This window comes from Marmota monax, unplaced genomic scaffold (assembly GCF_021218885.2).
Source record: "Marmota monax isolate L192 unplaced genomic scaffold, Marmota_monax_Labrador192_F-V1.1 WCK01_AAM20220418_F8-fsc00089, whole genome shotgun sequence".
In the NCBI taxonomy this organism is placed as follows: domain Eukaryota; kingdom Metazoa; phylum Chordata; class Mammalia; order Rodentia; family Sciuridae; genus Marmota; species Marmota monax.
In genome coordinates this window covers 1896117-1968205 of record NW_026694744.1, presented here as the reverse complement: position 1 = coordinate 1968205, position 72089 = coordinate 1896117, and the positions used below count along the sequence as shown (strand labels likewise).

At 39.9% G+C, this 72089-nt stretch overlaps 2 protein-coding genes across 2 annotated transcripts; both read left to right on the top strand.

Moving 5' to 3' along the window:
* Window positions 1-12339: 12339 nt before the first annotated feature.
* Window positions 12340-53250, top strand: Grpr (gastrin releasing peptide receptor). Its single transcript, XM_046424281.2, has 3 exons — window positions 12340-13126; window positions 43301-43652; window positions 45555-53250. Exons 1-3 carry the CDS (start codon window positions 12714-12716, stop codon window positions 45942-45944), a joined length of 1155 nt encoding a protein of 384 aa, XP_046280237.1. The 5' UTR covers window positions 12340-12713; the 3' UTR covers window positions 45945-53250.
* Window positions 53251-63868: 10618 nt separating this feature from the next.
* Window positions 63869-64897, top strand: Mageb17 (MAGE family member B17). Its single transcript, XM_046424284.1, has one exon. It carries the CDS (start codon window positions 63887-63889, stop codon window positions 64895-64897), a length of 1011 nt encoding a protein of 336 aa, XP_046280240.1. The 5' UTR covers window positions 63869-63886.
* The last annotated feature ends 7192 nt before the right edge of the window (window positions 64898-72089 follow it).

Genomic DNA, 72089 nt, shown 5'->3' with positions numbered 1-72089 from the left:
AATACAAAGAGGCTGGGCGTGGTGGTACACACCTGTAATCCCAGAGACCTGGGAGGCTGAGGCAGGAGGATTTTAAGTTTGAGGCCAGCTTCAACAACTTAGGGAGTCCCTGTCTCAAAACAAAGAATGAAAAAGGCTGGGGATATAGCTCAGTGGTAAAGTGGCCCTGGATTCAGTCCCTAGTGTGAAAAAATTTAAACAATTAAAAATTTAAAAAGAAAATAAAAGGGGAAAAGCCAGATTGGTTTGGATCATGCAGCAGCTCAGACAACAAAATAGGAGTTTTGGTGCAAAGATTGTCCACTAGGAGAGTCCATATTTTGGCAGAAATGACCAGGTCCTAGTGTTTCTGCCAAGATGAGTCTTTGGCTGAGTGCTGCCCAAGGAGAGGGTAGCCCCAGCTAGAAAGTCAAAGTTTATCTGTTAAGTGTTAATGTACCAAACAGGTAGCGGTTCTCATTTTGTCTTGAAGGGCAATCTGAGTGGCACATCTCTGTGGATGCCATGGTTCCTCTGATGAAATCTCTCCAGAGAAAACATCATGTGTAGGAGGTAGAAGAAGAGATATAGATAAGCTCCCAGCAGACCCAGGTTCTGACTTATGTGCAACATTTGTTTACTGTCATGGTCTCAACCTGTCTAGGTCTCAGTTTTTTTGGCTATGAAGGAGTGGAGGGTCCATCTGAGATCTAAAAATATCTGATTCTAACTAGTAAGAATTCTCATTCCAAGTTGTGCTCCATTTATGTACAATATGTCAAAATGCATTCTACTGTAAAATAAATTAATAAAAATAAATAAAAATAAAAAAGGACTAGGAATGTTGCTCAGTGGTTAAATCACCTATGGGTTCAACCTCCAGCACCAAAAATAAGTAAATAAATAAATAAGTAAATGAATAAATAAAAATAATTTAAAAAAATTCTCATTTAGAAATCCCATGGAACTAGAATAGATATTAAGAGCATGGAATCTAGTCCAGATTGCCTGAGTTAGAAACTGGACTTTGGTATTAACTGATCATATAATCTTGAGTGACTTATAAAACTTATTTGGACCTCTGTTTCCTTATTTTTAAAATGGGACTAATAATAGTACCTACTTAATATTCCAAATCCAAAGAAATAGACAGCATTTAGAACAGTGTCTGGCACATAGTAAACACTCAACTAATGCAAGGTTCTAACTCTCCTACACACACATGTCCCCACGTACAAACACACTCTTGAGTAGACCTAGAGCTTGGAGTGAGAATTTAGGGTGAATGTGCTCAGCAGTTCTATCTAAGGAAACACTCAAATGCTGCTTTTCGTGTATCCTAGTTCCTGGGAAGGAGTAAAAGATTTTTCTTGCAGAGTACAGTTTATGTTGCTTCTTGATTGCCTAGTAACAGAAGCCTCTCCTCAATGACTCTTTAAATTGAAAGTTAGAAAAAATATATTAATTGTGTTTTACTTCCCTGAACATTTGAAGCTACTGACTCTCAAGCAAAATGCTTCAGAAGTCCACAAACATCATTGTCTGCTATTATAACCTGCTCAGAGTTATTAACTTTTGATTCTGTTATTTTTGTATACTTGGCAAACAGGCATTCTTTGCTATAGACATAACGATGTAGCCTTGGGGTTGGGGGGCTGGTGTCTGGCCAATCTCTTTTTCAAAGGCAAAGTTTCCACATTTGCAGGCCTTTATTAAAGAAAGAAAATATGCTTTGGCAATCAATTCCCATGGTACAACACCCAGAGGAAGACTATTGTCAATCATGGGAAAAGGAGGGTTTATAAATGAAGGAAGTGGAGCGGTTGATTTCTTTGTTTTTCTACCACCTGCTCCCAGTGCTGGGGATGCAAACCAGAGCCTGACATGTGCCAGACAAGTGTTCTACTGCTGAGCTACAAACCCAACCCAGAAGGGACTTTTTGTTTTGGGGGGGAGTAGTATTAGGGATTGAATCCAGGGGTGCTCTACTACTGAGCTACATCCCCAAGTTGGTTTTTTTTTTTTTGAGACAGTCTTGTTATGTTTCCCAGGCTGGCCTCAGACTTATGATCCTCCTGCCTCAGCCTCCCAAGTCACTGGAATTACAGGTGTGTGCCACCATGCCCAGGCATTTTTGAATGGCTATAGAGAGGTCTCTAATCCCAACACAGCAGATTAGATGTTCATTTTGAAAGGTGGCATCTCACTGTTGGCAAGGGGACGCAGAAGTGGGGTTAGGACCAGGACTGGGGTATGCGACAGGGAAATGGGAAATTGCATTATCAAGCTTTGCTGGAATCCTTTGAGAAGCATCTTTGTCATGAGATTAGAAATGGGGGCATGAACACTGTTGCTAATAGTCACCCTGAAACCTAGCAGCATTTTCAGCAAACTGTTGCATAACTTCTCTCATGTTTCCACGGAATGTTTCATCTTGTTTATTGAAAGAGAAAGCACAAGTCAGGTCTTGTCACCTTTGGGAATGAATGAGCTTTTGCTTCTTTCTTTTCTATATCTTAAATTACTTTGATATTTAAAGAAATGTGAATCATAGACATGAGACAGGAATTGGGCATCCTGTTTTTTTTCCTGTACAGAAAAAAACACATACAAAACAAAAACAAAAACAAAAAACAACAACAAAATAAAACAGAAAACAAAACCATAAGACACCATTACCGAAGAAATAGAAATTATAGCTGTTGGACTGTTACATGTTGGTTTTTTCCCACTAGTCTTTCAATTTCCTTATTCTTTATTCATAGTTTCTACTTATGTTTGAGTACACTTTTTTTTTCCTTTCTCCTGTTTGTCCATTTCACCTCCAAGGAGAACTTGGAGGCATGTCCACCTATTTCTCCTTCTTGTTCTCTGAGAGGTGGTATGGTCTAATGTTTAAGTGTCTAATTACAAGGCTCTGAGCTGCATTTGATTGGCATAGCTCTATGTAAAATGTACACTGCTCTGTTCTCACCTCTTTCCACAGCTCCTGTACAACTCATTATCTATCTGATTTATCTTGGCTTCCATGGGACATGAGTGTAATTTAAAATATACTAATGTGTCCATGGGGAGGAACGAGGAAAGATGGTGGGGACAGTAAAAAGAACAAATCGGTCCATTTCCCTACTATAATAAGAGGCATTCTCTTGGCTGAAAATCCACCAGCCACTCTGAAACCACTTCCATCTGCAATCGCGTGCATGACACTTCAATCTTTATTTACTTATTGGTACGGGGGATTGAACCCAGGGCACTCTACCACCGAGCTACATCTCCAGACCTTTTTGTTTTTTATTTTTTAATTTTGACTCAGGGTGTTGTTAAGTTGCCTAGACGGGCCTCCAACTTGATATCCTTCTGCCTCAGCCTCCCAAGTCCCTGACACTGCAAGTGGGCACCACTACATCCAGGTCCAGGGGACTTCATTCTTATACCTTGAGATTGACTGATGTGAAGCGAGGTGATGCATATCTGAATGACTGAAATGCTGCCACCACTCTTCTTTGGAAGCTCTACTTAATATTATCCAGCCAAGGTTTCAAAGATATATGAGTAGTTAGTTATTTGGTTGACATTTTTAATCATGTTAGTGATAAATTACATTTTTGACATATAATAGCATTCTAAACAGAGAACTGAAAACACAAAAATTAACAGATGTACAACATGAATGACCACAGACCCTTTACCAGTCTTTGACAACTGTCAAGTCAGTTTTGATGGTTTAATCTTGGCCCCTTCCCACTTCTCCACTTTCCATACGATTTTGAAGTAAATCCTCATTATCAGAACATTTCATTCAGAGATATTTCAATGAGTCTCTCTGGTACAGTGTCAGTAAAGTCTGGCCTCTGGGACAACCTCTTGTTTATAAATAAAGATTATTGGAGCAAAGTCACACAGATTTATTTTCCTCTTGTCAATTGCCTTCTTTCCCAGACAGGGAACCTGGAGTCCACACAGCCCAAACTATTTACCGTTTTGCCCCTTAAGAAAACATGCTGACCTATGCTTTAAAATATAAGGACTTTCTAGCTGGGTGTGGTGGTGCATGCCTGTAATCCCAGCAGCTCAGGAGGCTGAGGCAGGAGGATCGCGAGTTCAAAGCCAGCCTCAGCAATAGCGAGGCCCTAAGCAACTCAGTGAGACCCTGTCTCTAAATAAAATACAAAATAGGGCTGGGGATGGGGCTCAGTGGTTGAGCGCCCCTTACTTCAATCCCCAGAGGACTTTGCAAAACAATTAAAATACTCTTATCACACTTAAAATGAATAATAATTGAATACACAGACACTTAAAATTATTTAGGACTTGTATTTTTTCAAATATCTTCATATTTGTATCTTGTTTGAATCTTACAACAAGAGGTAGAGAGGAACAGCCTTACTGTCACTTTTGGGGTTATTTTATTTTATTTTTTGGTACCAGGGATTGAATACAGGGGTGCTGGACCACTGAGCCACATCCCAGCTCTTTTTTATACTCTATTTTTAGATAAGTCCTGCTAAGTTGCTTAGGGCCTTGGTAGGTTGCTGAGGCTGGCTTTGAACTCATGATCCTCCTGTTTCAGCCTCCTGAGCTGCTGGGATCACACAGCATGCACCACCACGTCTGGCCCTCAATGTTAATTAAATCCCTTGTATATATGAGTTCATCGGAGGCAGGTAGCTAATAAGCAATATGACTAGGATTCATCTCTGATATATTGTGATGAAGCAAAGGGAAGCTTGAATTTTGCAGTATGTGAATGATAAATTCCCTGTGTATTTCTCAGCTATTTCACTTCAAGAGTATTTGACTTGAGAACCTGGTATGGGATATATATTTCAGACATGACTTGGAGTTAATTTAAGGTGAGCCTCTTTCAAGCAGTAAAAATAACAGAGTTTTTATACTGAATGAGAGTTCCCATGGAGCCACTCTGAGTTTGAAGTGCCATAGTGGCTCTTTGGAGAAAAATCTATGGGTAAACCTGTATTCTACCATATTCCTTAGGAGAAGGTAGTGTTATTTTGCAGTCCAAAGAAAAAGGGTGAAATTCAAGGTTTGGATTCACTTTAGTTTCACAAGTACCTAGAGTTTAGAGGTGCATCCTGGCTATTTTGTCCCATAAAACTGCCTGGACACAAAATAAAACCTGGAGTTTCTCATGAGAATCCTGATGGCATTTTTATTGGTTTGTTCGTGAGATAATACTTTACCTTTGAGAAAAGAATCCAAGAGAGCATATAAAAGTAGAAAATAGTCACAAAAAAGTCCAATTCAGAAATTATAAGAACATTAATTTCCATTTTTATATGACCTGAAACCACTGTACCTTCAAAGGTCAATCCTAAAGTAGTTTCCAGATGGTTTCAAAAGAATGCTCATTTATGCTTATAAAATAGCTTTCTTTAAAGAAATTATAAAAATTTTCCTAGTTAGGCAATTAGCTCCTTGCAAGCAGGGACCATTGCTTGCTACTCTTTGTATTTCCAGGCCCTAGAACTGAGTCTGGCAGGGAGTGGCATTTCATGTAAGTGGTGTTGAATGGCTACATATGTCAACATCATTACTTATTTAGATGTGAGTAAAATTGCATTTCTAGCAATTGAAAGGAATCTATCAACCCAAATACAACTTTACAGTGGAAAATCCTAGCAGGCTCCAGGTAAACCAAGTGACCAAGGTTAACATCACCACTGAAAAATCATATGGAATCAGATAGTCTGTGGCAGGCTGAATAATGGCTCCCAAAAGACATCCAAGTCTTAAACCCCAGATTCTATGAGTATGTTCTCTTACATGACTAAAGGGACTGGATTATCTAGATAGGGCCAGTGTATTACAAGTGGGAAGCAGAGAAGGATTTTCCCACAGAGCAAAAGGCAATGTAACAATAGAAGCAGAGAATGGAGTGATGTGACCACCAGCCAAGGAATGCTAGAGACCACCAGAAGCTGGAAGAAGCAAGGAACAATGCTTCTTAGAGACTTCAGAAGGAACTTTCCCTGCCAACTTGAATTTAGTCCTGTAAGGTTCAGTTCAGACTTTTGGGATCCAGTATTATAAGAAAATTAATTCCTAGTGTTCTAATCCACTAACTTCATGGTGATTGGTTACAGTAGCAACTAATTCATGCTCTTGATAGGATGTGATAAGAAGGGCACTTCACCTGTATGGTTTTCTTTCCCCAAGTCCATATCCCCAGTCTAATCATGAAATCATATCAGGCAAACCCAAAATGAGGGACACTCTACAAACTACCCAACCAGTACTCTGCAAAAAATAGGGAAGTCAGACACTGTCACAGATAGGAGGGGACTAAGGCATCACAATGGTTAAACACCATGTGGTATCTTGGATTGGACCCCAAAACAGAAACTGACAGTAGTAGAAAGACTAGAAGGCTAAAGAAAGTCTATAATTTGGATAAGTGTATTGTACCAATCCTAATTTTTTAGCTTTGTAAGATGTTAACCACAAAGGAAGATGAGTGAAGGGTACATGGGAAATTTTTGTATACTGTCATTACAACTTTTCTATGAATCTACAATTATTTCAAAATAAAATGTTTAAAAATGGATCCATCTTAACAATGTGTTGTCTGGTTAGTTACCTGTTACTGGAGATAGAAATAAGACAGGGCTGGGGATATGGCTCAGGGGTTAAGCACTGCTGGGTTCAATTCCCAGTACTAAAAAAAAGAAAAAGAAATAAGACAGGGATGTATGTTGTGTCACTAGGACTCTCCAGGAGAGAGTAAGAAAGAGCTGAAAAGGGATGATTGAACATAGAGGGACGGTGCCACTCTTGATTGCCTTTGGTGTTACTGGATAGTACTGATGCTTCAAGTTGTCCTGGGGTATGGGCAAGGGGAAAATGGCCCTGTATTTCATAGATGGAAAATACACAGCACAGTTACAAATAATGTTCATTAAATTGATTTGACTTGCCCAAACTTATTGAGCAGATGTGGTAATGGAATATAAATTGTCTGATATCTAGATATATAGTGTCTGAGCGAGAAGTTTCATTTCCTGTCTAATATTTTAAACATACACACAGATAAGAATCAGTGTTACTGGATGACAAATGGCTTTCGGTCTCATAACTTTTCTAGGTTTGACCATACTTTCCTTCCCCTCACATTTTATTATCTGAATACTCAAGTTTCAACTTGGCTTTATTGCCTGCCTTTTTCTGATTTTTTTGGTTTCTTTTGTCTTTTTGGTGGTTTATCTTTCTTCCACTCTTCACCCATTCTACTGACTAAGTGTGATCTATTGCTGCATAACAAATTACCAAAAAAGCAGTGGTTTAAAAATGACAAACATTTATGAATTTACAATCTCTGTCAGGTAGGAATTTGGGAGTGACTTGGCTGGGTGGTTCTGGTTCTGGATCCCTCACAAAAGGTGTCAACTGAGGTTGCTGTCATCTGAAGGCTTGACTGGGGCTGGAGGATCTGCTTCCAAAATGATGCAGTTACATAGGTGTGGACAGATCTCAGTTTATGTGGACCTATCAATAGGGTCACTTGAGTGTCCTCAAGACATGGCAGCTGACTTCCTCCAGAGCAAGTGATCCCAAAGAGGAAGCTTCAGTGTCCTTTCCCATCTAGTCTTGGAAATTACACTGTCCCTGTAGTCTCATTCCACTTGCTAGAAGCCAGTCAGTAAGTATGGCTCACACCCAAGGGGAAGTAGATTAGTCTCTGTCTCTTAAAGAAAAGCATACCAAGAATTGAAGGGTATATTTTAAAACCACCACACCAGGTGTTCTCTTGGGCTCCCCACTGATTGAGAATGTGGTCTTCCCTCCAGGACTCCTCTGGGCATCCACATTTACTCCTGCAACTTGACTTTTTCTCCTGGAATTCTCCCTTCAGCTTTCTCCTAAATTTTCCAGTCTATTGAAAAGTCACAGAAGGTTGAGAACAGAAAAGGGAACTTGAAATGATCCCAGGATCTCAGGATCTGGATAGAGTCATCTGCCTTGTTTGTTTCTGCTGCAGGACTAAAATTTGACATCTCTGATTCTTCTCAAGTGAGGGTTGCTGCAATCTTTTTAGCAGCTTCTCCACGAAACTGTCACAAATCTAATAATGAAATCATGCTCAGTACCCACTGAATTTAACCACATGACCTTCTCAAAGCTAACTTCACTCAATTCTCCACGAATCTTTTTACTATACATTTAAATTGTGTGACATTCAGCTTTCTAGTTCTGTGGGTCCTCTTCATTATTTACCCTCTGCCTTCAGATTTCACCTCTCAATTCCACTGGTGGACTTACATCCCCTTGTTCATAGAGCAAACTCAATATAAACCAGCTTCAGCATTTCCCTCTAGAGTGACTTCCCTCTTGTCCTTCTTTATTCTCTGAGTGACAAACCCTGAGAAAATTACCATCCTGGGCTTCTCCATTGCCTGTATTTCCTGTGATGGAATTGTTGCCTCTGTGTTGTAGCAAAAACAACTTACCTGCCATGTAGCTTGGGACAATTCTTAGCCACTACTATCAGGGATATTAAAAAACTCCAATTCAACGGTTCTTAATTTAGCTTTGAGATTCTTCAGTTGCTGGTTCCATTCTGAACTTGAGATTCCAATCTCCCATCTGTTCCTAGTACCTGTCTGGACTTTTTTTTTTTTTTTTTTTTTTTGAAGGGGGTGTGTGGTCCTGGGGATTGACCACTGAGCTGTATCTCCAGCCCGTTTCATTTTGAGACAGGGTCTTGCTTACTTGCCCAGTCTGGCCTTGAACTTGTGATCCTCTTGCCTCAGCCTCCTGAGTAGTTAGGATTATATAGGTGTATACCATCACACTCAGCCAAAATTCTGTATTTGTAACAAGCTCTCAGGTCATGTCCATGCTGCTGACTCACAGACCACATTTTGGGTAGCAAGAGCCCATAACATCAAACTCTTCAATATGTTTTCTTATTTACCATCTTTCTCAGCAGGAAGGCCAGAACAAGTGCTGTAATGTTGTCAGAATCATTGAATCACACACTGCCTACATCACTGGTCCCCAGTATAACACAGTGCTGGAATCCCCTGGAGACCTAATGAAAAATACTGATTTGGGGGTTCTATCCCTGGAGATTCCAACTCAGTAGATCTGGGCTAGGATCCCAGAGTTTATATTTTTATAAAGCACCTCAATCAATCTTAATGAATATTTTTTTTAAAAGAACTGTATCTTATAAGATAAACTTTAACCTAAAACCTTAAATGCAGTCTTACCCAACAGATCTAAGATCTTTTATTTCTCATTTTCATTCCCTTCCAAACCTTTGTTACAGGGAGACTGTCTCTCAAGCAGATTCAGAGCATACCCTTTTCTTTCTTGTGGCTCTACTTTCAAATTCTACCCACTCTATAATTAATCATACCCAATTAATGCACATTTTTGCTTCACCAAGTTAGTGGGAAGAGACTTCGTTTCTACTCTCTTCCATCACATAAATCTACCCATCCTCCTCAACTTTATCAAGTCACTGCCCCATCCCCATATTAAGTCTCACAGAAAATCTACTTTTCTGGGAAAATGGAAAATGTGATTCTATTGGCTGAAATAAAAGTGTATCCGGTCCCCAACACGTAAGAAAAGATGCTGAGTCACCCTCCAATTCGATTCAGAAACCGGAATCCCTGAGGACAGGGACTCTTATTCTATTTGTTTCATGTCATTTTCACAAGTCACAGGCTTTCTCATAACTTGTCACTAAATACAAAGCTAAGCAAAGGTCAGAGTATGTTTGGTGTTCTGCAGGAAGGTGACACATAATGGTAGGGATGGAAAGAATCAGTATAGCTAATTAGTGGAAATGACATCGAAATTTTCTAATTAGCCTTTTAAAACATCCTTGATCTCAGAAAATATGAGGTGTCAAACTTCAATATACCCTTCACTCCTAAAATGCCATTAGAACATTCTATAGTGCCTTGGAACACAGGACCCTAACACCAGCTGTGAGGAATCAACATCCATCAGCATCTGCTTAACTTACATGGGAAGAAACACTAATTGCCCAATTGGATTTAAGAACTGAGGCTGACTCAACACACAGAGGTAGCTAAAGAAATAAAAAGAAACAGTTTCCAGAAAAAGTCTTTGTGAACCAAAACTCTATACCAAACTTCTTAATAAGAATGCAGGATCTGGACTGAGGTTGTGGCTCTGTGGTAGAGCACTCGCCTGGCACGTGTGAGGCCCTGGGTTCGATCCTCAGCACCACATAAAAATAAATAAAATAAAGGTATTGTGTCCAACTACAACTAAAAAACAAGCATTTAAAAAAAAATGCAGGATCCATCACCAACTCAATTGCCAAACATTGACTCAACCTTTGAGATCAATTATCACCTTTCCTGAAGAAAACATAGGTACTGCATTCTAGAAAGGGCATGGGGTTCATATCATCACATTATTTTTCTCAGCCTCCAATGCAGTGTCTGGCAACTGTAGATGTCAAAAAAATTTTTTTTTCAAATGAATAGAGGAGTTGTTGATTCACTAGTATAAATGGAATCCCTTGCTTGTTAATCTGAGAGCAATTACTCTTCTGACCTTTTCCAAAATAAACTGTTTCCCCTCAATCTCAAAGTAATAATTGCAGTAATAATAATAACCAGCTAATATTAATTGGACACTTACTATGGACCAAATGCTATTCATTTTTTTTATATACTGGAGCTTGAACTGAGAGGTGTTTTACCACTGATGTACACCCCCAGTCCTTTAGTACTTTTAATTTTTTTATTATTATTTTTGAGACAGGGTCTTGCTAAGTTGCTGAGGCTGGCCTTGAACTTGTGATCCTCCTTCCTCAGCTTCTGAGTTGCTGGGATTAGAGACGTGTACCACTACACCCCGTACTATTCTATGTTAACAGGAATCATTTCATTTAGCTTCACAAATTATCCCCACCCTACAAATGAGAAACCTGAACCTTAAGATACTAACTTACCAAAGGTAGTAAACGAGAGACCCAGGATTGAAGCAGAGTCCACGTACTGTATCATTAAGTCATACAGCTGGCAACTGATTGACACCAATAGGCTAATGGTTATTGACTCATTGCTAATGATGGAGCTCCACTGAGAATCTTGTACCTCCAGCCATGTAGCATCAGTCTTCCTACTGCTGGCTAAAAGGAGTATTTCATATTTACAGAAGAAGCATAGCAGCCTTCTTACTGTTGTAACCTGCCACCAGAAATATTCATGACAATACTCTTGGAATCTTGTGGGCCCTGGCAGGGTAACAAGTACAAGTTTCTTTATTCCTAATGGGTCCTGGAAAATGAGACCTCCGTGGCTTTCTATCATGTACCTGGAAGAACTGGCTTCACATAAGTCTTGAAGATATGTTTATAAGTTGTTGGCTAAAGGCCTAAGTCTGATTCTGATAGTATTTCCTTAATGAAATCTTTCCTACCATTCTTTTAACTCTTACTTATTTCTTCCACTACCCATCCTCCCCCCCCAATTTCTTGGGAGAATCTGTAAATCTTGTATATAGTTCTTTATTTCCCACTCAGGGCTTAAGAGGGAGTTTGCTATAAAACATAGCAAGCATTCAATAAAAAAAATGCAAATAGCTACATCAAAATGCCAATTCATATAATTTTTAGATAACATGAGGGGAAAAAAAACCCCACAATTTTCTGGAAAAGACTATTGATCTTTGAGAGTTAAGGATACAGCTGGAGCCCTGGTAGAGGGAACAGGAAGGGCTTGGCAAATCGCCAGGAAAGAGCATGTGTGCATTGTGCTTTTGGTCTTCCCAGATGTCTGTCTCTGGAGGTTCAAGGCATGAGTCCTGTGTGCGTTTCTCAGTAGCAGTCCCCTTTCCAAGAAGGCTGAGCGGGACAGCTCACGCCAGACGCCCCGTGCATCTCTGGGATTTGAATTCACAGACCTCCTTTTAGAGCAACCCTAACATGCCATTCTAATGTATCAGAAAAGTGGGGGGAAATGGGCTACGAATCCCATCTGAGTTCATGGAGATAGTGTGGGAAATATTTCCAACGTTTTTGCAAAGTGCCAGCAACGTTCATTAAGCACCTACCATAGGTTCTGCGTGCTTAAAAGAGAAGCCAAAGGTTAAGCCACGTAGGAACTGCGGTTTGCTGGTTGGTTCTCATTTGGAGAGAGCGGGCGGCTGGGCAGTGATCGCAGTGTCCAGTAGGGGGCTGGCATTCTCTGTCTATACGTGGTCGGGTTCCTCTTCAGAGCCTGCGCTCAGGAGAGCTGCTGTTTGCTGGTGAAGCCGGTGACGTGCAAAGCATCCTGCCTATAGGATTTGAGACTTTCCCAGTGCAGTTTTTTTCTACCCACTTTAAACCTTCAGGTTCTAAATATCAGGAAAGACAGGAAATGCAGTGTGAAAACAGCAGGCCAAAAGTTCTTGGTTAACTGTAGCCGGGGAGTCTCAGACTAGGATGGAGATAGATAGAGCTGAGACAGAGTGGGCTTCATGCTAAGCCTTTCTTTGGACTGAGTTTTTGTTGTTAACTTGTTCAATTGAGGTGTACTGCACTGGTTACGAAAAGGCCAGAGCAGTTCCAGCATCAAAATAGTGACAGTTTTGAATACCATAGTATCTACACACTTAGGGTATTTTTATTAAAGAAGATAAAGAGGCCAGACTAGATCTCATCCTCATCTTCACCTAACTGCAACATCAAAAGTTAAGAAACAGCATCTTCAGGGCACTTTTAGGTGAGAAGAAGTCTAGAGATGGATCCAAACAATTGTTTACTTCTGAACTTGAAAGTGGACAATTTCACGAACTGCAATGCCTCCAATAACAGCGTGGATCTCCCTGTGAATGACGACTGGTTCCACCCGGGGATCCTCTATGTCATCCCCGCAATTTATGGGGTTATTATCCTGATAGGCCTCATTGGCAACGTCACTCTGATCAAGATCTTCTGTACAGTCAAGTCCATGAGAAATGTGCCGAACCTGTTCATCTCCAGTCTGGCTTTGGGAGACCTGCTCCTCCTGGTAACGTGTGCTCCTGTTGATGCCAGCAGGTACCTGGCTGACAGATGGCTATTTGGCAGGATTGGCTGCAAGCTGATCCCCTTTATACAGCTAACCTCCGTCGGGGTGTCTGTCTTCACACTCACGGCACTGTCGGCAGACAGGTAAGCACTGGCTGAAAGTTGCTTGCTGTCCCAGGGTGGTAGATATTTCAGGAAACAACTCCCATGTCATGACAGACAGAGCTGTGTGCACAATAGGAAGTTTTATTCAAACTCAGATTCCCTGCCAGGTATGTTTTTGCTCTGGGAATTACTTCTTGAGTTTGACATGTAGGTTTAAGAAAGAAAAGTGAGTGAATAGAGAGACAGGAGACAAATGAGGGGGGGGGGATTTTGTGAGCATTAAGGTTGAGGTGCATTTTCTGGAGACCAGTCATTACCTTTTCCTAATTTCTCCCTTCCTGCAGAATTAATTGGCCAGTGAGAAAGATGATCACGCCCCATAGTTTCAACCCCAGGTGAATGTTTTCTTAGTAGCAATTGAAAAACTTCAGAGAACAGAAAAATCTCAGGGTACTTTGTCAAAATATTCTTTCAGAAACAACGAAGAGGAGAAAATAAGGCTCATTTCTTTGAAATTTATTTTCCTCAGATAGTTTAACTTTTCTCACAGGTGATTTTGTATTTGGCTTTCTGTGACTGAAGAGTTGTGTGCTGCTTTTTCTAAGTCTCTTTTCAATGGAATTGAGCAGTATTGGTTTTCTTGTTTTTTTTTCCTTCTGGATAAAGATTCATTCAAGGCTGACTCCTAATTTTAATTAGGAGTCAATAATATCCTTATTGATATGCACTCTCCTTGGGGTTTTTCAGGGGTGAGGGATGAAGAGGGAGTCCAGCATAGGGTTTTATTCTAGGAAATAGACATATTCATGGGTGGTATTGCTTGTGTGATCACACTGCATAAAAATTTACATTTCTTCCCTCTTGAAAACATTCATTTTCATTCTTGAACATTTATCAAATATCTATCTTGCCAAAACAAAAAATACTTGCTTGAATTCACAACTCAGGCAATACCTGCAGGTTTTTCACACAAATTGCTGAACATGTCTTATGTATTCCTGGCTTCTGAAAATCAGACACAGCATAAACTAAATGGTCAAACTCAGAAAAACTGATACAATGAATCAGACTATATAGTTTTATCTTAAAATCAACTTTATGTTATATGTTAAAGAAACCCTAGGACTTGAGAGTATACCAGAAAAGGTGTGGAAACTGCCTTTAAAAGTTTATACTCTGAAAAAAAAATGTCCCACATTTTAATACATGTGGCACTAGATTCTCATTTTGTAGAGGAACAAACAGTCCTCAGGTGAGCTAGCTTTGTTGAATAATGGACAAATAAAGATAGCGTTATCAGTGTTTGTAGACATGTGTTTATACTTAGCTGCCTGAAGTACGCTGCTCAGCACACAGGACATTTTCAAAGACTGAAAAAGTAATGGCCCAGTAATGAGGGCCTTGCACCTACTCTCTCGCTTACCTTCACCTTATTCTTACCCTGCACAATTGCACATCAGGTACTAATGGCCACAGACAGTTTCAGGGTAAATTCAGAGCCGGCAAACTTTGGAGCTGGCAGAAACTGTGTGGCTGGTTACCCATGGCCAGGAGCACTTCAGGATGAGGGTAATTTTCTTGATGGGAAAAAGAGATTTTGGTTTCCGGGTTGCTGAATGCAGTGGTACAGATGGTGTTTACTGTCTTCCGGGGGAGGGAAACAGAGAGGAAAGTGGGGGCACAGAATGCAAAGATGCAGCTGCAGGGACCTCTTCCCCCGAGTTTCAAAGCTCACCATCAGCAGAACGAGAAAGCTCTTTTGGAAGCACATGCCAGCAGCTGCAGTGTGTCCTCAGTCAGTTTATAGTTACTGTGTGTCCTTTCCAAGCTCAGAAGTGACTGTGAGCTCCCATGCAACCAACTTTGTATGTTTTGCTGAACTTAAGAAAGCTGTTGGGTCACCTGGATCACAGGTAGTACATGTAACTGGCTTCAAGGAGAAGAATAATTATTGAACTTGTTAAAGAATAGCAGACTCTACTTGTCTATTTCAAAAAGCTATGGGATTCTTTTAGTACCAAGGATTGAACCTAAGCTGCTTAACCACTTAGCCATATCCTTAGCCCTTTTAATTTTTGATTTTGAGACAGGGTCTTACTAAGTTGCCGGAACTGGCCTTGAATTTGTGATCCTTCTGCCTCAGCCTTCTGAGTCTTGGGATTACATGCATGCACCACTGTGCCCCACAGGCTATGGGGTTCTTATTACAACCTTGTGAGGTTGACAGTGCAAATTCTGTATCTTTTATTTTCCACAAGGTGTAATCTATATACACAGTAAACTCAACAAGTTAACAGCTTGATACATTTTTACATGTCTATATAACTGCATAACCACTATCCAATTGAGATATAGAAGAGTTCAGGACTCCTAGAGTGTCTCTTAGGCCCTTCCTGGTTAACACCACTTATAAAGAGGCAATTCTGATTACAATCATTAGATTATTTATGCCAATTCTTTAATCTCATATAAATGGAATTGTGTAGTGACTATTCCTTTGTGTCTGGCTTCTTATGCTTATCATTATTTCTGTATTCATTTTTATTGGTGCATGTAACAGTGGCTTGTTCTCTTTAATTATGTGTAGGTTTCCATGGGATGAATATACCTCAATTTTTTTTTCCCATTCTAATACTGATGGGTACAGGGTTGTTTCTGGTTTGGGACTATAATAACCTGGATATTCTTATGTATGCCTTTTGGGGAACACAAGAGTATGTCTGGGTGTGTAATGCTGGATCCTAGAGACATGCATTTAGTAAACATTGTGAGTTTTCCAAAGTCGTAGTCTGTATTTGATAGATAGGTAAAGAGGTAAATCAGAAGATCCTTCACACCGGATGATCATGAGAATCATAGGGGTACTTTAAAACCCTATAAATTCCTAAATCAGGTTTTCTGAGGACCTGTAGTGATAAAAAACATCCATCCCTGCCCTCTATAGATTGGCAGGCAATGCCAGTTCTCCCCTTCCCCAGGTCAACTTGAGTCTTTGTTAGGATGAGAAGAACAGCATTTTTCTAGAAAAGTTTATGTCATTGTCCCTGTGTCAAAGGGAGACTTCAGAAATTGCAATTATCAGATTTGCATAACTGATTAATTGCAAGTTTGCAAGCCCCTTTAATATTTCCCCCTCCCCTATGTTTTCTGCCCTTACACACAGAAAATGTCCTCAGACACATGGCTTCACTGATTCATTTCAGAACACTTTCTTCTTTCCTAACTATAAGACTCTACTCCTCATCCCATGTGGTGTATGGGCTTGGATAAGCATCAACAGATCTGCATTTTAGACCTTTTTCTGCCACTATTACCCAGATGAGGAAATTGGAACAAGTCACTTAACTCTCTGGCCTTAGTTGAATCAGCCATAAAATGATGGATTTGAATTAGATTATTTCTATGATCCCTTCTAGTTCCAAAATCTTATAATTTATATCTGTCATTTTGCTTCCTTCAGAATTTGGCTCAAGCATTCTCCTTAAAGCCCTATGTTGGCTCATTCTATCCCAAATTTCCTCACCCTTTTCCTCACTTATTATCTGAGACACAAATCATCTTGTGACATGTTTTATCTTGCTGTTTTGAAGCATTTCACTTTATCTTTTAAAAAATTATCTCATATATTCATTGCTTTAAAATTTTAGGTAGATTATTAAAAATGTTGAGGGCAGAGATTTCTTATATAGTTCATTATAGAATTCAGTGTCATGGTCATGCAAGCCACGTGTGAAGTGGTTGGCAGCCACATGGACTAGTGGCCACTCTATTGGACAGCACAAATTCAGAACATCCCCATCAGAAAGTTCTACCGGACAGGGCAGAAGAGAGTTTACTCTGTGCCTTGAATTCCAAATCTCTTTCCCAGGATCTATGTTTGCTGCTGTGTCTCATAGAGCACAGGAGGAATTCCTCAACTATCGATGCCTCCCAGTAGCTCAGGCTCCTCTTGTCTCTTAAAGACCTTCTATTGAAGACTCTCACACAGGAAGAGGGAAGAAATCAAGGAGCCCAATACCATCTCCAACCACAGACTAGGGGAATTTGGGCATCCCATTGATGAGGTTTTGAGACTTACTGAAGAATACATGAGAAAGGGTCCACTTTCCAGGTCTTCTTTCTGATCTTTCCATTCTCTTTTGCTGACCCTCTTCCATCTATTATCCCCTTGTCCCAGAACTTGCCAGAATAGACACTGAGCTATCCAAACTCCTCTCACTATCTCCCACATGCACCTCCAGACTTCTCCTATCTCTGACCTCTTTTTCCTCTCCCTGATGGGTTAGGTCCTACTCTTTCCATCTCCCCAAATCTTATCAATCTGTCAAGGCATGGTTCTCCTATTTTTCACTTTCATTGATTTTTTTCCTTTTCCCAAGATACTATTGCCTATATTGTTCATTAGTTATCAAATCTATCTTGCTTGGTACCACTATGTCCCTTTTACAGGTGTGTTTTCTACTTCCTTAATCATAAGGGAAGCTCCATGGAGTCTGTCTTCAGGGATACCCTGACTCACCCTACTTAAAATACAAGTGCCATTAGTTATGGCTTGATTGATGTTTGAGCAGTGACAAAATGGTAAAAATCCACCAGCTAGAAGTAGAAGTCATCTTAAAGTTCAAACCTTTGTTTGACACAGACGTCAAAAGAGGTGGCAGGAATTTAACCTTCACAGCAAAATCAGAGGCAAGACAAACTAGAACATTCCTCTTCTCATTCCTTCAGAGGAACCGGAAACTTTTCTTCAGAAGGTATCAAAACAAAGTCTGCTTCAATTTCTCTGCTCTGGACAGTGGGAGCTACAGACTCCAAACCAGGCTGTTCTGAAACCCTAGGGACTTCAGGGTGATCCCCTCAGAAGGAGTCACCCCATGATTTAAAAGGTTCCTCTACTGTAATTCCAGCTTCATTGATTCCAAAGAGATTGGCCCTTTTCTTCCAAGAGAAGATATATTTTAATTTCTTATAGAGCATCCTTCCAAAAAGTTCCTCAGCTGGAGCAGTTTACATGAGCTGCCAGTTTATAACTTTTCTAAAGTTTGATTTTTCTGAGGCTTCTGTTGACTCTCTGGAAGGAAATTCAACTCAAGTCTCCCCTTAGTAATGGAGCTACCACAGGTGCTAGCAGATTCTGAGAGCCGTCAGAGGGCAGGTGCTGTGGAAGTGGGTTTTCCCAGCAAGGCTCTGTCAACTGGAGTGCTACAGAAGAGAAGGGCAGTGAAGAACTTTGATCTCGTCTCTCACACATTATCTTTTCAAATGTCAGGCTTTTATGGGATTAATTAAGTATCATTTCTGGAAACTTAATATGCATGGAGGCCAAAAAAAAAAAAAAAAGGCACAAACTTGATCATGAAACATACAGCGTAGCCTGAAAAGGGCTCCCTGGTGAGGTTTTTTGAACTGTGCCTGTCAATAACATCCTTTAAAAATAGACCAAATTTGCATTCTTGTACTTATAAATCCTCCTGGTGTGTGAGGTTGCATAAATTCTGTCTTAATTAAAACATGTTTTTCAGAACAAAAAATTTAAAAGAAATCCTTCACTCCACTTTTTTTTTAACCTCCCAGTAATTCAAAGGGACTTTGAAGAGGTTCACTTAAATATCAGTCACCTCCTGTAAGAAGTCTTCCTTGGCCACTCAGTCTAACAAAATGACCAACACTAGTCCATCCTCCAGTTTCTTTTCTTTCTTTCTTTTTTCATATTTTTTTGAGTGTAATTTACACACAGTGAATTCTAAAGTGTCCATTTCTATGAATTTTGACAAACTTATACAATTGCATCACCATCACAACCAAATCAAGACAGAGAATCTTTCCCTCACACCGCCCCCCAATTCTCATATGTCTTTCTATAATTTATCCCCCTTTTCTACCCCCTACTCTTGGCCACTCATCTTTTTTAAGAATGTCACAGGAATGATATCATGCAGTATCATTCAACTCATGTTGCATATATAATTAATCCACATTGTTTTTTGCTTAGTAGTATTCCTTTGCATGGATATAGCAGTTTATCTGTTCCCCATTTGACGGTCACTAGGGTTGGTTTCACTTTCTTGTAATTATGAATAAATCCAGCATAAGTATTCATGTACAGTTTTCATATGGGTGTATATCTTCATTTCTCTTAGGTAAGTATCCAGAATTATACTTTACTTTATATGTTCCACCACTGGAATATAAGCTCCCCAAAGTGGGAGACTATCTCATTCAAGAACATATTCTCTGACACTAGAATAGTTCCTAACCTATAGTGGGTGCTCAATAGATCTTTGTTGAATAGATCAATGGATGAATGCAGGAAAAAAGGAATAAAGGAATGATTGAATTCTGGTAGATCTACTAGGTGAACCTGATGTTCTGGATTTGGGTCTGTAACTCATATTGTTCATTTTCTTTGATGGTTAACAGAGTACAGCCTTAGAATAATGCTTCTGACCACAGATGACAAGAGCCAATCTAGGTTTTATGAAAACTGGGGGTGCTTTTTAAGAAAACACAAGTAAAATTTTGAATGAAATGTCAAAAAAAGAAATGAAAGTTTAACCTGGTGTGGTGGCACATGCTCGTAGTCCCAGCAACTCCAGAGGCTGAAGCAGGAGGATCGCAAGTTTGAGGTCAGACTGGGCAACTTAGTGAGACCTTGTCTCAAAATAAAAATAAAATAAGAAGGGCTGGGATGTAGCTCAGTGGTAGTGTGCCCCTGGGTTCAATCCCCATTACTATATATAAATATAAAAGAATGTTTTAAATCATCTAGAAAGCATACATCAGATTTAGAAATCATAATACAATATTAATTTAAATAAACTCATAAATTTCAGAAACAGCATAAAATCCAGAACAACATAATACCTATTAAGTAACTGTCCCTACTTGTTTTCTTAAATATTAAATATTTCTTAAATATCATTTGTCTCTCTTTAAATGTATCGTGATTTTGTAATATCCTTTCTTCCCTCTCATTCTCCCTCTCCCAGCCTCCCCACTCCCGCTCCCCACCCGCCTCTTGCTCTCCTGCTATGCTAGGGATGGAACCCAAGGCCTTGCTAGGCAAGCACTCTACTACTGAGCCACATCCACTGCCTTTCTTCTTTCCTTCCTTCTTTTCTTCCTTCCTCTTCCTTTTGTGTGTATTTGTGTGTTGAGGATTGCTCCCTGGGCCCCATGCATGCTAACTAGGCACGCACTCTACAACTGAGCTACACTCCTAGCCCCAGTAATATTCACTTCTATAGAGAAATTAGAAGAGTATGTCGTTGTCTTGCATTTTTTAAATTAAAATAGTCTTTTTATTAATGAAAGGTTGGAAAATTTGCTTTCGACTTCATGCCTTATTATTGGTAATGTTATATCAATGTTTAGGATTATTATCAAATTTTAGAAAACCGTTGTCTTAGTCTTTTTTTCTGCTGCTATAACAGAATACACAGACTGGGTAAATTATAAACAATACAAGTTTATTTAGTTCATGGTTCTGGAGCCTGGGAAGACCAAGAGCATGGTGCCAGCATCCTGTGAGGGCCTTCATGCTGTGTCATAATATGGCAGAAGGGCAAGTGAACTTGAGCAAGACACAGAGGAAATGGGGACTGAACTTGGCATTATAACAATGCGCTCTCATACAACTAATCTGCTCCTGGCATTAATCTGCTCACAAGCACAGAGCCCTCATGACCTAATTACTTGTTAAAGGTCCCACCTCTTAACACTGTACAGTGACAGTGAAAATAAAATTTCAACATGAGTTTTCAACACTCAAACCATAGCAATTGCTATTCTGTTTCTTTCTTACATGGGCCGTAAAAATTTTGAGCATTTCAAGTTTACTTGTGCCTTGAGTAATCTTAAGTACTCATTTAATTGATGACACTTATTAACCTACCTAGTGTGGCTGTCTTCACATTATGAGCTTTTTGTTATCTTTATCAATGTTGGTATTTTGTGGTTATACATAACACGAGTGAATTTATACAAATATATTTGCTATTTGCAATTTGGCTCCAGGTTTCTGCCCTATAAATACAGACACTGATAAATTCAATTCTACCTGTATATTTAAATTTATATCTACCATCTTATTATTTGATTTTATTGGTGTCACCCTTTTTATAATCTTTTTCCTCCCTTTCTACCTATGCCTTTGTTAATTATCAAACTTTTCTTAATATTCTTTTAGTTACTACCCTAGACTTTACAATATGTATACTTAATTTACTAGAATCTTCTACACAGTACAAAGAATCTTGTAGACAATACAAATTTAATAAGACACTTAAAATTCTCTCCTACTTTTTGTTTTATTTGTTCTATATTTTAATTCTTTTTATATTTTAAGACCCACACGATGTTATTTTGACTCTTTGTATCTACTTTACATTTATTCACATGTTTACCTTTAGATTTAAATTTGGATTTAGGTGCATTCACTTATTTACCTTTACCATTGTTCTCTGCTCCTTCTGCATCTCTGTGGCTTCATCTGAGATCATGTTACAGCTACCCAAAGAATCCTTTCTGTATTTCATTTAGTGTTAAGTTTCATAGTGACACATTTTCTCAGTTATTGTTTTCCTGAAAACCTTTTTCCTTCATATGCCTTTGGAGGATATTTATATTGGGCATAGAATTCGAAGAGGGCATTCTTATCTTTCAGCATTTTGAAGTTGTCATTCATTGGCTTCTGATTTCCTCTGTGAAGTCAGATGTCAGTTTTATTGTTGCTCCTTTAATAGTATTAATCCCCCTCCCACCTTGGAACTGATTTAAAATTTTTCCTCTTTCATTATTGGTTTCCAGTAGTATTACTATGATGCACATAGGGCTGGTTTTCTTTGTATTATTCCTGCTTGGAGTTCATAGTATTTCTTTAATCTGTGCCCTGAAGATTTTTAGTCAGTTTTGGAAAGTTCTTAGTTATTACTACTTCAAATATTGCTCCTATTCCATTGTCTCCTTCTTTATGCTATCCATATATAAATAGAATAACTACAGGTTAATTTAAATCTTTTTACCCCTTTTGTTTTTTTTTATTTTATTAAGGCAGGTAATTTCATATTAGTATAAGACCTCTGTCATTGAAAATAATTTTAAATACAATTTTATTTTTTATTTATTTGTTTTATTTTTTTTATTGGTTGTTCAAAACATTACAAAGCTCTTGACATATCATATTTCATACATTAGATTCAAGTGGGTTATGAACTCCCATTTTACCCCAAATACAGATTGCAGAATCACATCGGTTACACATCCACATTTTTACATAATGCCATATTAGTGACTGTTGTATTCTGCTGCCTTTCCTATCCTCAACTATCCCCGCTCCCCTCCCCTCCCATCTTCTCTCTCTACCCCATCTACTGTAATTCATTTCTCTCCTTGTTTATTTTCCCATTCCCCTCACAACCTCTTATATGTAATTTGGTATAACAATGACGGTCTCCTTCCATTTCCATGCAATATCCCTTTTCTCTCCCTTTCCCTCCCACCTCATGTCTCTGTTTAATGTTAATCTTTTCCTCCTGCTCTGTTCTTAGTTGCTCTCATTATATCAAAGAAGACATTTGGCATTTGTTTTTTAGGGATTGGCTAGCTTCACTTAGCATAATCTGCTCTAGTGCCATCCATTTCCCTGCAAATTCCATGATTTTGTCATTTTTTAGTGCTGCGTAATACTCCATGGTGTATAAATGCCACATTTTTTTTATCCATTCATCTATTGAAGGGCATCTGGGTTGGTTCCACAGTCTAGCTATTGTGAATTGTGCTGCTATGAACATCGATGTAGCAGTATCCCTGTAGTACGCTCTTTTAAGGTCTTCAGGGAATAGTCCGAGAAGGGCAATAGCTGGGTCAAATGGTGGTTCCATTCCCAGCTTTCCCAGGAGTCTCCATACTGCTTTCCAAATTGGCCGCACCAATTTGCAGTCCCACCAGCAATGTACAAGAGTACCCTTTTCCCCACATCCTCGCCAGCACTTGTTGTTGTTTGACTTCAGAATGGCTGCCAATCTTACTGGAGTGAGATGGTATCTTAGGGTGGTTTTGATTTGCATTTCTCTGACTGCTAGAGATGGTGAGCATTTTTTCATGTACTTGTTGATTGATTGTATGTCCTCCTCTGAGAAGTGTCTGTTCAGGTCCTTGGCCCATTTGTTGATTGGGTTATTTGTTAACTTATTGTCTAATTTTTTGAGTTCTTTGTATACTCTGGATATTAGGGCTCTATCTGAAGTGTGAGGAGTAAAAATTTGTTCCCATGTTAAATACAATTTTAATTACATCATTTTGTTATGCACATGCATCTCCTACTTCCTTTTTTTGTATTTTTAATCCTTTTTTCTCACTGTACTTCAGTCTTACCATTTTCAGTTCACTAATTCTCTCTTTAACTCTGTCTAGTCTGCTTCTGAAGTTTCTATTTAATTCTTATTTTCAGTTATTGTGATTGTAATTCTAGAATTTACATATGGTTCCATCTTGTAGTCTAATTTCTCCAATTCATCTCAATATATTTTTAAATTCCTCTCTGGTAAACTCTAACATGTAGAATCTCTATAAATCTGTTTCTATTATATCTCCCCCCCCCTTTTTTTTTGGCCACTTTGTTTTGTTGCCTGGTATTCCAGGCAATTTTTGTTTGTTTAATTTTTCATATGAAGAATTGTAGATGATTTGATGCTCTAGATGATATTATCTTTGGGAAAGATGAGTTTTTGCTCTTGCAGCTAGAAGGTGGCAGGATATTTGACACAATCAAAGACTGAGTAGGGGACTGGGATTGTGTCTCAGTGGTGGAGCACTTGCCTAGCATATGTGAGGCACTGGGTTCAATCCTCAGCACCACATATAAATAAAGGAATAAATAAAGGTCCACCAACACTAAAAAAAAATATTTAAAAAAAAGACTGAGTAGGTTGGCAGCTGGGCTTTGGTCTTTGTGAGGATTGGTTGGTTCTCCTCTACTAATAAGGTTTACATCTTTCAGCATCTTAATTAAAACCTGGAGTGTTAACCTAGGATCCTCTACTTGGTGGTCCCTGGACTCTGCTTATAATCCCTCTCTAAAGTTTCTAGAAATTCTGTTCATCTCTTAGTTTCTCTACTGTTGCTTGAAATCTGTAAATGCCTTCAAGGGAAAATGATGCTGAATAATAGCTTCATCTCCAAGCTTCCTTTCTCTCTAGAATTTTGGCTTCTTGTGTAGTCATAGCCTTGTGTTTGCCTTGGTGTTTCACTGATGTTTTCAAAGAGATTTTTTTCTAACTTTTCGATACAGAAGACTAGGTCAGCAATGAGCTAGGTCACCATTATCAGGAGGGGATAATCCCATACCACCTGTCTTAAGACCTGGTCTGCTGCCACTGAAAACTCCACACATCTTAGTTCTTTTGAAGAGGAGTTTGGAAGTACCTACTCAGGCCTGTGGGATCAGCATTCAGAGCCTCAGATGATCTTAGCAATTTAGAGTCAGAGAAGTGAGCTCTGGCTAACTTCAAAATGAGTAAGTGAGAAATTTCAGCTGATGCCTGTAGCAGCAGACACTGCCAAGCATGTAGGTACATCAAAGCCTCTACGATCTTCAAACTAGTCCAGGACTCTTAGCCCCAGTAAGCAGGAGCTAGAACTGACATTCAGTTATACAATGAGGGATAACAGTGAACATTCAATGGAAAGGAAAGAGACAGAATGTTCTAAGGTACGTTTCTTTAAACTTCTTTTCTTCATTCCTTTCCTTCCTTCCTTATTTCCTTCCTTCCTTCTTTTTTCTTGTATTGTACTCAGGCCAATTGGCCAATGGCAATAACTAAAAGTTATACAGGAAAGAAGTAGAGGAAAAATGCAAATTTGTGCACATAAAGAAATTTATTAAGAAGGACTTACTGTGACAATAATGTGTCTCAGTGACTCATTTATTTCCTTATGCTGTCTACAAGTGAATAGAAGAACTGCTGATCAATTTTAAGCTTTTCAATGTTTCTTTTTTTTTAAAGTTGAGTTAGGCAATGTCATACCAGGGTCAGACCTCTGTTATGAGAAGTATTTTAATACAACTTTAAAACAGTAGAAAATTATTAAACAAAGATATCACAGTAGTCTCCCCTAGAGAACATGTGGGAAAATAAATAAATGGGGACTGGGGATATAGCTCAGTGGTAAAGCACCTACTATCGTGCATGAGATCTTGAATTTAATCCCCAACGCTCCAAAAATAAAGTGATCAGAACAGAATTTTATTTTATTTTATTTGGTACTGGGAATTGGTGCTAGGGGTGTTTTGCCTAGGGGTTACATCCCCACTCCACTTTACTTTTTATTTTGAGACAGAGTCTCTCTAAATTACTGAGTGTCTTGCTTAGTTGCTGAGGGTGGCCTCGAACTTGGGATCCTGCTGCCTCCGTCTCCTGAGTTGCCAGAATTATAGGCAGGAGCTACTGCACCCAGCTCAGAATAGATTTTTAAGAACCTCACTATTATCTTTTGTCTCCTCTTACTTTAAATGGTTGAAAACATTGCAGAAGGGTAGAAAAATCAGAATTTGGCATTATTTCTTTTTTAGATTTTCAACAGAGGTAAAATTAAAGGTTAAAATGATGGTTAGGGAATATGGGAACTAACTATATGATGAAGACAAGTATTATCAATATCTACTTCTAAGTATTCTTTACTTGTGCTTTAAAAAGACTCAAGCCTCACTTGGTGGCACTCTGTAATCCCAGCAGTTTAGGAGGCTGAGGCAGAAGGATTGCAAGTTCAAGTCCAGCCAGCCTCAGCGATTTAGCAGAACCCTGTCTCAAAATAAAAAATAAAAAGGGCTGGGGATGTGATTGAGTGGTTAAGCACCCCTGAGTTCAATCCCCAGTAACAAAAATAAATAAAATAAAATACAAAAATAAAAAGACTTAAGAATCTAAAGTGTGATGGTCAAATACGAAAATTGCCACTGGCTCAAAGATCCAGAGATCTATGCTCTAGGTCTGGTTCTCAGCTAACTAGCTGTGGGACTTCCCTGGGCTCCAATTTCTTTTTCTTTAAGTTAAAGAAATGGTACTTGATGACTAATACATTTTATCTTCTGTAGTTACATGGAAAACGGGTTTGTAATTAAACGTGTGCTCATTTGTCTATAATACTGTGATAATAGCACTTTATATATGCTGATCTAGCATCATCTCTTCTAAGAGACTTCACAAGAATATGCAAATGTCATTGTATCCTTCATTAAGTGCTTTTCTTGAGTGTACCTTCCTTTCCCAATTGGATTTAAATCCTCAGAAGCTAAGGACTTTCATATTCATAGTGCCAAGCAGAGCCTGAAATGCCAAATTAGTACTTAAATGTGCTGATAAATTGAGTAAGCATGCTGAGCAATGAGTGCTTAGTACTGGAAGACCAACGTCAGGGGTCAGTGGTCTATTGTCTTTATTATCACAAATTAATAAGTTTAACAGGCAGCACTGGGTGAGATGGGCGGGTTTACCTCCATTTAAAAAAGGAATAAACAGCTTTGACGTAGACAGGCAGGGGACAAAATTAGGCACATTCAGACATTCAGAGCACATAGGCCTGAGCTAGGCAGACTTTTCTGAAAAGGGCCAGATGCTAAATGTTTTAGGCTTTGTGGGCCATACGGTGGGTCTCTATTGTGACCACTTAATTCTGCCTTTGTGGCATGAAAGCAGCCATAGAAATGCATAAATAAATGAATATGTCAGTGTGCCACTAAAGCTTTGCTTATGGACACTGAGATTTGAATTTCATATATCACAAAATTTTATTCTTTGGATTTTTCCCAACCTTTTAAAATGTAAAGACTATTTCTAGCTCATGGTCACACAAAAGCAGACAAAGGACTAGATTTAATTGGTGAGTCCTAGTTTGCTATCCCTGATACAGTGTCATATGCACATACTCTGGTCATTTAACAGTGAGATTTTCCTATTTAAGTGGAGTGGACCTAGAAGAATCCATGGCCCCTGTCCAGTTATATAGGACAAACTTACTAGGGGATATTATAAATAAACATCCTATATCTGTAATGCTTTGTGGTTAGAAGTCACTGTCTTGTCATGCATCTTAGCTTTTTGGATCATCTGCAATCCCTATCACTATTTTTAGATGGTGAGATGAAGGTTCTATAGCACATTATTAAGAAATGGTAAAAGAGAGAAGCAATGATTTTTTTTTTTTTTTTTTTGTACGGGGGATTGAACTCAGGGGCACTTACCCATTGAGCCATATCCCCAGTCCTTTTTTGTATTTTATTTAGAGATGGGGTCTCACTGAGTTGCTCAGAGCCTTGCTAAGTTGCTGGGGCTGGCTTTGAACTCATAAGCCTCCTGTCTCAGCCTCCCAAACTGCTGGGATTACAGTTGTGTACCACCATGCCCAGCTCAAACAATGATCTTTAAGAATGCTTTCCAGCATGCCTTACGTCCTGTGTGCTGTCTACAGTTGTTTAAATGAAAAAATTGAAAGGGTTCCCTGGAAGGACATGGCACCCAGAGGTGCTAGCTGTCATCTGCAGAGCACTGCCTTCTGGCTAGAGGAGTCATGGGCATGTGTGTGAGGCAAGGAAATGCTTACATTATAGGTCATTTGAAAAATTGTATACCCCCAATTCTGCACAAAAGGCAGAGGAAAAATTGAAAGGCAATATATCAGAACATCGCAAGTAAGAATTATGATTGTATTTTCTGTTGTTGTTTTTTAGTTTTTAGAATTCTCTACTGTCTGAATTTTTATAGTGAGCTCATTGTACTTTATGATAATTTTTTTAACCAAGAAAAGTCCTTCAAATTAGCTCATCCACCCTCCTTGTTGATATCTTTGCTGACTTATAGCAACTGTTTCAGTTGGTTCTTAAGATAGTCCCAAGCTTGCATGGTGATATACTTACAAACTCTTTGCTTTCTTTAATTTTATTGTGATAAAATATACAACACAATGAAAAATTTACTATTTTAGCCATTTTTAAGGGCACAGTTCAGTAGCATTAAGTACATTTACACCAATGTGTAACTGTCACCACCATCCATTTCCAGAACTTTGTCAGCTTCCTAAACTGAAGCTCTGTACCCTTTAAATAATACCTCCTTTCTTTCTTTTAATTTTAGGTCTGCTCTCTTGTTTTGTTTTATTTACTGCTTTGGGCATGGGTCACATTTAGTAAAGCTGTTTTAGTCAGCTTTTTCGTTGCTGTGACCAAAATACCTGACAAGAACAATTTTAAGGAGGAAAAGTTTATTTGGGGCTCATGGTTTCGGAGATCTCAGTCCATAGATGGCTTGCTCCATTGCTCTGGGCCCAAGATGAGGCAGAACATCATGGCGGAAGAGTTTGGTGGAGGAAAATAGCTCAGGACATGATACCAGGAAGGAGAGAGAGAGAGAGAGAGAGAGAGAGAGAGAGAGAGAGAGAGAGAGAGAGAGAAACACTCCTCTCCCCTTGCCATGGACAAAATAAACCCCAAAGGCACACTCTCAGTGACCTACCTCTCAGTCGCGCCCTCCCGGCCTATAGTTACTGCCCAGTTAATACCTATCAGGGGATTAATGAGCTGATTAGGTTAAGGCCCTTATAACCCAATCATTTCACCTCGGAACCCTCTTGCATTATCTCACACATGAGCTATTGGGGGACACTCACATCTAAACCCTAATAAGAGCACTGTTCATAGTGGAAATGGATTCAAAGTGTTGAATTTAAAGAGATGTCTCAATTTGAGCTCTGTTTCTTCTCATTGTCAGCTAAGTGACTTTCAGTAAATCGCTCTTATAATCCTCAGTTTTCTAATATTTAAAATACAAGTATTTACTTCTGATATATCACAGGACTGTTCAAATGATGAAATGAAATAATATGCATTGACTTCTTTGTACAATGTTTGAATTCCTAGTCAAAAGAGTGTGAATACCATCACCATGATTACTATTTATTTTTAGAAGGGAGCCAAGATCTTGACCAGTTGACATTCTAGTGGACATTCATCCTTCCCAGGAAATGCAATCATAACCTTTTATTTATTTATTTTTTAATATATATATATATATATATATATATATATATATATATTTTAAATATTTTTTTTTAGTTGTAGTTGGATACAATACCTTTATTCCATTCATTTTTTTATGTGGTGCTGAGGATCAAACCCAGGACCCTGCGCATACTAGGCAAGCACTCTACCGCTGAGCCACAATCCCAGCCCCCATAACCTTTTATTTAAATAGTGCTCCCTGTTTCCCAAAGTGTTTTGAAACATCTCAGTTAGCTTTCCATCACAATAAGTAAGGTTGGTACCATTACTCCATTTTGCAGATGAAGCAAATGGAAGTATTCAAATCTCATGGTTTAAAGCCTGGACTCAGGAGCCAGCAGCCTTTATTGAAGCCCCAGCCCTGCCACTCTTGGCTATGTGGCCCTGGGCAAGTTATTTACCTTTCCGTGCCTCAGTTTCTTCATCTGTAAAATTAAATGACAAAAGTAATACCCATCTTCTGGTATTATTATGTGGATTTAAAAAATTGACTTTGTGGGGGTGGGGACTGAGGACTGAACTCAGTGTTTTACCCCTGAGCTACATCCCCAGATCATTTTAATTTCTATTTTGAGACAGGGCCTTGCTAAGTTGCTGAGGCTAGCCTCAAACTTCTGATCCTCCTGCCTCAACCTCCAGAGTCACTGGAATTACAGGCATGTGCCACTGTGCCGGGCAAAAAAGTTGATTCTTGTAAAGTGTTGAGAGTGGTGCCAGACCCAAAATAAATGCTAGGTAAGTTTTTGCTAAATAAAAAAAAAAATAATAAAAACAAATGAAGACAGCATATTTCCACCAAAAAAAAAAAAAGTTAATTTTGAAAGTAGAAATAGAATGCAGGGCTCCCAGTCTTTATCCAGTCTCTCGCTCCCTCTCCCTGTTTTGGGATCCTTCACTACACAGTGATGCCTCCCCAACACTGCCCAGATCAACCTTGAGGCCAGTGGACCCAGTTAGCTACAAAGTTGGATCGTCCCACTTATAAAACCTCTCACAGAAGTTTACTTAAATATAGTGCCGTCAAGTTTTTATAATTAAATTCAATGAGTCATATGCCATGATGGTATTTTTGAGCTTTAATGATTCTTGTTTTGGGAAAAAAATGATAATGTATTTTATTAAGATAATTTTGAAATTCTGTTTTTATTCCTAAGAACTTGAAATATATTTGAAAAAAAAATTTTTGAAATATATTTGAAAAAATGTGAAATATATTTGGAAAAATGTGAAATATATTTGGAAAAAAAAAAAGAAATACATTTGAAAATCGCCTCAGATATTTTACTTTCTCTCTATAATTCATAAACTGAGTGGACCAGCAGAATTTACACAGCAAGTGGAGTTCCTATCCCGCAGGGCACCCTGAAGGTCACTTACAGTCCTGTGTTTCTCTGCAAGGTCCATCCCTGGGCCAATGTAAGGTTTAGGGCATGCTGGAGTATCCTAGAAATAACAACCCAGGATAATTCTCAAAGAGGGGTGGGGGAGAGTTAAATAAACACCATGACCTCATTCCTCGATGACACAGCTCTGAAATGTACTCAGTGTGGGTCTCTGCAGGGGTCCCCAGGTGGGGATGTAGCTCAGTGGTAGGAAGTAGGCCTGATACGTAGGAGGCCTTGAGTTTAAGTTCCAATACTGGGTGGTGGGAAATTTGCTATTTAGCTAAAATTCACACTTAACTCGAGTGGTTTATCTGACAGCTTTGTCTCTCCAGAAGATTCTGATTAATGTCAAGGGAGACTCAGCAAGAGTGTGCCCTAGTTGCCTACAGTGGTACCTTTTTATTGGCTTCCAATTCTTCCCTGTCTCACTTCCTTACTCCCTCCCTGTGCTTCCTAGGATCCCCTCCCTTGCTTGACCTAAATCTTTGCCTCAGACTCTGTGTGGAGGTGAATAACAATTTATGAAAACAATTTATGACCCAGAATCTATTCTCTCCACTCTAGAGCATGAGCGATTCTTCTCCATCTTTGTAATTTTCCCTATTCTCTGTGTATCTTCCATGCTACACGGTCGAGTAATTGCAGACAGTGCCTAACTATAATTTGCAAATGGGATCTATAAAAGTTCTTTAAACTTTTTGGCTCATAAACTGCTGAAAAAGTCTAACACGATATAAATATATATTCTTCCTTCCATAATATTTTTGAGGAATGGCCTTCCAATGACAACGTGTGCCAAGATCTTTGCACACCTACTGAAATTTAACTTGGGTTAACTGCTTTTCCTTTGTCATTTTAAACATACCCACTGGCAAGTGTAATGTTTCATCCTGCTTATACTCCTTCTGACAGCCTCCCTCACAGGATTAGCATTGAACTTTGAAATCAGATCATCCTGCTAAAACTCATTTTTGGCCCAAGGGTCAATAGCTGTCCAATACTTTATGTGAAAGCGCCATAAGATGGCCCACAATTGATTGCACCTCCTTTTCCATTTTATCCCTAAGCTTCTATATCCCTCATATCCCAGAGTCAGTATCCTCACTCTTGAAACCTTCCCAGTGTCAGTGGCTCTTTCTCTAGCTTCTTTCTAGCCACTGGCTTCTAGTCTTCCTCTGATGCCATTGTTTATCTCCCCTCCAATGTCCCACTCAGATGGCTCCTTGGCTCCTTTTGGTTCTGAGGCCTCTGAATATATGGAAGAGCCAAGATACCTCACTCTTGGCTTCACTCTAGGCCTCAGGCCACAGGGAACAGCAATATATATATTATATATTACTGTTATTATTATATCATTATATATCATATATAATAATATATAATATATTAATGATATATAATTATATATAATATATCATTATATAATTATATAATATATTAATATATGTTAATTATATATCATATGATAATATATAATTATATATATATATATATATATATATATATATATATATATATATATATATAAACATTCAGTATAAGACTCAAGGAAGAACAGGAATTTTATATCTGCTTAGGAATACACTGCTTTCACCATGGCTCTAGCAGGTGGAGGATAGATTTTCTGATAATTTCCTTGTTTTTTCCTCCTTATTTCCAATATCAGAAATCATGGATTGCATAGTTAACCACAAGACCATGGTAGAAAGCTGTATGACCTGGTGATAGGCCTAGAGGTCATCCTGCATGGGCTCAAACTCTGTTTCCAATACTTAGCACTGATGGCCTTGTATAAGTTACTTAGCCTCAGTTTCCATATCTGTATAAAAGCAATAACATTAATACAAGCCACATAGGATTGTTGTGAAGATAAAAGTGGTAATTTAAACAAACAGCCCAGTACCTGATTCATGTTAAGTCTCCCATATGTTTTAGCTATGACAGCAGTGGTGGTCACTATTGTTAGTAGAATCAATCTAATTGAAACCCAGGTACTAAATAGTTTTATTCCTGTGTAACCTGTGTAAGAAATTTGCACACAGTATTTACTAAGTGAGACTTGGAAGAAAGTAAATATGTAGAAATCTGGTTGCCTGCAGCCCTTGCCCCTACAAATGTCCCTTCTACTTGTTGGGGGAAGAAAGAAAGAGACAGGTGGGAAGAGAGAGAGAGAGAGAGAGAGAGAAGAAGAAGAAGAAGAAGGAGGAGGAGGAGGAGGAGGAGGAGGAGGAGGAGGAGGAAGGAAGGAAGGAAGGGACAGAAAGAAAGAAAGGGAAAGAGAAAGAGACATCTTTTATTTTCTATTTTTTTGGTACCAGACATTGAACTCAGGGGCACTCAACCACTGAGCCACACCCCCAGCCCTATTTTGAATTTTATTTAGAGACAGGGTCTCACTGAGTTGCTTAGCACCTCGTTATTGCTGAGGCTGGCTTTGAACTTGTGATCCTTCTGTCACAGCCTCCCAAGCTGCTGGATTACAGAAGAAAGAGAAGTCTATTATTGGGAAACAGAGCTTTCCTACCACACTTGGAGGTAGGACTTTATATACATACATGAAGGTGATGGCATTGACCTCAAACCATACTATAGAATGAATAACTGATATCTTCTCTCCTCCCCAAAGCAGGGCCCCCTCTCAGGGAGATAGTGGGCATCTACAGGTACAGGACATAATATCCTCCCTGATAGATAACTTGAGAATTTTAGTCAGAGATGGTCCTGCCTGGATACAGCATCTGTTTTTTGATCTCTTGAAAGAAAAAGTATGATTCCATGTAATCATGGAACATGGATCATGATGTACTTCCTTGGCCTGAGTTTAAAACTCACTTCCTCCTGAGACAGAAGGGTCTCTGCTACAGAACTCTAGAAAAACTCCTGAAACTTTGGTTACATTATCCAGAAAGAGTCCTCTGGGACAACAGACAAGTGGGACTCACATGCTTCTAGAGAGGTGTGACCTATAAATCAGAGAAGGGAAGAAAGTGTCAAGATATCTATTTATATTGCTTTTTATTTAAATGTAAGGATGAATTAACCATTAGCAATACATAGGGTCCAACTTGACTCTATGTCAGAGGATCACTGACTCTATATCAGAGGATGTCTTATCACCTGGTGCACAGGCAGCACGATGGGTGTCTCACCTCATAGGAGGCTCAACAATGATGACATTCTTACTCCTTCCTGCTCTTTCAGCTCATAGCAAGGCCTTGCCAACTGATATATGTTGGTGCATAATCTAGTTTTAATTAAACTAACATCCCCAAATTGATAAATGGCTACAAAATATTCCTGCTGAAACAAAACAAATCCAAACAAAATCCCACAAATTATAGCTGATATTAAAATTGAAAGCCCAAGAGAACATTATGAATATAACAGAGAAGACACATCCTCTGTTCCTGGCATGGGCACCAATCAGGTATGACACATTCAATCATATCATTTTAATAAAATGCACACTATTTTAATTAAATGCACACTATTATTTCAAAGTTTGCATTTTACACAGTTCATTTTTTTTAAATTCTGCATTTTACAATATCCACTCACATTCAACAATTTTCATTTCTCAGATTTTGTTCTAAGTGTATGTGCTGTGTGTGTGTGATGTGTGTGTGTGGGGGTGTGTGTATATGTATTTATATATTTGTTGTGTTTTGTTTTGCTGAGCTTTGGAAAGTAAGGGGCAAACATCTAAAGTTTCACCCTTAAGTATAATAGTATATATTACCCGAGGGAAAAAAAAACCTCAATGTCATTATCACACTGAATGAAATTAACAGTAATTCTTTAAATACCACCTAATATGTAACCATAATCAAATTTTCTCTGTTGTGCCAAAACATCTTTTATTGGTTCTTTTTAAAAATCAAAAATCGGGCTGGGGATGTGGCTCAAGCGGTAGCGCCCGGGTTCCATCCTCAGCACCACATACAAACAAAGATGTTGTGTCCACTGAAAACTAAAAAATAAATATTAAAATTCTCTCTCTCTCTCTCTTAAAAAAAAGATATTGTGTCCACCTAAAATTAAAAAATAAATATTAAATAAATAAATAAAAAATAAAAATAAAAAGTCAAATCAAGGCTTGTGCATTTCATTTGTTTTATCTCTTTAATCTCCTTCAAGGTAGAATAGTAACTCCTCTATATTTTCTTTAAAAAATGATGTTGAGTGCTGGGGTTGTGGCTCAGTGGCAGAGTGCTTGATAAAGGCCCATCAGTAAGTAATAAAAATATTTTAAAAAATAACATTGAGACCATGCCTGTAATACCAGCAGCTTGAGAGGCTGAAGCAGAAGGATTGTGAGTTCAAAGCCAGCCTCAGCAACTTAGCAAGGCCCTAAGCTTCACCCTTGCTAAGTTGCTGAGAGTCTTGATGAGTTTTTGAGGCTGGCCTTGAACTTGCCATTCTCCTACCTCAGCCTCCTGAGTAGCTGGGAATACAGGCATGTGTCACTGCTCCTGGATTGATTTGTGGATTATTTTAAATACATTGAGTTACCCATTGCCACTATTGTTAGTTTACTGCTAAACTTGTCCTAAATTTTTCAGGGAAGATCTTCCAATATGCCTTCTAAGTTCTTTGCCATGAATCCATTATATTCAGCACTTCCTTTCTGACTGGCACAATAAAGTGTTTGAGGTTCATCTTGTACATTTCGTACTCCAGATATAGGATCAACCATATTTTCAAAGACTTCTGTTTTCTTTTAGTAAGTAAAAAATTTAGGATGCCTGTTTTACTGTGCATAATATATTAGTACAGTAATACATGTATACAATTTATACATTAACACATTCAGAATGTAGGTGCATGTCCACTTTCTTTTTACTGAGTGGTATGTCCAATTAGTGCAATTAGAACTATAGGAATGCAGCAAAGAGTGCCTTTGCCCTGGATCTGAGACTGGGTAGCTGCTTGGATCGTTTTGCTCATCATCTTTTTTTTTTTATGGCAAAGAATATTTTATTCTGGCCTAATGCAAGTGGGGTTGAGACTTTTGCAATAGGAGAGAGATTGAACCCAACTCCCTGCTCACAAGTTTTTCAAGTTTAACATGGATACATGCTTGTCCTTGTTCATGATATCATTTCCAGGGAAATAAGGGGCTAGAATCAAGTCAACTCTACAGGCTTTCAGGGTCTGTATCCTTGTGTTGCTGACGTCTACTCTGCCCCGCCTCCCAAGCTTGGGAAGCACATTTTTTGCATGGCAAGTTCATCCTTCACCAAAATGATTATTACTTTCTTAACTAGATCTTGCTAAGGATCTTAAAGAGTTCTTAGTGAAAAGGAGTTGTGTACTTTCTCAAGTGCCCCACTCCTCTGCAACCACCCGCTACCCTTCCTCTAGCTTGCTCTTGGGTAGCAAAATACATTGACAAGGTCCAGACAAATATGTCAGCTGAGAAACCGTGCTTCTAAACTAGAGGAGCATTGCCAGATGGTTCTTTCTTCTCCACCCCACCGCTTCTATCCTCTCCCTTTGTCTCCCATCTTCTCCTTTCCTCTGCCTCTTTCTCCCATTTCATTGTTTTTACTTTTCTTTTTTTTTTCTCCTCTGTTCTTTCCGTCCTGCCATCTTCCCAGGATTCTGCTCTGAATCCCAAGTCCATGTTAGAGCCCAGAGAAAAGTAGGCTATATTAAGAAGAGGTAGAAAAGAGCATTAGAGCAATTTAGTTTAGAGGAAACGGGACAGGATGACTGTAATCGGTTACATACTTAAAGATAACTGTTGGATGTGCACTAAGAGTCAGGAAGTTCTCCATTTGCAGAGCCATAGCTCAAAGGGAGATAAGATTCCACTGCTGTGTGTTGTAGTCATTTTACAAGCCAGTTAATAATTCTTCAGAGAAATACTTCATGTTATTCTCAGGAGAAAATAAGGCCAGTGTTTAATAGTTTTGTCAAATCTTTTTAGGTAGGATTCTAATTTGAATGCAGACAGTGTGTCAGTTACCCTAGAGACCATTCTGTTCATTTTGTTTTTTTCTTCACCTCTGTCTTCCCCACGTAGTGTACATTTGAATTGTAATGGAAGTTTTAAAATATTTTTGTTTAACAATTCCGACACACTTCAGTAGATAATTATAGACAAATAAGGGCTGAAATGCTGGATCCTTAAAAAATAAACAGACTGCCCACATTGAAATAAAAGACATACTTTTCTGTGGGCAAAGGTTTCCAACCCTGAGTGTGGCAGCCAGCTACTTCTTCTTGCCAGGAATCTCTTTGACACATTAATCTTGTTATGTAGAACCTTGTTTGACCTTTCAAATGTTTGCATAAGAAAAATGATGCACAGATGTTTTCAGAAGTGGGAAAAATTGTCTTGCATCCCATATTATTAGAGGAGTGAATATGTCAGTCTATGGAAGAATGATTCTTACTAAATATGTAAAAGTAAATCTTATCTCTCTCTCATTTGTGACAAGTTGGAAACAAGAGAAACATCTGCAAGTCATGTGTTCATGATCAATTAATTAGCAACTATTTGCTGAGACCCTACTTTAAAATAAGTGGTATGCAGAACAAGGAGCTTGGGGCATTTTTAACACTACATAAAGAAAGGAAGAGAAGCAGATAGAAGCTTCTGACCTCAGAAAAGTTATGAGGAAAGTAGAAAAGATATACCCAGAGAAAGCTAACAGTTAATTCAAGATAGTTTATAGTTTATTGTAAGTATAAAATGCAAAGAGTTGAAAATCCTCTCATAAAACTCAGACAGATTGGGAGAAAGAATGGGGATGTTTGAGGCCTAGATTGGTCAACGAAAGCTTCATCAAGATGTTACTTAAGCTGAAATTTGGGAGGATTTGACTCAGATGAATGGAGTCTCTGGAATTGAGCATGAGGAAAATAGGGAGGTAGGCAAGTGATGGACATTTAAGAACTTATGAATCTTTTTAGTGCAGCAGAAAGTTGATAAATCATTCTTTCAGGGGACAAGACGTTGGGGATGATATATATGGAAAGATCCTGGAAATAAATCTGGTAATAAACTTTAAATGATTATCATATCTAATTGCTCTAGATAAGGCTCTTTTATTAGCATAGAACAGAAATCATTCAATATAATGCAAGAAAAAGGGGATGAGAGCATTATAAGATTATTACAGGAGATCTCATGGACATGCAAAAGTAGTTCATGGGCCAGAAAACAAGGATCCTCTGTGTGACTTAGGGTCACATTATCTAGCCTCTCTTCTTTTTAAAAATGTTTTTTTTAATTAGTGCATTATAGTTATATATAATAGTGGGGTTCATTTTGACATAATAAGCCTCCCCTCTTATGTCTGCCTCATTCCTTATGTTTCTTCCAATCCATCTACTCTGTTTATTCATCTTCCATGTGGTTCAAACATGGCTGCCATGATAACTTCCTTGACATCAAAATCCCAACTACATTCTACCTCTTTTTTTTGCCGGCGGCGGGGGGGGGGGGGGGGAAATGCTTATAAGAAAGAGGAATTCTTTAGTAGATGGCCAGGCAATTCATTAGCTGGTTGGGTATCCACTTCCTCCAGTTCAAACAGACATCACTCTTAAACAGAAACCACCCAGCAGAGACTCCTGACTCCCTGTATTTGGAGCTCCGGGCAGAACAGTCTAAGGCAAAAGAGGAAATAGATGTGTTCCATGCTCTATAGGACCATTAGACATTCAGGGAACATTTACTATGTTCTGAATATGTTTGAGATGTTTCTGATCTGTTTCTCTGTGTCTAGAAAAGATTTACCCAAACTTTCTTCTGAAAGAGCTGTGGTACCCTGAAAAGCATTGATCTCAAATTGAATGTCGACTCTACCACCTCCTCAACTCTGAGCTTCAATTTCCCATCACAGGATGAGGCTAATAATGCATACCTGTTGGGATTGTCCGGAATATAAATGAAATAATGTAGATGTCATTATCTGCTTGGCACAAAACAAGGACTTGTTAAAAAAGATTTCTTTTGATTTTTTAATATGTTATGAATATTCCATAACAGAAAAGTCCTTGCAATGTATTTTTACATTCTGTTTTTAATTTTTAATAAAATTTATTTTTAATTGCACATTTTTGTCTTTAATAAACAAGGCCTCTTATATAACACATAGTTACAATATCGTTATCTCACTCAATACACTAAAATAAATCCTTGATAGCACAAATACTACATCTATGTTTGATTTTTTTCAATAGTCTCAAAAATATCTTTCAATAGTTATTTGGTTTGAATGAAAACTCCAAAGGGGTTCACATGTTGAATTGGGTTGATAAGTCTAACATATCTCAGTCTGTAACTATTCTCCCAGTTTTTCTATGACATGCATTTATTGAAAACAGTGGGATCATCATTTTTACAGAATTTTCCAATTTAGAATTTGGCTGATTTTATCCTCAAAGTATCATTTAACAGGTTCCTCTATTCCCACATTTCCTGAAAACTGGTTCAAACATGGCTGTCATGATCACTAGAGGCTTACTTAGATTTAGATTCAAATTGTTTTCTGGCAAAACCATAAAGGAAATGTTTTTGTATTATCTTTTATGTTTTAAAAGTCATGAATTTGAAATGGTAGCTCAATAGTTCCCAAGGCATTTTGCACTTAGGAACATGGGATTACCAGTTGATTCTAGTTTACTCATGCATGAGTGAGTCACCTTTACTAGAGACTTACTGGTACTTATGACTGACATCTTCCAGAAGATGCAGATAGAAGTCATAGTTATCATTTTATCTTTAACAAACATATTACTGATGCCTTTTTATACATACCTTTGGCTAAAGATGGTCACCTATTCTACGGGGCTGGGGCTGAGGCTGGGGCTGGGGCTCAGCAGTACAGCATACGCCTAACACTTGAGAGGCACTGGGTTCGATCCTCAGCACCACATAAAAAACAAACAAACAAATAAATAAATAAAACAAAGGTATTGTGTCCAACTACAACTAAAAAAATATTTAAAAATAAATAATTAAGTAAAGATGGTCATTTATTCTAATTAAAAAAAATCAATTCCCTGCCTGGCCTATACTATAAGTTAGGAATAAAAATGTTTGAAATGATTAATGAATAGAAAAGAAACTAGATCAAAATAGAACTTATCTTTGAAAATTGTATGTGATTTTACTAATTATTTTAAATGAAAGTAAAGCCAGGGGTCTGGAGTTGTAGCTCAGTGGTAGAGCACTTGCCTCGCATGTGTGAGGTACTAAGCTCCATCCTCAGCACCGCATACAAATAAATAAACAAGGCCTGGGGTTATAGCTCAGGGTAGAGCACTTGTGTCCCACATGTGAGGCACTGGATTCGGTCCTCTGCACCACATATATATAAATAAAATAAATCAAGTAAAGATATTGTGTCCATCTTTTAAAAAATCTTTAAAAATAATAAACAAAATAAAGATATATACATTTATAAAGATATATAAAATAAAGATATAAAACAAAGATAAATATAATAAATATATATATATAAAATAAAGATTATATATATATATATATATATATATATATATTATTACAAAGATAATAATAAGCACAAGATAATATTAAGCACATTGAAGCAAGACTGGGGTATTATTCTGAAATGTTGGGTTTTAAGATCATGGAGTAAATCATAGCCCTGCCTTCCCTACCTGAGTTGAAAATAGAGAACTAGATAAAGGAATCAGAATAATTGCTTCCACATTTGATAAAGCTATTATCCAGAATATGTTTTAGGTCCACAGCAATACAGAACTTGCTGACACTCTGGTATGTTGTATTAGACATACCATTCCCCTAGCCAGGGACAGTAGATGACCTCCCTGAGCCCAATATACAAACCAGATTCTTGTTTTTCAAACTTGCCACTTAAGAGCTCTCTCCTTTCCCCAGCAGGTGGAAAGTGACTGAGGATTCGGGGCGCATCCAAGACTGGTAGCTCAACGGAGTCTGATCAACATGGAAATGAATAGAAATAAGTAGACTCACTGAAGTACATGATATAAAATAATATTATAAGTAGAACCCAGTTCAAACACAGTATTTTCAGCATGAACAGCCTCACATTTAGTTGGTCCCAACTCATGTGAACTTCCACTTTATGGCAGCTCACGTTTCATTGAAGAATCATTTGTGGGGCTGGGGATGTGGCTCAAGCGGTAGCGCGCTCGCCTGGCATGCGTGCGGCCCAGGTTCGATCCTCAGCACCACATACAAACAAAGATGTTGTGTCCGCCGAAATCTAAAGAATAAATACTAAAAAAAAATTCTCTCTCTCTCCCTCTCTCTTTAAAAAAAAAAAAAAAAAGAATCATTTGTGGAGTGTGCACGTATCTCAGTGCCAGTGCATGTCAAGGTGGAGAAAGATATATTCTTCACCAACCAGAGGCTCAGCCTCTTGTGGGTTCTTAGACAAGTACACACAAGATACATGGTGGTCCAGTTTGCTGGGCATCGGATGTGGAGTTGTGATCGACATGGAGTCGTGCTGCTCAGCCTTCTGGAAGAAGAGATGTGCCCAGCTGCAGGGGGTTGGAGGCCATCAGCTCTTTCAGGGTCCACTTAAGGTTTCAAACTGTGGTCATGCTCTCTTGGGTGGCTCCTGTTCAAGTGACTGACTCAGGTAGGAACAGAAGTCACACTGTTCTTGGATGACTCCAGCCAATCTCTAAGCAAAGTGATAAGACAAGTGGCTGGCCATTTCCACCCAAGGCAGGACTCCTCCACTGGGCAATCTATGCTCCCAAACTTCCTATTAGGTGGGTATAAGGCCACCAGCCATCTTGGTTTGCTAGGACTGATAATCTTCCTAGGATGTAAGCCTTTCAGTGCTCACTCTGGAAAATTCCCAGGCAAACTGGATGGTTGGTCATCCTTGCAGGTGTAGACCTTGTGACATCTGCATTATGTCTGACAGCGACCTCTGCCCAATCCTGCTTCCTTCCCCCTTTTCTTTTTTGTTTTATTAATTTTTAAATTTTTTATTTGTTCTTTTTAGTTATACATTACAGTAGAGTGCATTTTGACATATCATACATACATGGAGTATAACTTCCCAATCTTAGTTCTACATGATGTGAAGTTATGCTGGTCATGTATTCATATATGACATAGAAAAGTTATATCTGATTCATTCTATTGTCTTTCCCATTCCCATCCCCCCTTCTCTTCATTCCCCTTTGTCCTTCTCCCTTTTCCTTTCACATGTATTACTGCCCAATAAACCTTTGGTACTCTTAACTGCATGCCTGTTTCTGCTTCCCAGAGCACTTGATCTGTGATAAATGGCTCACAAACCAGTAAAGACCTAAATGCTTCAAGAGAAGATAACACTGAAAGAGTATGGGGGCAAGGGAATGATTAATTTGACAATTACAGGGCTCTTCCTGGATAAAACAATTTCAGTAGAAATTCCACATCCTTTGAAAGAAAAAAAGGGGCATATTTAAAATACTCGATGACCTAAGATTCCTTGAACTCTATTTGAATCTTCAAAATGAAGCTTTTGCCAAAGATACACCAACCTCCTTGTCTCTTTAAACAGTAATGTGCTTCATTATTAATTTCTGTGATTTAATGAGAAAAATGAAAGGAACATCAGCTTTTCTGTGAAGTATTCTCAAAAGCAAGAGAGACTGTGAATTTTACAACATGGTGACTCTACTTAATAACAATGTATTATATTCTTAAAAATCACAAAGAGTCCATATGTAGGGCTAAGGATGTGGCTCAGTGGTACAGTGCTTGCCTAGCATATGCAAGGCCCCAGATTCAATCCCCAGCACTGCAAATAAAAGAAGTCCATATGCAGAACCTAAAGCAAAGTAAGGGGGAAAAAAAGGAGGAGTGTTGAATGTCATAAAGATAGAGGGAAGATCAGTGGAGTAGAAGATGGAGATGGAAGGGGAAGGTGGAGGGAGGGGAAAGAGAAGGAAATGCAGAATGAAATTGATAATATTACCCTATGTGCATGCATATATACCAGTGAATTCTGCCTTTATGAACATCTATAAAGTACCAATTAAAAATAAATAAATAAATGAGTGGAAGGTCAACCAGTAGAATAGAGGAAGGAGGCTGGGGAAGGGAGGAGGGAAGGGAAAGAGGGGGCACCAGGGATTGAAATGGAGTGAATTAAATTCCATGCATGTACGATTATATCAGAATGAACCCAACTATTATGTATAACTATAATGCACTAATAAAACCAAAAGATATGTGATGTGATGCATATGCTAATTAGCTTGATGGAGCCATCCCACCGTGTATACATATTTTGAAATATCATGTTATGCACAATAAACGTGCAATTTTATGTGCCAATTAAAGAAAGATTTTAAAAAGGAAAATTTCTGAACTAAAAGAGAGAAGGAAAGAGGAAGAATGTGGGCCAAATGTTACTGCTGGAAAAGGGAAGGCATCCTTCAGAGCCCAGCTAAGATGAGGCAAGCCACGTGCTTGGGGTGTCAAACTGAAGAAGCCACTCATGGTCAGGGCCATGTGAATTCAGTCGGGAGTTTCATGAACCTGAAAGTGAGCACCTCCTTCAGTATTATACCTCGGTGTCTGACTTGCACACCCCAGTCCCCGCGGCCCTGGCATCCGTAATGACAGTAGGCAACTTCTGCAGAATTTTCCCTCTTTTTTTTTTATTTTTTATTTTTTTATTTTTTAAATTTTTTATTGTTGGCTGTTCAAAACATTACATAATTCTTGATATATCATATTTCACACTTTGATTCAAGTGGGTTATGAGCTCCCATTAGAATTTTCCCTCTTTCTTGCTCCAGGTACAAAGCCATTGTCCGGCCAATGGATATTCAGACATCTCATGCCCTGTTGAAGATCTGCATCAAAGCCGCCTTGATCTGGATCATCTCCATGCTGCTGGCCATCCCAGAGGCTGTGTTCTCTGACCTCCATCCTTTCCATGAGGAAAGCACCAACCAGACCTTCATTAGCTGTGCCCCATATCCACACTCTAATGATCTGCACCCCAAAATCCACTCCATGGCTTCCTTTCTGGTTTTTTACATCATTCCACTGTCGATCATCTCCGTCTACTATTATTTTATTGCCAGAAACCTGATCCAGAGTGCTTATAATCTGCCTGTGGAAGGAAATATACATGTCAAGAAGCAGGTGAGTACTTAGGAGAGTCTTACTTCTTCCTTGAGGATGTGGTCCCTTGCTTTTTTTTTTTTTGGTTGTTGTTTGTTTTTGGACCCCACTGACAAGTACAGTGTTTAGGCTGCCATGTTACTTGGTTTTGCAATAAAATGACATGAGTGATCTGCAGTCAGGTGCTTCTTTAAACTTCATTCACATTTGCTTGGCTAGGAAGAGGGTTCCTGCGTAGAGGCAAAGCAGAGGGAGCAGGAAAATGAGGTCAGTTCAAGAAAAAGATGGGGGCGCACACCTGTAATCACAGCAGTTCAGGAGGCTGTGGCAGGAGGATTGCAAGTTCAAAGCCACCCTCAGCAACTCTGTCTCAAAGTATAGAAAGGGCAGGGGATATAGCTCAGTGGTTAAGCACCCCTGGGTTCAATCCTGGTACCAAAAAAAAAAAAAAAAAAGAAAAAGATGTAATTTGATTGAGAAAGGCTCACTGGCTCACTGATTTGGCTCAAAGCCAGATTTCATGGCTCACTCACACCCTCTGAGCCTCGGTTTTCTTTCTTTCTGCTGTAGAGTAATAATCCCTAGTATTGTAAAGTTAAGGAGCATCTAAGACCTAGAGTTCCTAGGATGTAGGCTGTCCTCCTTATGTGTTAGATTCACCCCTAATCCTTCATGACCACCAAATTTCATCTTTGAGGTACATATGGTAGACACTAGGGGCTCTGACTTTCTTGTCTCTGTCAGTTCTTCTTGCATTCTAACCCAGATGCAGATCATGTGATATTTATGATGGAAAAGTAGAAAGATTCCCTACTTAATTTAAATGAATAGCTGACCAGAAGTGGTGGCGCATGCCTGTCATTCCAGGGACTTGGGAGTCTGAGGCAGGAGGATTGCAAGTTTGAGGCCAGCCTTAGCAATTTGGCAAGGCCCTAAGCAACTTAGGGGGACCCCATCTCAAAACAAAAAATAAGAAGGGCTGGGGAAGTTGCTCAGTGGTAAAGCACCCTGGGTTCAATCTCTAGTACCTCCCCCCGATATATAACTCTCACTTGGAGACCTCACCTTTCAAATCCCTTCAAAATTCCCTTTCTCCCTTTTCTCTCTCTCTCTCTCTCTCTCTCTCTCTCTCTCTCTCTCTCTCTCTCTCTCTCTCTCTCTCTCCTTTCTCTCTCTTGCCTCAGTTACCAGGGAAGAGTGACAGCCGTTAATGAAACTATCTCCCTACTTGAAAAATTTCTCAGTGACAAACATCTAGTGTACCCCAAATTCTTAAATGAGAAACAAATTTCTCCCTGAGGTAGGACAGGGAGCTGGGAGCAAAAGGAGGTGTTCATCCCACTTCGCCTAATTACCTTCCTATATAGAAAAGCCTAGAAATAACTTGAGATTAAAAATAATAATAGGCAGTTATCTTGACTTAGCCAGTGAGGAAGAACAAAGCTGGCTGCTTTTTTGAGCATTGGAGGGAATAAGAAATTATTAACTGTAGAGCCAAGAAAGGCATAAAGTCGTATGGCTGATAAACTGCACCCCTGCTCTCCCGAGGAAAAAGAGAGCATTTACTAGAATTTCATTGTGCAATCCATTCAAGCATGTAATCAACTTTGTTTAAAGATCTGTTCTCAGCAGCATGTTCTAACTCTATTCTGCCTTGTGGCTTTCTCCTTCCTGTTGTCCATCTCTGTTGCTGAATATCTCTCTCTCTCTCTCTCTCTCTCTCTCTCTCTCTCTCTCTCTCTCTCTCTCTCTCTCGTTTGTTCTTGTCTCGATTTTTGGATTCTCTTGTCCTCTCCTATTGAACCCCTTTTCTGTGGCTTTGTGAGCTAATTGCTTTTCCCTGCCTGTGTCTGAATCTTCATCTCCTTTCCTCTGACACTGGCCCCTGATCCCTCTTCACTCTCCATGTGACTCTCTCCTTAGATGGAATCCCGGAAGCGGCTTGCCAAGACAGTGCTGGTGTTTGTGGGCCTCTTCGCCTTCTGCTGGCTCCCCAATCATGTCATCTACCTGTACCGTTCCTACCACTACTCTGAAGTGGATACCTCCATGCTCCACTTTGTCACCAGTATCTGTGCCCGCCTCTTGGCCTTCACCAACTCCTGCGTGAACCCCTTTGCCCTCTACCTGCTAAGCAAGACTTTCAGGAAACAGTTCAACACCCAGCTCCTCTGTTGCCGGCCCGGCCTGATGAGCCGTTCCCACAGCACTGGCAGAAGTACCACCTGCATGACCTCCTTCAAGAGTACCAACCCCTCCGTGGCCACCTTCAGCCTGATCAATGGAAACATCTGTCACGAGGGGTATGTTTAGAGTAACCCTTGACCTTGACCCCCTAGGGACTCCTGGCTTTACTTTATGGCCGGCCAGAAGCCCCAGCCCTTGAATCTGTAGTTGTCTCTGTACCCTCCAGAGGGCTCTTGACTGGTGTAGGTGGGTGGGGAGGGGCCCAAATGGATCACTGTTGTGTTTCTAAGTAAGTTACCAAGGCTTAGCTTTCCCATTTCAACTTGTAAATGAATCTGTGCATGGAAAGCAAACCCCTCCCCTTTTAAGAAAAGGAAACAAACAAGAAATTATTATTTGAAGCATCAAGACCTGATATACATAGGCATGGCCAATTAAGTCACAGAAACAATCTGGCCTCCTAGATGGATAAAACAGGGAAATCAGGCCTTGACTGCCTATTTTGGGAAACTTCACCTTGTCATTTCTTTAAGCAGAAGCTAATGCTTTTAAAATATGACTCAATTCCTTTTCCAGGAATATCTGTAATACATAAACTGAAGAACTTTTATTTACATCCCTAACCTGAAAAGTAGACCCTATGAAAAGCCTCATATATGAACAATGCTCTCCAGATTTATAGCACTGCAAGCCAGTTTAAGATAAGACAAACCTCAATTTGAATAACTACCCACGCATGGAAATAGGAAAAAAAAAAACCTCTCTAAATATTGATTTTAAAAAAATGTTACCGAGGAATAGGAGGAATACCCAACACATAATTTTAAAGCAAAAATACAATCAAACACATTCACATATGTAAAGATCAATGTGTGGCTATAGAGTGATATCTCACATTGTGACTATCACCCAACTTTAATTCTCATAGTGCCATTCTACCATAGAAGATAAATCCTCTTGTGGAAAAAGTTGACCATGCTGTCAATTCCTCAAATATTTAAAATATTTATAAGTGCATAAAGGATGATATTTATTCTTGGTGTACAGGTTTTGTTTGTTTGTTTTGTTGTTGTTTTTTGGCACTGCTTGGGATGGAACCCAGGGCTTTGGGCATGCCAGGCAAATGCTCTACCACTGAGCCACACTTCCAGCCCAGTACATAGATTTTGAGCCACATGTATTCACGTAGATTTAGCTGTTACATTGAAGCACTGCTTCCAATATCAGAAAGAAGGGATTATATTTGAGTAGAAATAGAAACATGTTTATATTTAATGTATGCTTCCCCTACAAGTTTGTGGGGGCAAATTAATACAATTTCAATAACATATATTTCTGTCTGAATATGTACAAGAAAGTTGTAGGGGGCTTACCTTTAAGAATAGATTTTAAAAACAGGTACAGATTTGTTTCCACTTCAGAGGAGTATTTATGAAACAGCCCATGTGCAGAAAAAAGACTAGACTGAGTTTTTTTTCTAAGTGCATAAAATTGGCTGTAAAAATGATTGGGCTATCTTACTTTTGAAACCCTGATTCCAGTTTTTCTTGACTCAAAGACAGGCCAATTCTGACAGATTGCAACCATGTAACTCAATTTCAGATGAATCCAAATTCTGCAAATGTGCCCTAATGTGTATCCCTTGCACCCTAAGGCAATTGGCAATTTTAGTTAAGGTTTCCTCTCCCTAGGTGAGATAGAAACAGTCAGCAATCTTTTCCACCTGGCACATTTGAAAAGATTTTTTCTCTTGATACTGGAAAGCACTCATTTTCTGTGGAGCTTTGAGAGTTAAGACTAAGACCGTTGTAAAGACCTGTGTTTACAATTGTATTAGCTGGAGCGAAGCCTCTTCACTGCTGCTTTCTACCTGGCCTGATGTGCTACTGTACACACCACGCCTTTTTTGGTAACCCATAATGACACTGCACAGTTTGAAAAGCAAGACAGACAATGTAGCACAAAAAAGCAAGATGTCTTGCTGTCCCAACTCTGCCTCTAGCTATATGATTTTGGCTATCAATTTCCCTTCTTTGCAGGTGCAGTGGCACACATCTGTAATCCCAACAACTAGGGAGGCTGAGGCAGGAGGATGGCAAGTTCAAAGCCAGCCTTAGCAACTTAATGAGGTCCTAAGCAACTCAGCTAAACCTTGTCTCTAAATAAAAAATAAAAAAGGGCTGGGGATGTGGCTCAGTGGTAAAGCACCATTGGGTTCAGTCCCTAGTAACGAACAACAACAAAAAAACTCTCTTCCCTAAATTCATTTTCTTTTCATCTCCAAAATGAGAAGACAGTGCTAAATCCCTCCATTGCAAAATTATCTGAGTTTCTTCATTATTTCTAGTTCTATGTTGAAAGCATTTATATAGTTTTTTTTTTTTTTTTTCGGTACTGGAAATTGAACCCAGGGGCATTTTTCCGCTGAGCTACAGCCCTGCTCCCCACCCTTTTAATTTTTAATTTTGAGACAGGGTCTTGTTAAATTGCTTAGGGCCACATTAAATTGATGAGGCTGTCCTCAAACTTGCAATCCTCCTGCCCCAGTCTCCTGAGTTACTGGGGTTACAGGTGAATACCACCATGCCCAACTGTAGCTCACTTGTTACAGCTGCCCTATTTCTGCATCTCTTGCAACAATAACTCTTTGGAATTCCTTCAACCACCATTTCATACTCATGTGCACACTGGTGGTATCAAAGGAGACAGGCCATTCTACTGTGTAAGGGACTCCTTGGAATCATTTGTATGAATGCCCAATGTTTTGGAATTAGAGCTGAAAGAAATGTAAAACATATTGCTCAATCTTCTCATTATTCAAAGGATACTCTTCCTAGTCACCCTTCAACTTCCATACATCTGTTATACTGAACTACTGTTCCAAAATTTTGCCCTTGGCTTCCTTCAAAACCTTTGCATGTGAATGAGTTCAGGCCTAGTTCGTTGCTAACATATATAGTATTCTGGGTGCATAGATTTCCAGTATTTGGAATTCTGGGTGCTAGTTTGAGGATTTCTGATCTGCCTGCTTCCAGAGACATTTTGGGAGCAGGACTCTTCTCCTTGTTTCCTTCAGTTAACATCATAACATCTCTTCCCAAGCTTCTGGAAAAAGAATGAGAAGATTGAGGTCTATGTGTCTTTAGGCAAATCTTGTTACTTCCTTGAGACTCTTAAATAAATAAAAACATTGGAGGAGATCTTTGCCAACCAGTGACCAAGAAATGGTAAAACCATTTTGTGAATTAGCTCAAGGTTTAACTCAGACCTTCTTGGTAGGAATGACTTAATTGGGCCTCTCTAGGAAATCAAGGTTGTATTTCCCCCTGAAAACCTAAAATCACATGAGAGCGTTCTAAGACCTATATATATCACCTCTCTGCCAGGGCAAAGTGTGGCAGGGGCTGGAGCTGAGACATTTCATGCCTGGCTTCCAAAGATAATCACGTTTAGCACTTATGTCTTTGGTGAGAAAAAAAAAATCAATTTTTGCTGTGGAAAACCATCTGTGTTTATTCAATTGACAGATACTACCTTTCAATCTATCTTTAATCGAGCCTCCCTGAGGCAAGCAGTTCAACAGTGATAGATTAAGCAATAAACAAAGCCATCTTCCCACTGTTGGCTGCTGTGGATAGGGAAGGCACAGTTGCTATTGGGAGCGATATTCCCCAGCAAGATGATTGTCCCTGCTTAGCATGGACAAAGCCCCTCCCTAGCGATGCTTTTATGATTCCCTGTTCTTCTGGCTGCTCTTGCTTCCCCACTGAATCTGGCCTTCTGAATTAGCAAGTCCTGGATCTCCCTTGTTGCCCTACAAAACAATGTGGTTTCATCTTGGAAGATGGTGATGCCTTAGGTAAATAAATTAGAGGCTGCAGCAGATGATCCACACTCATCTTGTTATGAAAATATACATTGAAAAGAAATAAACGAACTTGACTCTAGGACATGGGCCTACTCGGGTTATAAAGTGCTCATTTGTGCCAAGTGTAGCAGTTGGTTACTGATTTCAGGGTCTCTTCACATATCACATAGCTTCTAGTAATAAAGATTAGCTTTGGGGATGACATGTTAGTGGCATCCTCATCTGTGAAGTAAAAGGTGGCTAAGTCACTGTTCCCAGGCACTAGATAGAAACAATCATCCTGGGACCTGACTCTATGAGAATCGAATGAATAATATCCACTTGTATCATGGTAAAATGGGAAGGACACAAGCTTTCTGGCCATTTGTGTCCTTCACATCCCCACCAGGAGAAAGCTGTTGTTAGAGAGTAGGCTGGAATTAGCCCGGGGTTTCTGGAAGGAATGGACCACATCTTGCACATTTGTCTAACTTTTGACCACATTTTCATAATAGATTAATAGCTAAAAACGAAAGGAATCCTTCAGTCTTGCAGGACCAGGTCCTGTGTGTGTTATTTAATAGAGCAAAGCCTTGACATGCTCTTCCGTATTCTGTATCTGGATGGTCGCTCCACCTCTTCCCCCAACACAAATACATAGCAACTTTAATATAGTGCAATCCCTTATTATAAATTTTGGTCTTCAAAGATACCCCTTGCCAGGGGAGAGAGGAGCACATTAACTCCATCTGAATATATCCAGAGGAATCAACATGAATAGCGCATTAAGAGCAAACTTTTTCTTGTGAAACCTCATATTAGAAACACGTTCAGTGGCTCAGGGGTAGAGCACTCGTCTAGCATGTGCGAGGCCCTGGGTTCGATCCTCAGCACCACATAAAAATAAATAAATAAAATAAAGGTATTGTGTCCAACTACAACTAAAAAATAAATTTAAAAAAGAAAGAAAGAAACACATTCAGTGAGGGCTGGGGATGTAGCTCAGTGATAGAGCACTCACCTAGCCTGTGTGAGGCCCTGGGTTCCACCCAGTATGGGTGGGGAGGGGTGCAGAAAAGGAATGCATTCTGTGTAATTTATATAATTTTTAAAAAAAGTTTCAGTGTTGTGCATATAGTGAATATATAAGGTAAGAATCTTTGGGTTAGAATACTACATGTTTAGGACGAATTCAAAAGAATACTTGGCATTTACCTAGTGTTTATTACGTTACGTAGTCTATAAAGCACTTTGGCACTCATTACCTCATCTAATCCAAGGCTTCCCTGCTGGCCAAAGAGCTGCTTTATATCATTTACTTTGGAATTTATAAATATTAAATTCACTTACTAGTGACCATTAGATTAAAAGGCCTGTGGAACTATGAGGTTAATACCTGAAATTGTCAACATTAGATCATATTTGGCCTACGAAAACACAATTTCATCAGGTTCGATTTAATCTGATTTCATTTTGTTTTGATGTGAACTAAACATGTTTCCTTGTCATGACCTGTTCTGTGATATTGAAGAACAGTGCTAATCATTGATTCGCTGATTTATAGGGTGTTCTGTTGCCCCCAAAGTGAGTCTCTTTAACTTGGCACAAGGGAATAAACAGGGTCATTGTTGACTGTCTCAGGAGAGGCATACTAGTGGGAACAACATTTCATGTTACAAAAAAATAGTGACATGGAATGACCAGAGGTTGAAGATATAGCATGCATGAGGCCCTGGGTTCCATCCCAGTACTGAAAAAAACAAAAAACAAAGACACAGAAGGGTGGAATCCTTGGGAGCAAAAACACAGGCTATGAATATGTACATTCTTCTAAAAGCAGAATTGAAGTACTGTGGTTCTGGAAGTGCTGGGAAAGAAGGGACTTAACTTGAGCAAGCACTGACAATGGGCCAAGTTCAGTGCTGTGGCTCAAGGATATTACCTAACCATCCTACGTCACATGGAATAGTTGAATGACAGAATACAGACGTGGACCTAAATCTCTCAAGTCCTCATCTATACCGCTGCTCAGCATTAATTCCCCAATCCAGCCTGTGTGACATATTCAGTTCACAGTACTAAATAGAAAGCTCTGGTCCCTTTTCTAGATTTTGTCCAGAGGCCTGCGCTAGGGATAGAGTCAAAGAATACACACAAAGGACATTGAAACACATAGGTTAGTTTAGATGTCTGCACCCTCATCTCCACCCAGAGACACAATTCAGTTGCAAGCAGAAGTCCTGGGAAGAATTTCCCACTTGGTTCTGTGACTGATGGAAAAGAAAATAACCTTGGGTGAAGGTCCTAGTGAGAATAGCCAACCCAGACATCATCCATCTTTGAATCAGAGTTAATTGGAGAAAAAGTATCAGGAAAAGGTAGAACCACCCTCTACATCTCTTCCTTTCTACAAAACTAAAATATGCCAGCGGATGTGTTCTTGAAGTCTGGGGACCCAAGCTACACAAATAGCCTCTACTAGAAAATACTTCCTAAACTACTGGGTCAGGTAAGGAACTTGGGTATGGAATTAGGAAATCTGAGTGCCTAGCCTAGATGTCCTGTCACAAACCCAGATATCACCATGTTTCTGCCCTCTCTGAGGGTTTGCACCTTTCCAGAAGATAAGATTTTTCCTCAAATTTAAAATTCACTCCCAGAGTCATATAATGACATGAAAGGACTCTCATAATTTTATGGTCTTTTAAAAGAATCATTTTAATGGACAATAAAACCTCATGCATTCAAAACCTCATTAACTCCCAGACAAGCTTGAAAATGTTGCATAACTCAGGATTTCAGTATTTAAAATACATTATATAACTTGGGCCTGTTGTGAATCCAAATTTTTCATCACTTTGCTTGAATTTTACCTATTGTCAATGATAATACAGCATTAGGAAGATAAAACTGATTTTCTTTAAAGAAATTATTATTTTTTTTCTAATCTGGTCTCTATTGATTTGAACATGACCTTTCTTGCATTAAAGTTGGCTGGGTTTTGGGTGATACAATAATATGTTGAAGCAGTCAATTCAGCAAGTTGTAAAAATATATGGCACAAACTTCTTTAGTGTCATTTTGTGTTTTGTTATAAATATTAGACACATTTTGTAAATTATAATTGTACTTGTTACTATTAACTATAAATATTTATTGCCTTGAAAAATGTGCTCTGTTAAATAACTCAGAACAAGTTCCAGGTGTGGTACTTAGTTTAAATAATGTCATGGTTTGGCTTTGCCTAGACTCCTTGGACAAATGAATTATTTATAAGAAATTCACAATAGTTCTATGAATGATTCAGATCCTTGTAAATGTGCAAACTTAACTGTGTGGCCATGTACAACTCTCTGTATAAAGTGTGCTCTTTGATTGAATTTTTATTTTTCAAGAAGTGTTTCCAAAGCATCTATCACATCGTGTATGAACTGTATGACACTGAATCAAATCCAGTGAAATAAGCTGAATGTTCAAGTCATAGATGATAATAAATTGAACTATTCCTTAATGTAATAAAGTCTAATTTGTGAAATGGACAAATGCATGTATCCAATGTTCAATAAAAAGTAGCCGTTGCATGAATGCAGTCTGTGGCTGTGTGTCCTTCAGTTCCTTGGTCCCCTGACCATCTACATTAGAATCAAACAGGCTACTTGTTAAATGCAGTTCTCCAATCTCCTATTGACTTGGAACAAGAGGGGTTGTGGCCTAACTCTTCATTTAAAATAGCAACCCAGGTGATTCCCCAGAACCAGGAGCTTTTTGTTTTGTTACATTTTTAACATATGCATTTACCTTTTGAATAAGTAAGCTAGTCTCATGGTTCAAAACTAAAAGCATGGAAAAGTTAATGAACATCACTGTTCCTTGCCTTCACAGTTCTCAGCACCCTGCCCCCTGCCCCAAACTGGTGACCACTGTTATACTGTTATGAGTTCCTTCATTTGTATACTAGGATACTTTTTAACATATAAGCAAGTAAATACAAATATGTGTTTTCCTGCTTTCTACCACCATTTTACAGAATTGGACATATTCATTGTTTTGAATCTGGTTAATGTCACTACACAACATATCTTAAAGTTCTTCCCATATGGGCACATAAAGCTTCCTTGTTCTTTCTTACTCTTACATAGAGTACTCTAATTTACTTACCCAGATCCCTTTAATGAATGTTTAGGTTGTTTCCAATATATTGCTATCACCAACCATGTCACAAACAAAACATACATAATTTCATGCACAATCAAGTATTGCTGTAGAAAAAAAATCCCTAAAATTAGAATAGCAGAAACAAGAGGATATGACTTTATGATTTTGACAGTTATTCCAGATTGTTCTCCCTAGGACTTGAATACTAAATCTTGAGATCTTGCTTTATGAGATTATCCTAGGTATTAGAGAGCAGGGAAGCTCTTAAAAATTATGACTTAAAGTGAGGAAATCTAGCTGAATGTTCCAAATGGTTAGCCTACTGCCTACCTGGAGTCTACTTTTATTTCTTTCCATCTAGCCAACTAATTATTATAAAGAAAGAGGAACAGATACATAGAGAACTAAAAAAAAAAAACTCAATCAATAAATGATAAAATAAACCAAAGAGACATTTTTCAAGAGAGGAAATGCACATGGACAACAAATATATCAAAAAAATGTTCAGGGAGCTAGGGATATAGCTCAGTTGGTAGAGTGCTTGCCTTGCATGCACAGGGCCATGGGTTCAATTCCCAGCATGCCTCCGCCCCCCGCCCCTCCAAAAAAAGGTTCAACATCTTTAGTACTCAGGGAGATGCAGATCAAAACAACACTGAGAGTTCATCTCATTTGGTTAGAATGGCAGGAATGAAAAATACAAGTAACACTAAATGCTGATGAGGATGTGGGGATAACAGTACACTCATACATTGCTGGTGGGGCTGCAAATTGAGTAAAGCTGTTAGAGGACAGGCACGTGCGAATGATGGGAACATGTTAAGGGAATAATTCTATAAAATGGGCCCACTGTGCTGACCCCCACATGCTTTCTTTTCCAAAACACAATTTACCTGCAACCATACTTGGCATAAGTGGACAGGATTTGTTATATTCTTCAGCAAACTACCTGTTAACTGCAAAAGAAATGCAGGCAGGAAATATTGGAATAAGAGGAACCCAAGTTACCCTGAAGGGGAGATTTTTGTGACCCCTTTCATAGACCAGATCCCAAAACTTAGGGATATTAGGATAATTCCTCCTAACCATTAAATTTGTAAGAATTTATGGTTAAGAAGCCAATTGGAACTGGTCAGCATAGGCCAGTTTCTAGTGTTGTCATAGCAGTGGGAACTTGAAAGCGTGATGTCACCCCACCGTCAGTCAGAAGTTAAGAGGTAGACCTGGGTGGGGCTCTTTGGAAACTTCTCTGGGATTCCCAATAAAACTTGAGTACAGCAGAGGCACACTGTCCCTCTCCTCTCTCCCTGAGAGTGTCCCTTTTCTCTTTTTCCTATCCCTTCAATCAACTCATTTCTGTCACTTTAAGTTACATGTGTAAAATCTGTCTGACCTGATTTCAAGAATTGGAGTTGGGAGGGGGGTGTCTTCATACTGCTTCAGATTCCTGGAAGGTCCCAGCTTCGTAAATCTACCCACTATGGAAATTAGTTTGGAGGGTCCTCAGAAAACCTAGGAATGGAACCACCACATGATCCAGCTATGCCACTCCTTGGTATTTATCCAAAAGAACTAAAATCAGTATATTATAGTGATACATGCATACTAATGTTTATAGCAGCACAATTCGCAATAGCCAAGTTATAACACCAGACTAGGTGCCTGTCAACATAAAGAAAATGGATATGGATAAAGAAAATGTTTCATGTAAACACACTGGAATTTTACTGAGCCATAAAGAATGAAAGTATGTCATTTTCTGTAAATGGATGAAACTAGAGAACATCATGCTAAGTGAAATAAACCAGACCCAGAAAGTCAAGGGTTGAATGTCTTCTCTCATAAGCTAAAGAGAAAATAAAATGGAATAAAAACGGGATTTCATGAAAATAGAAGGGAAATAAATGGAGTAAAGGAAAAGGATCAAGAAGGAGGGAGAAGGGAGGACGGGAGGGCATGGGGAATGAAGCCAACCAAATTACACTATGTCCAGGTACAAATACACCACAATGAATCTGAGTTTTATTTATCATTATAATGTACTAATTTTAAAAATACAATAATAATAGAAGGGAGACCAGTAGAGTAGAATAAGGGGATCTGAGGGGAAAAGGAGGAGAGGGAAAGGGAAGGTACTGGGGAAAGAGATTGATCAAATTATGTCATGTACATATACGAATATGGCATCATGAATACCACTATTGTATATAATTATAAAGCATCACTAATAAAAAGGACTAGATTGTGAGGTTGGATTTCCAAAGTCAGTGGCATTTTGTTTCATTCATTCCCACTGAATCCATGGTCAAGAAGCCAATTTTTTCTCTCTTTGTCTCCAGCTCCACTTATATGTGAAGTCTGCACAATGACTTAGCCAGTCTTTGGGAATATTTAAAACACTCAACAGCAAACAAGGCGACTTGAGAAGTACCACAATCACAAAGTTCTGAATACAAGAGTGTTATGGTTTGGATATGGTTTGAGTGCCCCCCTCCAGGCTTCATGTGTTAAAAGTTGATCCTTATCATGAAGTATTAAAAGAAAGGAAACTGAATCTAACCCTGATGTTTAGAGGTGAGACCTCTAAGTATTAGATTAGATAAGGTTATCAAGGTGGAACTCCCATGATGGATTCCTGGTTTTATAAGAGGGAAAGAGACTAGAGGGAATATAGACACACACACACACACACACACACACCCCCCACACACACTGCCTCTTGCCATGTGATGCTATTGAACTCTACCATCAAGAAGGCTATCACCAGATACATCCTGTTGACCTTGGATCTCCAGAAGTATGAGCTGAAATAAACCTCTTTTTTTTTATAAGTCACCCAATCTGTGGTATCGTGTTACTGGCAACAGAAAACAGGCTAATACAGAGCGGGTAATAGCAAAGAAATGATACAGCTACATCACATGTGATCAAGAGCTGTCCAAGCTCCCTGCTCCCAGGTGAGAAGAGGTAACATGGGGGGTTCCTATCAGACGCAGTCAAGAAATTGCAGCCAAAAGGAAAGGGGGCACTCTCCAGGGAGAGAGTGGGTCCCCTCAGAGAGGAGATGGACAGTGTGCCTCTACTAAACTGTAGTTTTATTGAGGATCCAGAGAAGTTTCCAGAGTCCTGCCCAGGTCCCCTTCTTGACTTTTGACTGATAGCAGGGTGACATCTGACTTTCAAGTTCCCACTGCCATGAGGAGTACATGGACAGCCAAAGAAAGGGGGGTCATGAGGATGCAGCTGTGTGTAGCCACCACCAGCGGGTCATCCCAGGAGATCTTCTGCTCCCCAGTTATCTTACCACTTGTCTTACCATGTACTCCACCCTCTTGATGTGTGGTATGAACACCCCCGGTTAAGTTATAAATGCTTTCTGAAAGTGTTGACACTTTAAATAGCTAAAGACAGTCATAATAGTGCCAGACTTTCTATGTCTAGTTTTCGTGGATTAGACGACAGAAGGACAGAAGAATATCTTTGAGATATCCAGAAAATAAAAGGCCAAACTGCATTTAAGGTGGGTCCCTGTTATTGGCTGTGAGCTCCATCCAAAGCCCAAGTAATTTTTCCAGTCAGAAAGTCTGAACTCTCTTTGTAAACATTCTGCCTATCCTGTCAGAGAAGAAAGCTTTAATAAAGCTTTCTTTATTAAAGAAAAAACACAGAGATTTTAATATAGAGAATTTAATATTCTCTTAGAAGCATGGATTATTGGAGTTGGAAGACACCCCCAGAGAATTGCAGACACACCCTCATTTCACAAATGAGGAAGTTAAAGGAAAGTGTCATGATTTGTGTCTGCACTCAGCCATCACAGTTTGCAAAAATGAAAACTAATTGGCTTGAAGACGATGTAGATGAAGTGGGCGGAGCTTCCTCAGTCCCTTCTGCTAGAGGGAGGGAAAATCTATGCAGGAATATATTGCAATACACATCAATATTGTCAACATCCATAAACTGTAGTTTTTAATACCAAAGAGATAAGATAACATCTTGTCAGGGAAACAACACAAAAGCAAAACTCCTGCACCTTGAATATGAACCGAATTGTGTTCAATATTATAAAAATGAATTTTAGAAAGCACACCCTGCCCTTTCCAAAGCTGAACAGTCCTCTGTTGGGCTGGTCAGGACACTGCTACCATCTGTGAACCAGCAGAGTTGGCATCACCTAGGAGCTGGTTAAAAATGCAGACTCATGCCCTGCTTTGCATCTACTGCAGCAGGACTGACTTTTTAATAGATCTCTGAGAAATTCCTATGTGTATAAAATTTGTGACCACAGACCAAGAACATCATTTATTGAGAAGAAATCCATGTTGAGCCTGGCACTTTCTCTCTGCCATCTAGTATTTACACATTTACCAACACATTCTGGGTGGAGAGCCTTAGAATCCCTTTCCTGGTGTGGTCCTGTCACACCCCTTTATCATTTGAACCCAAACTGTGTCCCTACAGAATGGCAAGGTCACCCAGGGTTCCTACTCTACAAGAAACTAGAGCACATAAGTTTGGGACATCAGCCCTGCAGGATTGCTTTCTTTTATTGGCCTAGAGTCATTTAAGACTTAGCACACAATTGATTGCTTTTCCTTTCTTATGGGATATAAATGAGGCCAATTGACAATGGCTATTGCCCACTCTTCTCAAGTCACACACACCTTGCCCAGAAAGGCTGATTTTACCTGAGAGCAACTAATGGGACATATACTGCTTCCTTAGTTGCCATAAGAAATCTTTGTCAAAACAACAAAAACCTGTGTCTGCTTGTTGCTTTAATATAATTTTTTTTTTCAAAGAACTGAGAGCCACCTGCCCATTAAACCGGACTCAAAGGAAGTACTGGAGTTCTGATTAGATGTTGTTGCCCCAGTTTTGTTCATGTCAGAAAAGGTTGTTTAAAGGTCTAGTGCATCTGCTCTCAGAAACATATTCCTAACTGCAGGCAAACCCTTTTTCATTTTCATTTTAAAGCAGGGGGTCTTGCTTTGACAAATGAAAAAGTAAAATATGTGACAAGTCAAGAGCTAAAACCAGTTGGCTACTATTGGAATGCTATGAAGAGAACAAAGAGGTATCAGGTCCCTTACTGCCTCCCTGTCTCACAGTGCCTTGAGATGTCTGCCCTATTGCATGTTTAAGAAAACAGAAAAGGAATCACTCCAAATTGTGCAAGTGCCTACTGATAAAATGTAGTCCCACTTTGATGCCAAGTGGTTATGTTCAGGATCTTTCCCCTTGTGAGAAATACACTCGCCTGTCCAAATCCAAAGAATCGACTAAAAGACACAGGTATAGCAAAAAGCAAGGCAGTCTTACAAGATTGGGTGTCTCACGGTCAGGGCAGATTGAGTACAACCGAGCATTCTATCCCCTAGAGTGCAAAGCCCCTCCCCCCATTCCTCATTGGCTGAATACTTCACTTGTACAGTCTTGGCTCTTCTGTGGAGCCCCATGATGGAGGACTGGGGAGGTCAACATTGCAGAACATATCAGAGTCCCACAGACACCAGTCCCGTGGCTGCTGTTAGACCTTCCCCAGGAATATGAGAGACTTGATCCACGCAGGACAAATCCAGGTCAACAAAGGAAGGACAGTGAGCCTCTGATAGAAATCAAGGTGATGACTCCGGAAGAGGAATGAGGGAAGGACCCAGCCAGAACAGCGGGGTCCCCTGGGGGTCCCATGGAGTCCCACCCTGGCTATCAGCTCTTGAAGGTCTGGTACAGTTTTGGCTGGATTTTGCTCACCCTGACTGCAATTGCATGGTTCCAGGAATATTATGATCTTGATCTGAGGGGAGCAGCATAAGGTCTACTGAGGGCCAGGCTATCAGACTAGCGAGGTATCAAGGTAAGAAATTTTAGGAAGGAATAAAAACCACGCACTGGAAAACATAGCAGGCACCACAAATTCCCACATTCCCACCCCCTCTCCCACCCCCTCTCCTACCCCCTCTCATTTCTGCCTGGAGAGACTCAAGGAGAGGCTGGCTTTAGTCTAGAGGGAGGAGCCTCTAGTTTTGTAGAAGTCTAGATCCAGGAGCTAATAGGAGTCAAGGTACAGATTTTGAGTGACATGAAGGAATCACAGCACAGAGGGTCACACATTCCCACGCCCCATGAGCAGTCTGTGCAATTTGGGATTTCCTCATTTCTGCCTGAAAGGTCTATTGAAGGTGGAGAGTCTGTCTGTCTGAGGCCCAATTGGCGTAGGGAGGAGAGGGTGGAGAGGGTCTTTTCCCCCAAAGAGGTGACTGATCAGAACAAGCCTACCTCACCCACACCACCATCAGGACTGGAAGTCCCACACGGGGGTAGCCAGATATAGTGTGCCCTGAATTTCCCATTTGGGGAAATTCCCACATTTCCATCCCCTCCGAGGGCTGATATTGGTGGTCCCGATTCGGTTAGAGGAAGAGTTTCAGGCTTAGAATGGTATCCGTGGAGTCACATACAGTGTCACAGAGAGTGTCACAGCAGGGCTGGGAAGCCTTGGGCGGTGTGGTAGCCCCAGTTACCCTGAGGGGGAAAACTGGTCCTAAATGGAGTCCTGGGTGGAACCTGAATGCTAATAAGGACTTTAAAAGAGGAGGCTGGTCAGAATTCCTCCCCTACAGAGCCCTGGGAACCCTGGGCAAGGGGGCAAATGTGATGTATCCAACGTCCCTTCTAGTGACTCGGGAAAGTTATAGCCTGAGTGTGCAGCTGGTTGTGCTACATCAGTTGAGAGTAAAGTTTCAGGCTCAGATTGAAACCTGTAGGGTCCCGTAGATTCCTGCCCTTGTTGTCAGCCTTGGGAGGCCCCACAAACCTTGACCGGATGAACCTGGCTCTGATTTCCGTCTTGGAACTTTCTGGAAGGTGCCAACCTCCATCTGAGCGGTACGCCTAAGCGGAAAATAGGATTTTAGGAGTGGTCGAGTATTGAGGTAAGGACTGTGAATGTAGACTAAAGGGACAAGGGCACATAGCCAGGGATATTGGCTTGTTGTTGCCGTGCGCCGCCCCTACCCTGACCCCTGCCACAGCCCTACATGGCCCTGGCTGGTGTCTGAGGCCTGGCGGAGCTATGGCGACTCTCTTCTGCTTAAGGGTTCCCGGAAGTGGACAACCAGAAGTGAATAATTTGGTATGCAGGGATGGCCCTAATCTTGTGGAGGGAAATCGATTGACATCTTTTAACAGTGGATCTAGGCCCTGAGTCCTGAAAGCTAATGAGAATACTTTACCTTAAAAAGAGGCCTGACTGGCCAGGCAGGAGTCGTGGCATACACCTGTAATCCCAGCAACTCTGGAGGCTGAAGCAGGAGGATCACAAGTGCGAGGCCAACCTCAGCAACTTAGAAAGGCCCTCTGCAACTTAGTGAGACCCTGTTTCAAAAACAAAACCAAAAAAAAAGAAAGAAAGAAAAAGAAAATGGGAGGCACTGGGGTTCAGTCTCTCTCTCTTTTTTTATTTATTACTTTATTTTACTTATGCATTTCTATGTGGTGCTGAGGATCGAACCCAGGGTCTCGCAAGTGAGAAGCGAGCGCTCAACCGCTGAGCCACAACCTCAGCCCCTGGGATTCCGTCTCTATTGCCCTCTGCCCCCCGTTTTTAAAGAGGGGTCTGACAAGTCTGGCTGCCAGAACCAGCAGGGGTAGCCAGATGTGTCATGCCTGGACTTTCCCCCTAGCAACTCCCCAAAGTGAGGGCTTTGATCTGGGTTGGCTTACTCAGGTCCATGGACTGAGCATTTGGAAGTCTTACCCTGAGTCAAGCTCAGAACCCCTGGTGGAGAACAATGGGGTTCCATAGAGTCCTGACCCTTCTGTCAGCTCTGGGAGCCCCCCACACACACACACAGCCTTGCCCTGACAGGTCTCACTCTAACTTCCTCTTTGGAAGTTTCAGGAAGATGAGGACCTCCGTCTGAGGTGTGCAGCCTCACGCCAGTGAAGGGGAGAATTTCAGGACAGATCGGGTATCTAGGTAAAGGCTTAATAGCCTGGTCAGGATGTGGTTTACCCTAAACCTCCAATATTGGGGGGGGGTTGTTTGTTTGTTTTTAGTACCGGGGATTGAACTCAGGGGCGCTCGACCACTCAGCCCCATCCCCAGCCTATTTTGTTTTTTATTTAGAGACAGGGTGTCACTGAGTTGGTTAGCGCCTCGCTGTTGCTGAGGCTGGCTTTGAACTTGAGATCCTCCTGTCTCAGTCTCCCGAGCCGCTGGGATTACAGGTGTGCATCACTACGCCTGGCTCTAAACCTCCATTTCTTTTTTTTTAATTAATTAATTCGTTAATTAATTACTTTACTTATTCTAATTAGGCATATATGACAACAGAATGCATTTTGATTCATTGTACACAAATGGTGCACAACTTTTTATTTCTCTGGTTGTACACAATATAGAGTTACATCATACATGTACTTAGGTTAATGATGTCCACTTTATTCCACCATCTTTCCTACCCCCATCCTCCCTTCCCCTCCCCACCCTCCCCTTTGCCCAAAGTTCCTCCATTCTTCCTATGCCACTCACCCCCATTATGGGTCAGCTTCCACTTAGAGACAACATTCGGCCTTTGTTTTTTGGGGATTGGCTTACTTCCTTTAGCATGATATTTTCCAACTCCATCCATTTACCTGCATATGCCATGATTTTATTCTTTGGTAATGCTGAGTAATATTCCATTGTGTAAATATGCCACAGTTTCTTTATCATTCATCTATTGAAGGGTGTCTAGGTTGGCTCCACAGTTTAGCTATTGTGAATTGAGCTGTTATAAACATTGATGTGGCTGTGTCACTATAGTAAGTCCTTTAGGTATAGACCAAGGAGTGGGATAAATGGGTCAAATGGTGCTAAACCTCCAATTCTTGAGGTCCCATTTAAGCAGGGACCTTGGTGGGTGTGAGGAATACAGTTTCAAGTCATCTAAGGACCAAGTCCCAGGACTGGTCAGGTATCAAGGTGAAGAGCCTGTTAGAAAAAGGGGACCATTCAGCCCCCAATGTAGAAGGCTTCACTGAGCCCCACTCCTAGGGTGAGCCCTGGGAGACTCAGGCAGAGCTCACAGGCTCAGGTGACCCTCCCTTTAGCCTGCAGGTCTTGGTTTAAGGACTGGCTGCCCAAGTATAGCAGGGCAAGGAGTCCTATGCTCTGTTGGAAGTGAAAATAGAAATCCTGTAAGAGATAGGAAGAAAACAACTATTCTAGAACACAAGAGGCACACAGAGTTTTACCTCTGCATCAGCCCTGGGCAGCCATGAGCAGAGCGATTAAGTTGAGGTGAGTCCTCATTTCCTGTAGGCTCTCCTCTCAGAGAGGTGAATTTATTGGACTAACGGGTGAGGTCCCATTCATCACTGGAAGGAGAGGAGAGTTCTTAGGAAACAGAGGACCTTGACCTGAAGGGAGTTGCCTCAGGTGAGCAGTGGGTATTGGGGGTGTTGTTTTGTTTGGTTTGGGGTACTGGGATTGAATTCAGCAGCACCTTTCCCCTGAGCCACATCCCCAGCCCTTTTTTATTTTAAGACAGGGTCTTGCTAAGTTGCTGAGGCTGGCCTGGAGCTTGGAATCTGTCAGCCTCGGTCTTCCAAACTGCTAGGATTACAGGTGCACATCATCACATCTGGTGAGCAGAGGGCATTTTACAGTAGACATTGTGAAGAGCCTGAAAAGTGTAGGAACCACCCACCCCATTATTAGTAGGGGCATCTTAGAATCACTTCCTGTTTTAACCCTGGGTGACTCCAGGCATAGATGTCAGGCCGAGGTTCCCCTCAGTTAGAAGTGAAGGTCTTGGCTTGACAAAAGTGGTCCTGGGCAGAGTTGGTAGACTGCAGCGTAAGGCACACTCTAATTTCCTCCACAGGGTCTTCAGGGAACAGGCTGATCAGAACAGGAGACTTGTGGGGACCTAGAACAGTGCCCTCAAGGACACCTGCACAGGGCCCTTCTTAAAACCAAAGTGCTTTCTCCCTAGTGAATAAACTCACATCCTCTTGTCTTCCACATTCAGGTGCCCTCCTGCCACAGTCCTATCTGCTGTCCTTGAGCACAGTCATCATGCCTCGTGGCCAGAAGAGCAAGCTCCGTGCCCGAGAGAAACGCCGCCAGGCCCGAGGTGAGGACCAAGGTCCTCAGGGTGCTCAAGCCACTAAAGCAGAAGAAGGAGAGTCCCCATGTCCCTCTCCTGTTGCTGAGAGTGCTTCCCAAGGGGCGGCTGCTGCAAGCACCCCCTGGCAGTCTCACAGAGCCCAGGCCAGCAGCTCTCAGGCTGCGGCCAGTTCATGCGTGAGTTCTGATGAAAGTTCCAAGAGTGAGGAGGAGGAGAATCCAAGCTCCCCGTCCTCATCCAGGATCCCAGGAAAAGATCCTCTGACCAGGAAGGCAGGCATGTTGGTGCAATTCCTGCTGCACAAGTATAACGTGAAAGAGCCCATTGTCAAGGCAGATATGATGAAGATCATCAGCAGAAAGTACAGGAAGCACTTCCCTGAAATCCTCCGGAGAACCAAGGAGCGCATGGAGCTGGTCTTTGGCCTTGACCTGAAGGAAGGTGACCCCAGCGGCAGCTCCTACACCCTGGTTAGCAAGATGGATCTTCTGGGTGAAGGTAGTCAGAGTGATGGCAAAGGCTTTCCCAGGAATGGTCTCCTGATGCTTCTCCTGGGTCTGATCTTCATGAATGACAACTGCGTCTCTGAGGAGGAGATGTGGGAATTCCTGAATATGTTAGGGCTCTATGATGGTAGGAAGCACTTCATCTTTGGGGAGCCCAGGAAGCTAGTCACCAAAGATTTGGTGCAGGAAAAGTATTTGGAGTACCGCCAGGTGCCTCACAGTGATCCTCCCAGCTATGAATTCCTGTGGGGTTCCAAAGCTCATGCTGAAACCAGCAAGATGCAAGTCCTAGAGTTTTTGGGCAAGGTCAACGGTACGGTGCCCAGTATCTTCCAGGGTCTGTATGAGGAGGCTTTGAGAGATGAGGAAGAGCGATTCCATGCCAGAGTTGCAGCCAGAGTTGGCACTCCTGCCCTTCCCGGGGCCACTTCCTCCAGATCCTCCCAGCATTAGTGAAGTCACGGGGAGATGATCCTCAGTTTGAGGTTGAAAGTTGCTATCAACCTAAGTAGTTGGAGAGCAAGGAAGGGCTGCAGAGATCACGATGGTGTCTTCTTTGCGTTTCTGTTATTCATAAATAACTTACAGATTTATCTTCTTTTTCTGTTTTTCCATTGTATTTCTTGTAAAGAGTTTGTTTAGATTGAGCCATCTGAGTTTAGGAGTCAAGAGTTATTCCTGTTTACAGAGTTTACTATTTTATAAAACAAATTGAAAATCCTCACATCTTTTATTGTGATCCAGTACAAGAAAACAGCCTGAGAATAGGGATTTGCTTTTAAAATGCAAAAGAAGCTTCTGGTGAAATAGTTGGGGTCATGAGATGATTAAAAAAAAAAAAGTGAAAAAGGACCCATTCCTATTTTTTCTTATTTCTTTTCTTATTTCAGAAAAAACATAATGTATGTACCTGAATTTGCTTAGTTTATTCAAGAATGTGGGAGACATTAAATCATTATAAATGAGAACTCGTGTTCACTGGCGCTTTTGTTCGCTGAAACATCTGCTCTTTGAAAAGAATGTGTAGACAAAAAAGACACAGTCCCTGCCAATGTTGCTTTAGATTCCAAGAGCAGCTATCATATATGGAACATAGTAAGCTATACTGTAAACCTAAAGACAATAAAAGGAAGGCGTGAGAAGGGAGGAGATTGCAGATAGAAGCAGCCAGGTTTGAATTCTCTGGGTCAAGGGAGGGGAGTTTTAACTTAGCTTGCATCAGGGGTGAGATGAAGCTGGTGAGTAGGGGCCAGCCCCTCAGATGGTGGGTCTCAGGGTGGAGAGACTACATCCACAACAGAATTGTTCCTAGTATTCCTTAAGGATGTGGGAAAACAGAAATCTCCAGCTGGGATAGAACTGGAAGGATTCTGTGTTCTGTCTCCACACAGGGGATCACAGTGCACTAAGGTAGGTATTTTTGTGCACTTTTGAGTTGGGGGTTTCTGAGAATAAAGGTAAAAACTTTCTTGAGGAAGCATGCTCAGTGACCATTGAGCTGTCCTGTCTCTCTTTGCCCTGGCCTGAAGATCTAAACGGCTCCATTAAAAGGGAACTCAAGTAAGTATTCTTTTGCATAATACAGCAAACTCTAAACGAGCTCTAGATTTTTTTTATGTTATAGATGGACACAATATCTTTATTTTATTTTTATGTGATGCTGAGGATCAAACCCAGTGCCTCACACATGGTAGGCAAGCGCTCTACCCCTGAGCCACAACCCCAGCCGGAGTTCTAGATTTTTGATGGTGGTGAAATGAATGAAAATAGAGAAGGGTTACATGCAAGAGCATCTAGGAAGCTAGACACGGTGGCACACACTTTTAATCCCAGTGCCTCGGGAGGCCAAGACAGCAGGATTGCAAGTTTGAGGCCAGCCTCAGCAACTTAGCAAGACCCTGTCTCAAATAATAGAAAGAGATGGGGATGGGGATGGGATTGTGGCTCAGTGGTAGAGTGCTTGCCTAGTATGCATGAGGCACTGGGTTCGATCCTCAGCACCACATAAACGTAAAAATAAAAATACTGTGTCCACCTAAAACTAAAAAAAATTTTTAAAAATTAAAAAAAAAAAAAAGAAAGGGCTGGGGATGTGTCTCAGTGGTAACGTGCCCTTAGGCTCAATCCCCTGTACAGAAAAAAAAAAAAAAAAGGTTAAGAGGGAGGAAATTTGATGGTATTTTGCACACCTTGTAAGAGCTTTCATGGTACATCTAACTGGGAAATGTACTACACGCTCATATCTCATGACTGATCACCTAATGGGGAATTATTTGTTTTATGTATTAAGCTGCATTTTGACAGATTCAGTTTTTCTTATTCCAGAATGCTTGCATATTCTCCGACTTCTCCTGCATTAAAAAAAAAAAATTATGATGCATGGTATAGTACAGGATCAAAATAATAATAATAATAACTACCACTTAAAAAAATGTCAATGCTTGCCAGATACCCTGTTGGGTTCACAGCATAGCCAAAAATAAGAGTATCAAAATAAATGGGGGGGTGTTGAATAAAGAAAAATCAGTAGAAATAGGTTCATCTACATATGTATTGTCAGATCACCTCAAAAGATCAAGGACATGAAAAATGATCCTGCCTGGCCCCTTTCCTGTACTAATCTACTAGAAGTTACAGCTGAGGCTGTTTGCCTGGTTCATCTCTGACAGCCCACTACATATAGCTCCCCTGCCATATAGTCCTGACTCTGCTCAGAGCACTTGGAGGCTCATGAAGCCTTGGTCCCCAAAGCCCCAATGTTCAGAGGTAGCATTTTTGAGGAAGTGATTGGATCACAAGGGCTTTGACCTCATCAGTGGATTAATCTATTGAAGGATTCATAGCTGAATGGGTTATTGGAGGTGGCAGAAGCTGGAGGAGGTGGGACCTAGTTGGAAGAACTGGGTCTTTGGGGGTGTGTCTTTAGGGCTGTATCTTGTCCCCAGCTTCCTGGCTTCCATGAGCTAAGCAGTTTTCCTCTATCATGCCCTTCTGCCATGATGTTCTGCCTCACCTCAGGCTCAGATTGATGGAGCCAGATGATCATGGACTAAAATCTCTGAAACTATGAACCAGGGTAAATCTTTCTTCCTGTAAACTGTTTTATTCAGGTTTTTGTCAGAATGATGAGAAGTTGATTAACACTATGTCAATGGGTAGTCCCTCCCATTCTGACTTTTTTTTAAAGGTTTGGGGAGATTTTTTTTTTTTTTGGTACTGGTTATTGAACCCAGGGATACTCAACCACTGAGCCACATCCCCAACCCTTTTTATGCTTAGGGCCTTGCTATGTTGCTGAGGCTGGTCTAGAACTTGCTATCCTCCTGCCTCATCTCAGCTTCCTGAACCACTGGGATTACAAGCGTGTGCCACCACGCCCAGTGGAGTTAATTTTTAGAACCATGAACAATGCTGATTTTTTGGAAGATTCTTTTCTCCATCTACTAACATATAGGATTTTAATGGTTTCTTGTTAATGTAGTAGATTAAAGTGATTTCTAAATACTAAGACAATTTTGTGTTTCTAGATTAGAACTAACATTTCTTGTTTAATATTTTGTATCTGTATCCTAGAATGAGGTCATCCTCTGATGTTATTTTCTTATACTGTATGTTCAAATATTACCTGTGTCCATTTGCTCTTTGTCATTTATAATTCTGATTAGATGTGTATTAGTCTTCTCACTATTCTCCATGTCTCTTATTCTCTTTAATCTCTCGATTTGTTTTTGTTTTTGTTTGGAGGAAATTTGCCTTCTCTGATGCATTCGGATAAATTGCATCGTATAAACCAGTTTATTAATTTTATCGTCAAATGAGTCTAAATTTCAGTTAAAATCTTGTGAATTATTTACTATTATTAAATTTTAGAAGCTCTATTTCAAATCTGCTTGGCAATTTTTCAGTTCATCCCCTGTATTTTTTAAACTTTTTTATTTGTTATTTTTAGATACACATGACTAGAGTATATTTTGACATATCATACATACATAGAGTATAACTTTCCATTCTTGTGGTTGTACATAATGTGGAGTTACACTGGTCATATATTCACATATAAACATAGGAAAGTTATGTCCAGTTCGTTCTCCTGTCTCTCCTATTCCCATCCCCACTCCCTTCCTTTCATTCCCCTTTGTCTAATCCAACTCCTATTCTCCTCCCCTCTCATTGTGTGTGTTAGCATCTGAATATCAGAGAAAACATTCTGCCTTTGGTTTTGGGGGATTGGTTTATTTCACTTAGCATGACAGTCTCCAGTTCCACCCATTTACTAGCAAAGGCCACCTCTGTATGTAGTTTTAACATTATCCGCTATTTCTTTAAATAGAGTAACCATTAGCAATTTTATATTTTGTGACTAAAAAGTGAAATTTTTGTGAACCTGTTTCTCCTTGAATTTATTTTTTCCCTGCAAATATTTGCTTGTGGACTCATATCTTCATGCATTTTTAATTATTTATTTTTCTGTTGTTTTTATTTCTTTTTTTAATATCTTAATTGAATTTATTTATTTATATGTGGTTCTGAGGATCGAACCCAGGGCCTTGCATGTGCTAGGCGAGCGCTCTACCACTGAGCCACAACCCCAGCCTGTTGTTTGTATTTCTTAAAAGTTTTATTTATGAGAATCCTCAGAAGTTTCGAATATAGTCTCTAGTGTAGAGAGAAATTTTTTTTTGATGGGGGGGTACTGGGAATTGAGCCCAGGGAACATTTATCCACTGAGCCACATCCCCAGCCCTTTTAAATTTCTTATTTAGAGACAGGGACTCACTTTTTTTTTTTTATTGGTTGTTCAAAACATTACAAAGCTCATGACATATCATCTTCCATACATTTGATTCAAGTGGGTTATGAACTCCCATTTTTTACCCCAAATACAAGTTGCAGAATCACATCGGTTACACATCCACATTTTTACATAATACCATATTAGTGACTGTTGTATTCTGCTACCTTTCCTATCCCCTACTATCCCCCCTCCCCTTCCCTCTCATCTTCCCTCTCTACCCCATCTGCTGTTGTTTAATTCTCTCCCTTGTTTTTTTTTCCCCTTTCCCCTCACAAACTCTTATATGTAATTTTGTGTAACAATGAGGGTCTCCTTCCATTTCCATAGTTTCCCTTCTCTCTCCCTTTCTCTCCCCCCACTCGTCTCTGTTTAATGTTAATCTTTTCCTCATGCTCTTCTTCCCTGTTCTGATCTTAGTTGCTCTCTTTATATCAAAGAAGACATTTGGCATTTGTTTTTTAAGGATTGGCTAGCTTCGCTTAGCATAATCTGCTCTAATGCCATCCATTTCCCTGCAAAATCCATGATTTTGTCATTTTTTAGTGCTGCGTAAGAGACAGGGACTCACTTGAGTTGTTTAGGCTCTCTAAGTTGCAGAGGCTGGCTTTGAACTTGTGATCCTCCTGCCTCAGACTCTCTAGCCCTGGGATTACAGGTATGTGCCACTACCCCCATCAAGAATTGGCTTTTGCTTCCACCTGTTTGCTCTGGACACTTGTCAAACTATCTAAAACCACTAGATTATTGGTTTCAGGTTTTGTTGAACAGTTAAGAACTCTGAATTTGGGCTGCCAGTTCTCTAAAAGAGACAGCTTGTGGCCATAACTTTCTGAGGGTATCTCTTCCCTCTTCTCCTTTGCTCTACTAATGTTATGACAGGAGCTTTCTCTTAGATTCTTTCCCTGGTACTTTTTCTCCTGAATCCAGGTCACCATAGTGACACTGAAGTTCAAGTTCACCTCAGCTTGGCCATAATTCTCCATTCCAAAGCCTGCCTTGGTGATCTGCTTACCTTTCTGGACTTCCATCTTTACTCAATATATTACCTACATGTTCCTTTCTTTCTTGACAGATGTCAGCTTTTTCTTCAATAATTTTTAATCCAGTATTTTAAATAGTTTTCTGAGGGAGGGTCAACCTGGAAACCTTTTATGTCTTACTACTATGAAATCCAAAGGCAATTTTTGTGGTTGTTTGTTTTGGTCCTGGGGTTGAACCCAGGGCTTTGAGCATGCTAGGCAAGCTCTCTACCATGGAGCCATATTCCTAGTCCTAAAGGCAATGTTTTTGGTATAATTATTTTGTAACCGATTACTTTTCAATTTTAATAATTACCACATAGTGAATATAATTACCAAGTTCAATATTCAGGTTCAAACTTTTTATTTTCCTGAAGAAACTGGGGCAGAAACAGATAATCATAATGTTCCTAGTAGTTAAGAAAAGATGGGGGCTGGGGATGTGGCTCAAGCGATAGCGCGCTTGCCTGGCGTGTGTGTGGCCCGGGTTCGATCCTCAGCACCACATACAAACAAAGATGTTGTGTCCGCCGAAAACTAAAAAAAAATAAATATTAAAAATTCTCTCTCTCTCTCTGTCTTCTGTCTGTCTCTCTCTCTCTAAGAAATTCTTTAAAAAAAAAAAAAGAAAAGATGGCATACTATTCCAGTCTGTCTCACCTCATAGGATATTAATAAGGATCTCAGGATTGACTTGGTCCTTATGTAGCCTCTGCTACTTCCTTATTCATATCCTCAAACAATATAAAGCAGTATTCAGATTGTGCCCACCATGACTTAAGCCCTTTACTTTAGCCTCCCTATAGCTAATGGCCAAGTGTAACTAAATCCTTCATTTTTTTTTTCTCTAGCAGAAAGGAAATGCTAAGCATTTCTCAACTGGAGGTAATTTCATCCCACCTACCCCAGAGTACATTTGACCATGTCAGGAGACATATTTTTTTATTTTTGTGCTGCTGGATATTGAACCTAGGGCCTTGCACATACTAGGAAAGCACTCTATCATTGAGCTACACCCCTAATCCAGAAGACATTTTTGATTGTCATACTAGTGGCAAGGGACTTCTGGGATCTAGTGGGTAGATGTCTGGGATGCTGTTAGCCAGTGCCCTTCAACAAAAAACAACCTGGTCCAAAATGTCTATATGCTGGGAAATAGCAAACTCAAAGGGGTTTGCTCATGAGAAGATGACTTCCTCAAATAGTGTGGGTGGCAGAAAATATGAGCGACATTGTGAGCCAGATGCAATTTAATTAACTCATGGGAAGAAGAACTAATTGTTAAGGCCCTCTTTGATGTAAAAACAAGATGACTTCATCAAACTAAACCATCTCTGGGCTGAAAGAAACCTTTCATAGGAATATTTAAGCAGTACATGTTTCACTCACTGCAATACATATAAACTATCTTTTGGGACATGTACACAGTATGAATTAGTTAAGTACAAGAGGAAAAAAAAGTCCTGCTTTTCAGTCTCATTTGTTTCCCACAAGAGTGGAAAAAATTACTAATTATATATTGAATGTTAAGACAAATCAGGACAATTTAAACTCCCCCAAGAGGGAATTTGACCAAGGGTTGTCCTGGACAGCCATGTAGTAATTTAACTGAAATCTGATTGTTCGAGCTACTGAATCAATATACATCACCACCAATTTCAGGAGACCACTTTTCTTCAGAAAAAAAATAATTCATTAGTACTTGAGAAACAGAAAGGTTCTCCTCAAGATGATTCAGTCTCATTTTAATGCTGTATAACTTTGGCAGAAAATATATAAACTTTTGATAATTCTGTAGCCAAAAAAAAAAAAAAACTATACCAGCAGACTT

Coding starts and splice junctions, on each gene's coding strand:
- Grpr (XM_046424281.2), top strand. CDS start 12,714: ATGGATCCAAACAATTGTTTACTTCTGAACTTGAAAGTGGACAATTTC. Junction 13,127..43,300: donor ACGGCACTGTCGGCAGACAG/GTAAGCACTGGC, acceptor TTCTTGCTCCAG/GTACAAAGCCATTGTCCGGC. Junction 43,653..45,554: donor ATATACATGTCAAGAAGCAG/GTGAGTACTTAG, acceptor CTCTCTCCTTAG/ATGGAATCCCGGAAGCGGCT.
- Mageb17 (XM_046424284.1), top strand. CDS start 63,887: ATGCCTCGTGGCCAGAAGAGCAAGCTCCGTGCCCGAGAGAAACGCCGC.